The 72,089-nt window shown below is 42.9% G+C and overlaps 1 protein-coding gene and 1 long non-coding RNA gene across 2 annotated transcripts; one reads left to right on the top strand and one right to left on the bottom strand.

The window, feature by feature from the left end:
• Positions 1 to 20,897: 20,897 nt before the first annotated feature.
• Positions 20,898 to 21,296, bottom strand: LOC129030636 (small ribosomal subunit protein eS12-like). Its single transcript, XM_054476197.1, has one exon. It carries the CDS (start codon positions 21,294 to 21,296, stop codon positions 20,898 to 20,900), a length of 399 nt encoding a protein of 132 aa, XP_054332172.1.
• Positions 21,297 to 48,660: 27,364 nt separating this feature from the next.
• On the top strand, positions 48,661 to 65,147 carry LOC129030637 (uncharacterized). Its single transcript, XR_008500716.1, has 3 exons — positions 48,661 to 48,884; positions 61,471 to 61,534; positions 63,649 to 65,147. It is a non-coding gene; the product is annotated as an uncharacterized LOC129030637 (long non-coding RNA).
• The last annotated feature ends 6,942 nt before the right edge of the window (positions 65,148 to 72,089 follow it).

Below are 72,089 nucleotides of genomic sequence, written 5' to 3'. Positions count from 1 at the left end.
AACTTGCTCACTGTGTAATCTTGACAAATTTCTTCTTTCCAGATTCTTTACCTTAATTTGGGTTTACTGCCACCGCTCTTGAAGATTCATGGTAACAAACTCAACAAACTATATATATCACTATTATATTTGTGAATGTTTTGTTGAATCCTTTCTCAGGCTGAAAAATATTGGAGATTAGAGCTAGAATTGAGTTCGAAGATCATGCCCTAGCCATATCCTCCCACATGGAAGCTGAATGTCTCAGTCTACATAATCTCAAGGCTTTCTGTTTTCTGCTGACAAGAAAGAAGTCTTGTCTTTTACACATTACCCTTCTTCTCCACGTCCTTTCTTTGCAATCCCCGGGATGCATACATGTACTCATGGCTTAAATCTGTAATCATAGCCAATGCCATGATCTCCATCCCATGATGGTGCCATGGAGTTGTGAGTTGGCCCTCCACGATAAGATCAACCTCTCCTTTCAGAATGAGAAGGATAATGTTCTTTCTGTCTCATTTCCAGTCATGGGAAGAAGGGTCCTCAGCATGTGTTTATTGGTATGGCACTTTAGATTCACAAACAAAACTCTTTTCTCTGAAGATGGCTGGATCTAGATGAGTTCAAGATTCTGCTGCCACCTTGTACCCCAACATTTGTCTCATTCTAAAATCAAGTTCCCCTTGCCCAAGACCTTTTTCTCTTCTTTGAAGTTCTCTCTCAGCGGCCTCCATCACCCTCCCTCAAATAGAACTTCAGACACACACACACACACACACACACACACACACACACACATCAGTTCATCAGACATGGCTATAGATATTTTAACCTCTGGCACCACTGTGGACAGCGAAGAAGTCTTTTTTCCTTAGGCCCTTTGTAAATTAATGGTTACAAATAGGTACACAGAGATAGCAATGTCTCCTCATTCTATTCAGCAAGAGTCCCAGTCAGCCCAGCCAAGACACACTCATAATAGATGACGAAAACGTAAGGTTCGGGAACTGAGCCAGGACACACAGGCATCTGGTGGCCAAGTCCTGGTTCAGGACTCATTCTCCTGTACCACACTGCCCCCTCTCACTGTGCAGGCTCCTTTCTCAATGTTGATGCCTTTGAGTTAGCCAGGTGGTTAACAATTTTTTTTTTTTTGGCCAAAAAGATAATTTGCTTTCCAAAAAATCTCAAACTAAGCAGCTCATGACTGCTTCTTAAGATAAACAGAAAGGAATTCTAACACAGCATGGTAGAAACAACTTGACAGGACCCTGTTGCTTCTGTTTCTTATCTCTGGATGCCAGAAGCCTTCTGCTTTCTCCTGTCCACCCACAAGGGATTTGTGATTGGGTTTGCATTCTCCAACTCTTTCCTGGAAAAGGCCCCAGAGCCACTGATGTGTCTGCAAGAAAGGAAAAACATTTTGCCCACTGGGTATTGATGTGTCATAAGGCACTTTGGAGTCCTGAACTTAGCTTTGGGTGGTAAAAAAGCATATTGGCAATTACTGAGTTTCAGAAGCAATTTTTTGGAAAAAAAAAAAAAGATAGGTAGTCCAAGACTCCACATTGGCTGTGCCAACCACAATGCCACCAAATTGCTGACTTTCAGAAGCAATTTTTTGCAAAAAATAAAATAAAATAAAATAAAAATAAAAAGTAAGAATAAAAATATAGGTAGTCCAATGCTCCAAACTGACTGTGCTGACCACAATGCCACCAAATGAAAACTTAAAACTTAAATCATCCAGTTATGTATCGATAGCTAAGTGTTGGATATCATTTAGGGCAAGAATATTTTAACTAATGTTTAACCAGAATTTTTATTTTCCATTGTTAAAGCATTTTACAGAAATCTTCCATTTCTTAAATATAAATTAAGAAAAATCAGTCCACAAAACACAAATGGAAACAAGCACAAATTTATTTCACCACCTTTTGGAGAGGCCGACTCAAAGCTAACAATGCATATTCACCATTTGAGAGGACATTTAACAGATTACATCCTTGGCTTCTCAAAGAGATGTTAGTGCCCACTTACTTGATATTGGTAAGCTCCTTCACTAATCTCTGATTATTTTACAGTCAAGGCTCCATTCTCCCATCCCTTCTCATAGCCCCCTTTCATACTTTAAAGCACTGATCCAAATACAAAATGGAAGAACCTGTGTATTAGTTTACTAGGGCTGCCACAACAGAACACCACAGACTGGATGGCTTACACAACAACAATTTATTTTCTCACAGTTCTGGAAGCTGGAAGTCCAAGGTCAAAGTATCAGCAGGCTTGGTTTCCTCTGAGGCCTCTCTCCTTGGCTTGCAGATGGTCACCTTCTTGCTGCCTCTTCACATGGTCTCTGTGCACAAGTGCCACTGATATTCCCCTGTACATCCAGATTTCCTCTTTTTAGAAAGATACCAGTCATATTTGATTGGGGCCACTCTATGGGTCTCATTTTAACTTACTCACCCATTTAGAGGCTCTATTTCCCAATACACTCATGTGCTGAGGTACTGGGAGTTCAGGCTCCAACATAACAGCCGGGGAGCACAATTTAGCCCATAACAACCTCTCTTTAAGGAAAGTTTCCAAATTGTATCAGACAGTGAAGAAATCTGCTCCTAACTTAAGAGTCCTGTTGTTTTGGGCTGTGTAGAAAGATAGAGCTAGACCCAACATGTGGTTTAATTTTAGGGACTGCATGCTTCCTGTTCCCCAAAAATACTTCATATGCCTTCACATTCTCTCATCAGAAATTCGTATCTTCTCAGAGGCTTTCTTCTGTTAAAATGAAGAGAGCCTTAGGTTGAGCCTCATCTGTCACTAGACTTCGGTGCAACCATTGCTTCCTTTCTGAGTGCAGTTTTTGATGAAGAGCAGAGGACTGGGTACCAATAGGGCCATGGAGAAAGTAAGGGGAGGATCATAAATGGAGACAAAGGGAAGAGAAACAAGAAGCTGGAGGCGTGAGAAGGCAGACCTTACTGGCTTTACCATTTCACCCAAATAGTGGCAGAGGATGAGTATTCATGCTCCAGTCCATAATTGTCGCTAGAGAGCGGCTGCCTCACCCAGACGCCATATTCCCTGCCTGGCTCCTCTTGCCTCTAGATAGGGCCATGGGACAGACTTCTGAACAATGGATTGTGAACCAGGAAGAACTCCATTGCCAGACCAGATCCATAGAAATTTCCTACACATTTTCTGCCTTCTTTGTTTTCCACCTACCAGGGGAAGCAAAAGATTCTGAAGCCCTAAAAAATGGCAGAACCACAAAACGGAATAGAGGCTGGATCCATGAATCACCACATGGAAGGCCTCTCACTGAATACTTGCACTAAACTGTCACTGTGTGAGCAATAACTCCTGTCAATTAAACCACTGAGATTTTCAGGGTTTGTCCTTTTTAGCAACTATTAATGTTATAATTAATAAGTTAATACAGTCAATATAAGGCTGAGTTTGGCAGAAAACTAATAATCACTTCAATGCTGGTTTTGTCCTGGTTTATTTCAAGAGTGAATGCTGATAGTAAGAAGAGTAGAGGCTGGGCACAGTGGCTCATGCCAGTAATTCCAGCACTTCAGGAGGCCAAGGCAGGGGTTGAGCTCAGGAGTTTGAGGCTACAGTGAGCTATGATCAGGCCACTTCACTCCAGCCTGGCTGACAGAGTAAAATCCGATCTCAAAAAAAGAAGAAAAAGAAGACAACGAAGAAGAAGAGGATTACTTGATTTGTAATGTAAAATGACATTTAGATATTAGTATTCAATTCGGGTTGACCTGCAATAGTAGTGATAATAATCACAGACAGTTGCAGTTTGCAACTATCATTGCATTTCAAAATATCAGCCATAATGAGAAGTACACAATAAAATAAGAAAACACTGATAAGGTAAAAAGAGTGCTGGACAGAAAGCCAAGCATCTTGAGTTCTAGTTTCACCCCAACACAAACCATTTCTGACCAGGAGTCTCACCTCTCCAGTCACTACCAACTCTAAAAGCCAGACTGGAAGTGTCTGTTTAGGGGAAATAGCGCCTCCTATGAGTGAAAAACAAACTACAGGAGAACTGGTCACAGTGCTTTGTGCAGAGAAGATGCTCAATACAGATTTATTCAATTAATAAAAGTTTTAAAAGGGACTCTGATAAAGTAATTCAACTAAAATGACAGAGGGTGAATACAGATTTAGACACCCACCCCTGTCCCCTCCCACCAAGCTAGAAGAAGTGTCTCTATGTATTCATGTGTATAGAGAAATTGGCTCCATTTCTGAACAGTGAGAACAGGGCAGAAAAATGAATAAATCTGGGGATGACATAAAATCAAAAATATAGCCATCTGTTTAAGTCCTGCATCTAAAATTTAAAAAATAGAAGAGAAGCCACCTGTCTTGCAATATTGAAGTAAAATGCAAATCTATTTAATTGAAAATAATAATGTAATGTAAACTTTAGTCACAAGCAGAGAGCTTTCTCTGTACAGTTACATTAAAGGGCTTAGACCAGTGCCTGGAGCATGATAGACACACAATTGTTGAATGAAAACATTCTGGATGCAAAGCATAGGGTAGACATAGTGAGAGATGCTGAGATGGACAGAATGTTATCCCTGCTCTCCAGAGACTTGCAGGCTGGGAAGAGAGAACCATGTCATCAACCCACTTGAACACAAGATAGAATGAAATACATGCTAAGCAGAGGTAAAAGAAATATGCTAGGAGAGGAAGAAACATTTCATTCAGATGGGAAGGAATCAAAAATGAGGTAGAATTTAGGCTGAGCCTTAAAATGAACAGTCTCCAGGCTGAGAGGATGGCATGACTCAGGTAATAAAAAGATTGGAAGTGGTAGGCTTCCATGCAGAGAACTTTGGGAGACAGCCTTGGAAAAGAGTGTTGGAACCACATATACGAGTCTGGTTGTGACTTGGGAACAAAGCTCTAACAGCCACAAAATTGGGCGCCTAGGAAAAGAAGCAGATCCCCTTTCTTTTCTTTCTCTCTCCAAGTTTGTAAAGCATTTACCTCTCTTAAACCATATAACATGTCATTTTATTAAGTCATTTAAATATGTGTAAGATGACTGTCAGGCCCAAACTATTTTAATGCTACAAAAGTTAAAATAAGGTGAAGAAAATGTGTTATAGAATAAAGCATGTGTATATTTGAGTTCTGTCTTCTTAAGTTATTTTAATTTCTGGATAATAGAGACTCCCTTAAGGGGAGTCTGTATTAGCAATCCATGTGCATCCCTTGATATACCGTTTTGCTTCAGAAAAGGAATTGAGCTCAGTATAGAAAGTATTTATATGATGGCATCTAAAGAGAGGGTCTGCTAAGAGTTCCCCAAATGTCAGCACCATCCTATTGGTAATCCATGGTCATTCAAAGCATTTTAAGAGGAACAGAGGAAACGGCCTTGTTTCAGTAACTGAAAGAAGGCCAATGTGGCTGGTGCAGAGCAGCAAGAGAGAGTGTGAGATGAGTCAGGGTTAGGGACCCAACCTTATCATGTAGGGTTCTAAAGGCCACAGAGAGAAGAAAGAATAAAGAAGTCTGAATCTTCTACAAAATGCAATAAGAAGTCATTGGTGAGTGTTAAGAAGGGTGATATGATGTCATCCTTTATTTTGGCTGCTGTTTGGAGAAAGAATTGGAGTGGGACAGAAACGGAAGCTGAGAGAATAGTTAAAAGACCATTAAAATAGTCCAGAGGAGAGAAGTTGATTTTTCAAACTGAATGTGATAGTTGTAGAAATGGAAATAAGCTAACATATTGGGGATGTATGTTAAAGACAAAACAGATTAACTGGATGTTAAATGCAAGGAAAAGAACAGAGTGACTCCCAGGTTTTTATCTTAAGAAACTTGGAAGAAATGGTGCTATTTTCCAAGAGGCCAGAGACCAGGAGAACAGTTTAGGGAGAGGGAAAAGCAGAGGATAAAGAGTTCTGTGTAGGGCCCTTTACATTTAAGATGCCTGTTTGACATCCAAGTCAGGTAGGCAGTCTGACATCAGGTAGGCAGTCTGACATCAAGTAGACAGTTTGATTTATGAGCCTGCAGGCTCAAGGGAAGGTCAATGGAGATTTACACTTGTGAGTCATCTGCATATAGATGGTATTGAAATTATGGGACTAAATGAAATCTACCAGGGAGATGGCATACGTAAGAGCCAGGAAGGTGCCTAGGAGGTCAAGCAAAGAAGATTGATCCAGTAAAGAGACTGAAAGGGAGCATCCAAGGAGATTGGAAGTGGGGAATGAAACATGAGAAGCTGGTGTCATAGAAGCCAGGAAAACTAGGTATCCGGGTTATCTTTGCTTTGAAATTAGCACAGATAATTTACAAGGTTATCTGAGTTGCTTAGAGCCCTGAGCCAATAATTTCTATCTCATTATTCCTCATAGAAAGAAAAATATCAGGGTTGTTGAGACAATCTGCCTCCCAAATGCATTGCTGTAGTCTCTTGTGGAGTTAATGAGCATGTTAATAGCCCTGCTTCCTCCTATCACTGGAATAGTTCATGTCTTTGGGGCACTGACTCGAGAGTTTTCTTCATAGTCAAAGAACAACAAGTTCAAGACAGAAGTTCAAATCAGCTATGCCTTTAAGAGAATAAATTTATCTTTACAGATATATTACACATATTAGAATATTAAGCTATGGCTTACCACCAGACAGGTCACAGATGATGAATGTGAGATGGTTTGCTTGCTATTAAATGGGTTGCCTTTGAGAATGTATTCTAAGTGAAATATCGTTAATGGTTATCACCTTGTCTATAGAAATAGTTTGACCTGCTGCAAATGTTACCTAATTCAATACCCCATGATCACTGACTTGTCTTTTGGTAAGGCTGTCAAAAATAAGAACATTTAACAATCAAATAATATATGAAGAAAATTCCTTAGTCATCCAAATAACCTCATTTCTCACATTAACTGTGGCTTATAATAAGACAGTTCTTTTAGTAATATAAAGTTTCTAGATTAGCCAAGGTGAGATATATCCAATTCTGTACCAACTTTAATAGACATCAATCACAATACTTGAGAGTTTTTCAAATTATAGCTTGAAATGTCAGAGTTGGACACCTTCAGAGATCGTTTGCTTGTTTTCATTGATATGGTTATATTTGAAGGGATACTTATAGTTTTTAGTTGCTTGAGTAACATGGAAGAAATAAAATTTTCTCCTCACACACACAAATCTTAAGAGGTCCATCAAAGTACACAAGTTGTACCTAAAAGCATGTACATTGGTGTATCCAGAATATTTCCACCCTCAAGTGGAGAAAAATTTCCCCATTCGTGAAAACATATGTGCATAAGCTTCCTCACAAATTTACATACAATTTCAGGAGGGTCTCAGATCCTTTGGAAACTACGTGCACCCTCACAGCATCAGAGATCCCAAGCTAAGCACTCTGGGTTTAGACTGTTTTTTCCTATGGTAAAATATGATGCACCATGTGTGCGTTCTCTTTATTGGCCATCAGAAATCAGAAATTTCAGTTTCCAAAAGTATGGGTTTAAGGAATGCTGGTGGTGGTGGTGTTGTTTCTAGGAAAATGAGCATGCTTCCTTGAGAATTAAAGTAAATTTCCCGCAAGGTATGGAGCTGGAAATTCTGGGCTCTGTCTCGGGTCCTGAAACCTTGGTCCAAGGTCACGAGGAGCTGTCCAAGGTACCAAATGTCTCAGACCAGTGCTTCTCCAAGTATGATTTACAGATAACCTGCATTAAAATCAACTGAGGGTGTCCATTACACTGCAGATTCCTGAGCCATCCAAGATCCATTGAATCAGAGACTTTGAAGGTAGGTCCCACAAATCTGCATTTTAAGGAGTGCCTCAGGAGATTCTTATGTCTGACACTAAGATAATGTCTACCAAATGTTGGTACCACTTTGTTAACGGCTGGAAACAATTTAATCCCATTTAAATTCACTGATCATTATAAATGCACCTGCTACCTTTAATATCATCTATATTAACAATCATAATGAGTTGCTATGTTCCTGTAGAAGACACTCACCAACTTTCTTCCAGAGGCTTTCTGTCACAATTTAGCACCAAACAAACACAAAAATCCAAGCCCCATCAAATCTCAAGAAAAGCAAACTCTTTTGGAAATCAACTTCCTTGATCTTTTAGCAAATCTTTCCTCCTCATCCACTTTAATAATGAGAATAATTACAATTATATGTAACCAATATTTACTGAGTATTCACTCCATGCCTTCCATCAAATCCATCATAACGTAGTAGTAAATGCAATATAAAACAATCAACAAGTGCTTATTATATGCCCAGAAATGTTCAAAGTTCTTTATGTGATTGCATCATTTAATCTTTATAATACTGTACCTATGATACCAAGAAAGACAGGAAAATTTGTATTCTATATTACTTAAGCTATTGGTGCCACTTATAGGCTTTGTCACATAAATATGATGCTAAAGTTAATTCCCTAGCGTTCTTTTTTAAAGTATGAAAATGGGAAAGAAGTGAGTGCCCATTATTGATCACCTGCTGTATTTCTGGCACTTTAACATGCTTTCTTCATTAAAACATCACCAACTATTTATGAATAGATTTTATTATCCTCATTTTAACAGGTTTATTGAAGGACTGATATACCATAAACTGCACATATTTAAAATGTGCAATTTAATAAGTTTAGATATATGTATATACCTGGGAAGCCATATTGCAATCAAGGTAATGAACATATCTATAAGCTCCCAAAGTTTTCCTGTCTGTCTTTGTAATCCTTCCTCCTGCCCCTCCACTTGCTCATCCCCAGGCAACCACTGACCTGCTTTCTGACACTACAGATTAGTTTGCATTTTCTAGAATTTTATATAAACATAATCTCAGTAAGTAATATTTTTGTCTGGCATCTTATACCCAACATGATTATTTTAAGATTCATCTACGTTATTGTATTTATCAAAAGTTCACTCCTTTTTACTACTGAGTGTTATTCCAATTGTCCCCATTTTATAGATAAGCAAACTGTGAAAATAAGCAACTAGTTCTAAGATCACATAGTAAAGGACCAGATTCAAATTTAAATCTGCCCAACACAAAAGCCCCATATTTTCCCACTAAAAATTATGCCTCTCTTCATTTTTAACTGAGAAATAACTCTACATATATCTTCAGAATGGAAGAATGTAGCCTCCAAAGTAACCAGGCTATAGTAACCACACCAAAATTGCTGCTGGATGATTAATTGGAGAGGGTGTTAGCTGTCCTATCCACCTACCTCCACAATATGTACTCAGCAGTACCACCCTTAAACTTTGGGCTTCAATTACAGGTCATTCACCCAAAGAACCACCCTGGAATCCTGGGGCTGCCAAGATACATGAGACCACTGTATGCAGGGCCTAAGCTCTAGCTAGAGTCCTCCCCTATAGGCCAGAAGGGAAGGAAGTATGTGGGGCAGATAATGGGAGGTGGTCAAACGTATGGTAGAGCAGGGAGGCATCCAAAGAACTATGAAGGTCCTCACTGAACTGGGTCACTGACTTGAAGGATAGACTTTTAATTAAGGACAGAAGAGGAGATAAGAACTACAAAATGGAAAAGAAAGGAAAGGTAGACTAACCCTTGCCAAACTCCCAAACTGTTAATTTGGTGATCTTAGGTACTCATCACTCTTGAAATATAAAAACAGATTAGATTTCTCCATGATTCTCGCAACATACTTTCAAGGAGGAATTATTCGTAATACTATGAATAATAACAATAACTAGCAGTTATAGAGTGCTTATTATGCACTACACACAAGAATCATGTTCTATTTTCATTTTACTACAAATAAATCAGTTCTCAGAAAATATAAGCGACTTGTCCAAGATCACACAGCCAGACAGTGAATTCATTTCAGCCAGAATTCAAGTCTCCAAGTCAGTCCAGTAATCTTCCCATGACTCAGAAAGACTCCAGACTTCCCTGCTCCCAACCAATCACCCAGCAACCACCATACACCTCACCATCATTGGTCCCAACCCAGGCTCACCCTAGAGTACATGCTGACTTATGTCCTTTGATTTCAAACCCCTGAAACCCTTATTTTCATCTCTATGTACACTGCCCTCAGAATACTGCTCAACACTACAGCCAACTTAAAAGATACTCTAATAAACCAATTCTGTACCAATAAGTTAATCATTATAATGTTATGCTTTTGTCAGGTGCCAATGGAGCTTAAGAAAACAGTGCCTGGAAGAATAATGTAAATTGTGGGCAAGAGTGTGATATAGAGATTTTCCAAGTCATATGTTCATACATGCGAATGTTATAGGTTTACAGACTAACTCCAAACAAAGCAAGCTACTATTCCCCTTTCAGAAAGGCCAACTCAGGCTGAAGTGGCCTATTGCCTGGGGGAGGAAGAAAGGAAATAATAATCATTATTCCCTTCATAAATATTCATAAATGATATGAATAGGAGCCAACATTTATTGATTGCTTTGTATTGGGTATTTTATCAGTATCACAATTAAACCACAATTCCATGAAGTAGGTGTTACTGTTAGTCTCATTTCCAGATGAGGAAACTGAGACAGGGAGGCTATGTAATCTTACCATGCTAGTGCTATGCAGGACTGGGACTCAAAAGGTATTCTTTCAAATGGCAAAATTCTCATTCTTTCTTCTTCTTCTTTTTTTTTTTTTTTTTTTGAGACAAGGTCTCACTCTGTTGCCCAGGCTGTAGTGCTGTGGTGTAATCTCATCTCACTGCAGCCTCTACTTCCCAGGCTCAAGTGATCCTCCCACCTCAGCCTCCCAAGTAGCTGGGACTACAGGCACACATCACACGTCTAGCTAATTTTATTTTTTGTACAGAGAGGGTCACACTATTTTGCCCAGGCTGGTCTCAAATGCTTGGACTCAAGCAATCCTCCTGCCTCAGCCTCACAAAATGCTGAGATTATAGGTGTGAGTCATGATACTTGACCCAGAATGCTCATTCTTAACAGTGCACTGAGCCCCACCAGTTATTGCTTATCGTGCACCTATTATGTGCATGGCACTGTGCGAACCTTAAACATATTAATTTCATTAAAACCTCATGGCAAGCCTTGGAGATAGGTATTATCATTATCCCCATCTGACAGATGAGGCTCAGGAAAGAAAGGAAACTGAGTTAATGTGGAGCTGGAACCGACGACAGGCATTCTGGCTAAGAGCTCTCTTATTCAGCACGACTGATTCCTATTCAAGTTTAGGTCTTTCTCTTTCTACTTCATTTAGGTTAAAAGGCTTTCCAAGAGCCTGGCAAGCCAAGCCCGCCCTCCGCGGGGCAACAGCGCGAGGCATTACCCCTACAGACCACTTGGGGGCGCCGTCCGTCCTGAGTTGGAGAGAACGGTGGGAAAGCAGGGCTCCTTCCCCACACTGCAAGGTTCCTCTCCGGGCCCGCCCGCTTCCAGCCAATCAGAAATTCGCTGACAGCGTTAGGCTCGCCAAGGTAATGGCCGTGGATGATGATTGGCTAAGTCTCTTAAGGGGCGTCTGGTTTCCGGGGACGCAGTGATACGCGCAGGACGGGAGGTCTCTGAAGCAAGATGGGGCTCCAGACGTCATCTTTACCTGAATAATCCCCAACGCTGAGAGTGTCAGCCCGACCCTCCTACGGTGGAAAAGGCGGCAGCCAATTGCTACAGTCCCTTTAAGCTTTTCTCTCCCGCCAGTCCTCACTGTGCCCTACGAGAGGGTTCTTGGCCGCTTCAGCTCGGTTTGCTGCTGACCAACCCCGCGACCCAAGGGGAGTGGGGCTCCCTGGCCCGATGCCCCCGGGGTATGCGGAAGGGCCCAGCCGGGACAGCAGCCACGGCATTTCTTTTGCTTGCGCTGCAGTCCGGATGGAGCTCGGTTCTGACCTAGAACGTGAGATCAGGTTCTCATTCATTCAGCCCAGGGCCTTGCACACGCACGCCACCCCCCACCCCCTCCCCGCCCCCGCTTGCTCACCTCGGGCTTTCAGGATCTCACACGAAGTGCTTCGCTTTCCCCTGCAGGCATGGTCCTCTCTGAGCGCCCTTGGAACTTTGTAAATAGCCGCATTGCAGCACTTCTCCATTGTTTTATTTCACGCATATTGGACTCAGGGTAGAGACCGTATCTTAAACGTCTTTGCTTTCAGCAAGATATTTAAACTCTCTGTGCAGCATTTTTCTCAACTGTAAAATAGGGATAGTAGTACCTCTTGCATAAAGTTGTGCTCACTAATGCATGTAAAGCGCTTAGAAGAGGGTCTTGCACACAGCAGATGATCAGAAAATGTTAGCCACTAGTTATTCCTACAATGCCTAGCATAAACACATCATAAATACTCAACAGTGTTTAGAATCAGTTTCACGTATTTGTTCTTGGAGGTTTAAATCTCAGCTTTGTCAGAACTGCTCCAAGAAGGAAACGGTAAATGTATATATACATGGCTGTAAATGTGTCCAAGTGCTTCAACATGCAGTGGCAGTTGAGAACAGCAGGGAGCCTGGGTTCAAGTTCTGACTGCAGCTGAACAGCCGAATGACCAATAGAAAATTAACTAAAAGTTAACTCCTCAACTGTGGAATGAAGATGATCATAATAATATCTACTTCATCGGGGTGTGGTGCTTGCATTCTTATCTCACTTTCACTTTGGGAGCTAGGACAAGAATGTAATGACACAGTATAGTATTTCTACCTTACATGTGTCTCCCACTTTAACTGTTGCAAAGCACATTCATACATTATCTCATTTAATACTCACAGCAACCCTGTGAAGCTCAGAGCACTTCCTGGTTGGAATCCTACAGCATGTCCATGGTGAGCTGCAGCTCGGTTTCTTTGAGTGCAATTTCAATGTCAGTGCCATTGCTCTGCACCAGGACTGAGCCAGTGACCACCTGGGTCTCAGATAAGCAGAAGGATTTGGATCCTAGATTTTCAAGCCAGTTGTTCTATTTTTTATTTGTGATTACAGGGGAAAGACGTAATTACATTATCTTTTAAAATGTGAACAAAACAAAGTGCAAGGTCTGGTCGACCTTCACACACACTCCCCAGAGGCAGCCACTGTCATCCGTTGAGTGTGGCATCTTCCTAACCTCCTGGGTATGGTTTCATGCATGTACCTGTAGGGGGGAAGCTAGGTTTTGTTGTTGTTGTTTTGCATAGACATGATTGTATTTTAAAATTTATTCTACAACTTGTTTTCTTCAGTTAACAGTACATCTCAAAGATCTTTTTATGTCTGTATCCTTATTTCTTTTTAACTATTGCACAGTCTTTTATACCTGAACTCATTTAACCATTCTCTTGTTGTTCATTCTAATTTTTAAAGCCAAGTTTTGTTGAGTCCCCCTCAAGTCCCAATTTTGTTGTAGCTGCTTAGATTCTGAACAGCCTCTGGGCCTAAAGATTACAGTCACCAGGAAATGAAATCCTTATGGTCAAGAGTTCCACCTGGCTCCATATTCTTCCCATACTACAAGCCCAAGGCCCTGGCAAGCTGTGAAACTGGAGTCCCTACTCCCAAAAGGAAAGAGTGGGAAAGAGGATGCCCACATAGGGCCAAAATGGGCTGATGATGACTTTACTCCTCAGAACATTGCTCAGAGCTAAGGACATCTCTGGAACTTTAAAAGCCTCATAATTCCCTCCAAGAATCTGCATGGCTGAGATCCCTTCTGAAGAGGTGAAGCTGGTGAAACTTTCTCTTCCTTGAGGCCCTGGTGACCCTCATGACTCAGTCCTTCCCCAAGCCCACCCCTCACCTCCAACACCCACAAGTGTCTCCCAGGGTTGAAGCCTCTAATTCAGAACACAGACTTGGAATTGAATTGCAGGGAAATGGTGGGTACATCCTGTGGGTACTTGTGAAACACATGGACCTCAGATCCTCAGATAACCCTAAAAGAAATGATGTGGGCTGGCCAGGGACTGGTCTAGGGACAGTGTCACTTCAGGCAAAATGAGAGGTAGAGAATCAGGGTAGAAATCAGCAGATTATAGGCACAATTCCACAAGGGAGTGTGCTGACTTCATGACCCTTAACTCCATGCCCTTTCTACCCAGCTCCAAAAGGAATTCACTCACCTTTTCTCCAGCTACAACTAAAGATTCTCTGGAAGGAGAAATAGGTAAAAGTCTCATCACATGAATTTCAGACACATCTCTGGTGCACCCAGCATTTTGTACATTAGCCAAAAAGCACATATTCCCAGTTGAATACAATCACACACATATAACACAAATGCAGTCATGTTCACAATCAGGACACCAAACTGAATCTATGTTGAAGATGTTCTGCATTCTAACACCCAATAGAATAATGCACTGGAGCATACCAGACAAACAACTTACAAAAATGGAACTCAAACTGGAAAACACATTTGAAAAAAATGCAATCTCACTAGTCATAAAAAAAACATACAAAATTTTAAACCAGGATTTTATTTTTCACCTATAAAATTGTCATGTTACAAATTATAATATGCATTTCTTTTTTTTTTAAGAGGAAGTTTCGCTCTTGTTGCCCAGGCTGGAGTATGAATATGGCTTATGACATACTTAAGAATGACAAAAATGTGCTCTGTCCTCTGTTGCTGGTGGTAGAATAAATTAGTTAAAGCCTTTTGGAAAAATAATTTGGCAATATGTATCCAAATCTCCTTAACCCAGCAATTTAATTTCTGAAAATCTAGTTAAATGAATAATTTCAAAGATTTTTGCATCAAGAAAACCTGGAAGCAAATATCCAACTTCGATATTCAAAAATAGGAAAATGGTTAAATGAATATCGGCACTGTAAAGATGTGTAATAACATGGAAAATGTGTATGATGTGGCATTGAATAAAGAAAATAAGATTCGAAAAAAAGTTTGATATTATCACAACTACATTGAAACCTGTATTGTATACACACACAAACCCACATACAAATGATTTCATTTACTCCTTTCAACAATCAGTGAGGAAACTGATACACAGGAGGGTTCAGGAACTGGCAGCTGGCCACACAGCGAGTGGTAGAGCCAAGTCGTATGCCCATGTTCTTCCCAAAATACCACAAAAGCAACCACTAACTGTGAACAATGCTTGTTGAACTTGGAATCTGAAAGCTCCTATTTACATGTTTTAAGCCCATGATTAGATTGAGTTATAATCAAGTAATGCTACTCCATGAGATCTCAAAGAGCACTTTTATCTCATCCAACTAGTCCTGCTCCAGGAAGAAGCCTCCAGAAGTCAAGTCAGCCTTCAGAAGCAAACACAAGAATCTGGTGTGTTGCTGACCGAACTCCCAGGGAATCCACCCATCTTTGGGCAGAAGGCCCTTGCGAAATTACTCTGTAGGCCAGCTTCAGTGATTTACACACAACCTGTGATGGTTAATACTGACTGTCAACTTAATTTGATTGAGGGATGCAAAGTATTGATCCTAGGTGTGTCTGTGAGGGTGATGCCAAAGAAGATGAACATTTGAGTCAGTGGGCTGGGGAAGACAAACCCAACCTTAATCTGGTGGGCACAATCTAATCAACTACCAATGAATATAAAGCAGGCAGAAAAATGAAGAGGCGAGACTGGCCTAGCCTCCCAGCCTTCATCTTTCTCCCACGCTGGATGCTTCCTGCCCTCAAACATTGGATTCCCAGTTGTTCAGTTTTGAGACTCGGACTCCCAAGTCTCTCCTTGCTCCTCAAGCTTGCAGACAGCCTATTGTGGGACCTTGTGATCATGTAAGTTAATACTTAATAAACTCACTCATGCTCTATATAGATAGATAGGTATAGATATAGATATAGATATAGATATAGATATAGATATCTCCATCCATCCATCCATCCTATTAGTTCTGTCCCTCTAAGGAACCCTGACTAATACACAGTGCATTTGAGCTCTCCCTGGCCTAACTTTATTTGTTACAATCCATTTCAAGAACTTTTTAACACTAGGGGCTTAAAAGGGGGAGAGAGGATTTGCCAAATGCAAATCAAAAAGGAAAAAGAAATCTCACAAGTCATTGAGATACACAAACATCCCATACGCCTGTTCTTGCCCTGATCCTCCACATCCCTACTTCTTCCCCAAGACAGAAGGCTCCATGCCCTGCACTCTTCCCCTTGGAATGGATGGAGATGCTCCTGGAACACAGCTCAGCTGTGGGGAGCCCCATCTCGTCTTTTCTGGAAGAAGCTGAAAAACAGGATTTTGTCTGATGATATCAGCTCAGTGCTATTCCTTGAGGCTGTCAGCAGGTCTTAGCCTTTATAAAGTGCTCTCTCTCCTCTGTCTCTGTCACCTTGATGATCCTGTACATGGACAGAAACAGTCTTACATAGGCACAGGTTATTATCTGCTCACTTCACTCCTAGTGGTCTTTCTTCCTTGGTAATAACAGAACCCTGACTTTTAGAGAGGAAACATTGCCTTTTTGGAATAAGACTACACTTCCCAGCTTCTTCCCAGCTAGTTTACTGGCCAATTAGATGTCAGAAAAAACTGGGAGGCACAGTAAAGGGAGCCCTGGCCCCCCTTTCCCTTTGCCCCTTCCCACCTCCGATTTTCAGGGAGTGAGATGACCTTCACCAAAGATGGCAGTCACAAACTAGGATGGTAGGGCAGAAATGTAAAAGGACACTGAGTCTTGACAAACAGAGACCTTGAACTGCCTACATGTGGACTTCTTTGATGTGAGAAAATCAAACCCTTATGTGTATAAGTCACTGTCGTTTTAGGCTGTTATATACAGTCTGGTCTAATTCCTAAATGACTAGCCTCTCTTTCCCAAGGCTTAAAGGTATCTTAACTTACATAGAAAGACACATTTATAAATTAGAACATTCTTATAACTGGGCCAGGTTCACCAGCACACAATTAACATTGCAGTCATGAAACATTTTGGACCAAAACATATACTTTATTTAAACCACACATTGGCATAGCCTTGACATTCTATTTTCATGCTGAAAGAAAACATTCTGCCAAAGAGATCTTTTTTTTTTTTTTCCTGTCACCCAGGCTGGAGTGCAGTGAGGTGACCTCGGCTCACTGTAACCTCCGCCTCCCGGGCTCAAGTGATTCTACCACCTCAGCCTCCCAAGTAGTTGGGACTACAGGCACGTGCCACCACACCCAGCTAATTTTTGTATTTTTAGTAGAGACAAGACTTCACCATGTTGGCCAGGCTGGTCTCGAACCCCTGAGCTCAAGCAATCTGCCTGCCTCAGCCTCCCAAACTGCTGGGATTACAGGCATGAGTCACCGCACCCAGCCCCAAAGAAGATCCTTAACACACCTGTACATTTTTGTTGGTGGTCATTGTTCAATCCAAGCTCCAAACTGAACTCTAAGTAACAGCTTCTTTTGAACCTAATCCAGATATGTTAGAGGTCTTTGAAAAGTGGTCAAATGTTCACAGCTGAATTCTGGTTGAAAGCCTTCTACACTTCCAATCTGTTTCTCCTTAGGAGAAACTCCAGCTGGCCCCTCTTTTAGCAAGTTCTCATTCTTCTTTAAGACCTTTAGATAAATGTCCTCCAGTGTGGTCAGAGGTAGCTGGACCCTAGTGGTGGCCTCTGCATAGCCACCCTGAGAGTCAACCTGCCAGGACCTCTCTCTGTTCCCCTGCCACAGGGCTGCCTTCCAGTCCCCTCAGGGAGTCTTCCTTCTCCTCACTGGGCCAGCTCCATGTCCCTTATGGTGTGGGGAATTGGAGAGGGGGTGGACATAAATAATTTATTTTTATAATAACTAAATATGTTAAAATATGTTATAGGAAAAGAAAAATGTTAAGGAGTACCCTCTTTTGGAAATGTTTGTTAGTAGCTAACATTTATTAAATACTATGTTCTGGGCACTGTACTAAATGCCTATTTAAATACTGTCACCATGTTTGAGATCTAAAACAGGCTTAGAGAGGTGAAGTAGCTCTACCTGATGTGACACATCTACTCAATGACAGCAGGGATTTCATTCCAGGTCTACCCAGTTCCAAAGTCCGATCCTGTTTTGTTTTGTTTTGTTTGAGACAGGGTCTCACTCTGTCACCTAGGCTGGAGTGCAGTGGCACCATCATGGTTCACTGCAGCATCAAAGTCCTGGGCTCAAGGGATCCTCTGACCTCAGCCTCCCGAGTAGCTGGGACTACAGGCATGAGCCACCACACCCAGCTAATTTTTGTATTTGTTGTAGAGATGGGGTTTCACCATGTTGGCCAGGCTGGTTTTGAACTCCTGACCTCAGGTGATCCATCCACCTCAGCCTCCCAAAGTGCTGGGATTGCAGGTGTGAGCCACCACACCCAGCCTCCTTCCACTTTTCATTCTTCTGATTAGGCAGTTAATTCTTGATGTCTTCTATTTTTTTTTAACCTGGAAATTTAACATGTATATTTAGCCTAATTTTCCAAGTTAATATCTTTACTCTTCTCCTGACCAATTCAACGACTTAAGTATGCTTAAACTCTAACCACTCCCCACTGACTTATATGCCATTATTGCCCAGTGTTTTAGTTCTGTCTTATGTCTAGAAGCCCCTACAGTAGACATTACGACTATTGTTTTATGTATCAACATTCATATAGATTTATTCACGTTAACCACTTTGCTTTCTTTCTTTCTTTCTTTCATACATCTCAGATTTTTGAGTTCTCTTACTGAAGATCTGTTTATAACAAACTCTGTTTTGCTTTGTTTACAAATTTCTTTATATCACTTTTTATTCTTAAAGGGTAGTTTTATTTGGTACTAAATCTAGGTAGTGGTTACCATCTCTAAAGTTCAATTTCCTCATCTGTTAAAAGTGGAGAGTAACTATCTTCCTCAGTGATTTCATGAGGGAGTTCTTGGGAGCATCACATGGCATAATGACTAAAAGCTTTCAGTGAACAAAGCTCAGGTGTTGACGCTGTCTTCTGTGCCCTGAGAAAACCTTGGGAGTTGTGTAAGACAGTGCTTGCTTTCAGTAAACATGCTCTTTGCCAAAATGTCCTAACACACTGTTGCTCAACCTTGTTTTCATTATTGATGATTGTCCCTGTAAGGAGCCTTTTTAGATTTTTTTCCCTAATTGCCCCCTCCTCTCATGAAAATTTGATACTACAGGTAAACTGTAAATCCATTATGCACTATATGTATATCTGTGCTTTATACCTAAAAGGAGTAAATACTTTTTTTTTTTTTCAATTGGCCACCAAGAACTAGCTTTTGCTCTCTTGAGGGCAATATCGCCCTTGCTGAGAATGTGTGTTCTAGTGGCATTAGATCATTGGCAGCATTTTCAAACTGCAGCGTTGCCTAAGCATTAAAGGATCAGGTGCCGGGTGCAGTGGCTTAGCCGTGTACAGTGGCTCATGCCTGTAATCCCAGCACTTTGGGAGGCTGAGGTGGATGGATCACCTGAGGTCAGGAGTTCAAAACCAGCCTGGCCAACATGGTGAAACCCCATCTCTACAACAAATACAAAAATTAGCTGGGTGTGGTGGCTTATGCCTGTAGTCCCAGCTACTTGGGAGGCTGAGGTCAGAGGATCCCCTGAGCCCAGGACTTTGATGCTGCAGTGAACCATGATGGTGCCACTGCACTCCAGCCTAGGTGACAGAGTGAGACCCTGTCTCAAACAAAACAAAACAAAACGGGATCGGGCTTTGAACTGGGTAGACCTGGAATGAAATCCCTGCTGTCATTGAATAGATGTGTCACATCAGGTAGAGCTACTTCGCCTCTCTAAAATACAAAAATTAGCTGGGAATGGTGGCTCACGCCTGTAATCCCAGCTACTCAGGAGGCTGAGGCAGGAGAATCGCTTGAAACGGGGAGGCAAAAGTTGCAGTGAGCTGAGATAGCACCACTGCACTCCAGCCTGGGTGACAGAGTGAGACTCTGTCTCAAAAATAAAATAAAATATAAATATAAATGGAAGGAGCAAATCCTATACTTCTCATGACAAATGTTACGAATCATTGAAAAATTATCAAATTGAGTCTTTAAATTCACTTAAAATCATCATCCTTCAATATAGTTGAATGTTGCTTAAAATCAATTGCATGGGTGTAAAATTTTTTATACTAAAAATAAGAAAATATTTTTCTTTATGGCTTAAAAATTGCCTATGGCTTACATAGTGTTTCCTCAGGGGTGGTCCATAACTCCAGCCTCCTGAGATGCTACCCTCCAAGGGAAAGCATCTGTGATCCAGCCATCTGAGGGATGCTGCACAACACAGCCTCACCTGTATACTCACAAAGCTGTATGGCCCTAAGACTTATACTTAGTAAAGAAACCTGCCTGCCTTGATTAACCCTGGTGTTTTCCAACCATTTTTTCCCCAATGAGGGTACTCCTCATTGTTTTCCTTCATTCATTGCTTACGCACCATCTTCTTCCTCTCCAGTCTAGCTTTGGAAGGTTGAAAGGAGTTGAGACTTAAGAGATATTTCTGAGATAGTCTCCTGGCTCCCTGGGATAAAGCGCATGAATTAAAGTACCCCAGAATACTCACTTTCTTTCTCTATGTGGACCTCAGTTTCCCCAGTGGTCCAAGGAAGGGGTAGATGGCATGGCTTCCGAACCCCTTCTAATCTCTAATTATATATCTGTAAAATGAAGGGATGGAAGATGATGATGCCTGACTTTTCTTCCAGCTCCTACATTCTTCGATCTCAGGAATCACCTCACTTCACTCTCTCTCAGAGAAGGCAACTGTAGCTCAGAGAGATGACGTGACCTGCCCAAGGCTATGCAGCAGGGCCTAGACCTGCCGGGCCCCTGAGTCCTACCTAGCTCAGCATTCATGTGTTTTTACATGTGTGCTGTGTGTGTATATGTGAGCACATATATGTGAATACATGACAAGGTGGAATATTCTAGATTCTTTGTGTGTGTGAGTCAAAGATTTATTTTGTCATTTCTTGCATTTGAAGTACTCTTCAATGACATCCTTGGCCTGAGACTCCTTGCCATAGTCCTTAACTACTACACAACTGCGACCAGCCACTTTACGGGGTTTCCCCTCTCTATCAGTTTTACAGAGGCCTACCCATTCCCCTAGTTTCTTGTTGTCATCAACCTTAATTAGGTTGATTTGGTGTTCAGCACAAAGGGCCTCCACGAACTTGACATCCATAGACTCATCACAGTTGGATGCAAGCACACAAAGATGGGCTTGGCGCTTGTCCAAGGCTTTGGCAGCTTTGCAAATTCCACATGCTAGGCCATCATGGATGAGGGCGGTCTTCAGCACCTCTTGTAAAGCAGTATTAACATCCATTACACCTCCAACAGCAATGCCTTCCTCGGCCATGGCGGTGGGTTGGGTGAAGCCCAATCTTGAACGCACCAAAGCCTCTGCATCCGCACGACTCAGCGGTGGCAGGGAAAGAGCATATTCTAAAGATTCTTGTTAAGCTCAGACATTTCCTAAGGCATCCATGCAGGTCAGGGGTGCTGTGTATCCAAGTCTTGGATGTGAAGCAGGAGGAAGCAGATGTAAGGAGGTAGGAGCTACAGGAATGCTTGAAGGATCACATCTACCTTCTCCTCCCCAGTCCCTACATCACAGGGGCTCATGCTCCTTGCTTAGCCTGATGAGGCTACATCCAGCCAGCCCAGGCCGGTGAGCTGCTTCCTGCTCCCAGCTCAGGAGCTCCAGGCAGGACTGAGCACAGCCAGCCATCAAATTCTGCCTGATCTAGCCCAGTGCAGTTATCAGCATTTTGTTTCTACCTCCATGTTTTGACCCTGGGTTCATCAGCTTGACCTTTAGCCCTAAAAGACACTGTCAAATTTGCTGAGTTTGGGGGCATTTCCACAGCTGCTTCTGTCTTTACCCCCTGCAGCTCCTCCTCTGCCATTCCACTCAGCCCTTCTCTCTCACAAAATCCACAGGTGCCTAGCCCCACAGTGGCTGCTCCTGCAAGTCTCCCTGCTTTGATCAGATGCCCATGCTGTCTGACCACCATTTTTTTTAAATTTTTGCACCCTACTTCTAGTCATCCACTCAAAGGAGGCCAAAACTACAATTCCTCTTTCCTCTTTTCCATCCACACTGATATCATATCCCTAAGGTTCACTTACACTTTTATTACCTTCTCCACTGAGGTAAAGATTATAAATCAATACATGTCATAACCTCAGTGTACGGGATGGCTGTGTGTGAGTGTAAGAGACGGAGAGAGAACACAAATGTTGGGATAGTAGAAATTGCAACTGATGTGTTACAATATGAAGAGGGAATATTGCATATCTTCCAATTCCTATTTTCAAAGTCAGACTCATCTTTCCAGAACTGTCACTCCCAGCCATGGGAATAAAGTTCAGGAGCTCAGATTGCATTAGCTCCCTCCTTCTCACTCCAATGGGTAGTTTTGACCAGCTCCACCTCTCATCCCCAGGAGGAGCTCCTTCCAGGTTCCTCGACACCTGCCCCATCATATGTCTTACCCCATGGTGAGCTGAAGCTCCAGCTCAGCCCCAGAGACAACTGGCCTAGAGTGAACCATTTCTCAGGATCTCACTGGAGGTGGGAGGAGGTGGGTGGAGGAAGGTTTTGGTGGGTAAGCAAGGGGCAGAGGGACATGGTAGCACTGCTCCAGTTGTTGTTGCTTTGGGATGGAGGCGTTGAAAGATAAATTCATGAAAGAGAGACTGGAAGGCTTTCCTCTCCTGGGATTCAACCCTGGCCACACCACAGAATCCCTGTGACGCTTTCAAATAATGTGAATGTGCAGAGCACATCCCAGACCAAGGAAACTGAAACTCCAGGTGTGTAGCCAAAGAACTTGTGTCTGAAAAAAGCTCCCTAGGTCATTCAGATTCACAGCAACATAATCTGACCTCCTGATACAACAAGAAGCATACAACATCACCAATAAAGCATTCTTGACAAAAATGTCTAACCTGAATCCAACCATGAGAATGCAATCTGACAAATCCAGCTGTGGGACATTCTATAACACAACAGGCCTGAATTCTTTTAAAAAGTCAGTATAAGAAAGAAAGAAAGAAAGAGAGAGAGAGAGAGAGAGAGAGAGAAAGAAAGAAAGAAAGGAAGAAAGAAAGAAAAAGAAAGAAAGAGAGAGAAAGAGAGAGAGAAAGAAAGAAAGAGAAAGAAGAAAGAAAGAAAGAGAAAGGAAGGAAGGAGAAAGAAAGAAAAAGAGAAAGAAAGAAAGAAAGAGAGAGAGAGAGAAAGAAAGAAAGAAAGGAAGAAAGAAAGAAAAAGAAAGAAAGAGAGAGAAAGAGAGAGAGAAAGAAAGAGAAAGAAGAAAGAAAGAAAGAGAAAGGAAGGAAGGAGAAAGAAAGAAAGAAAGAGAAAGAAAGAAAGAAAGAAAGAAAGAAAGAAAGAAAGAAAGAAAGAAAGAAAGAAAGAAAGAAAAGAAAGAAAAGAAAGAAAGGAAAGAAAGAAAAGAAAGAAAAAGAAAGAAAGAAAGAAGAAAAGAAAAGGAAAGGAAAGGAAAGAAAATTTGGCCAGGTGCAGTGGCTCACGCCTGTAATCCTAGCACTTTGGGAGGCCGAGGCGGGCAGATCACCTGAGGTCAGGAGTTGGAGACCAACCTGGCCAACATAATGAAACCCCATCTCTACTAAAAATACAAAAATTAGCCAGGCGTGGTGGCAGGCGCCTGTAATCCCAGCTACTAGAGAGGCTAAAGCAGGAGAATCACTTGAACCTGGGAGGCAGAGGTTACAGTGAGCCGAGATCATGCCACTGCACTCCAGCCTGGGCAACAGAGTGAGATCCTGTCTCAAAAAAAAAAAAAAAAAGGAAAAGAAAAGTCAAGGACAATGGGCTGTTTTAGATTAAAAGGTACTAAAAAAGACATAAAACAAGACATAATACAATGCATAAATTTGAATTAGATCTTAGATTTAAAACACATGCAAATATAAAAAATATTTTGGAGCCAATTGGAGAAATTTGAATACAGAATGTAAATTAATTATAAAATTATTAATTTTCTTAGTTGTAATGATAATGTTGTGGCCATATAGAAGTTTCTTACTTTTACAAAATGCTGCTAAATATGTGAAAGTGAAGTGCTATGATTTCTACAGCTTTCTTTCAAATGGATCAGCATAAAAGAAATGTAGAAAAAAGGAGATTAATGAAATGTGGCAAACTGGTGACAACTGGTAAATCTAGTGAAGGATATTTGTGTATTTATTCTGCCTTTTTTTCTTTCTTGAGATAGGGTCTCACTCTTTTACCCAGGCTGGAGCGCAGTGGCACAATCATAGCTGACTGCATCCTCAAACTCCTGGGCTCTAGTGATCCTCCCACCTCAGCCTCCCGAGTTGCTAGGATTACAGGTGACCACCACCCTGCCTAGCTAATTTTTCTTTAGTTTTTGTGTAGAGACAGGGCCTTGCTGTCTTGCTCAGGCTGGTCTTGAACTCCACAATTCAAGTGATTCTCCCGCCTTGGCCTCCCAAATTCCTGGGAGTATAGGCATAAGCCACCGCACCCAGCCAGTTCTACCATTCTTTACAATCTGCAGTTTTAATATTTTTCACACCCCAGATAGCTATATGGCTGCACACAATCAAAGTCACTGCCCTTACCAGCTCTTCTCCAGCCCCTCCCTTCCAATTCTGAGGTCCTGGAATCCCTAGAACAGTGATTCTCAAACCTCTGCACAAAAAAGCCTGGAGGTCACATTAAAGCACAGACTGCTGGGCCCCACCCCTAGGGTTTCTGCTTCATTGGTCAGCTGTAGGGCCGAGAGTGTGCATTTCTACCAAACACCCAGGTGATGCTGATGCTGATCAGAGGCCTCACTCCAAGAACTACTCCCCCTGAGGGCTAGAAGATGGGCCAACACTCCTATTTATGGCTCATCCTCCCAGATGTGCTATAGCCTCCAGCCCGTAAAGCCAAGATGCTTAATCTTTTCCAGGAAAAGTTTGTGCAATATGGCAATAACACCCACCAGAGGGCAGCAAACTCTTGTGGAAAGAAATTTTCAGGAAAGGAAAGGAATTTGACTGAACTCTTGGGGCCCGTTTCTGAGGATTCTGACATCCCACAGAGGACTGAGGTGGTTGAGGCCATCAGGGTCTGACTATAATAATTCTCTACATTTGGTTAACGCTATATGTCAAACTTTCCCATATATTATCTCATCCAAACTATACAACGGTCCTGAGGCAACAGAGCTTCAACATCTCTATGTGACAGATAAGATAACAAGGCTCAGAAAGACGAAGTAGAGGTGACTTGTCCAAGATGAGAGGGCTGGTGATTTATCAGATCAGGAACTTGGATGCAGGCTGCCTGATGCCTCATTTCTTGCTTTCTCTCACGCCTATCTGCAGTAATAGCCACTGGGATTTCTTGACGATTTTTTACATATTTCCTCTTTTAATTTTCACAGCAACCTATAAGGCATGCTCTCCAGTTGTCTCCACTTTACAGACAAGGTAAGGGAGGTGGGAGGAAACTGACTCGCACAATTAATAAGTAGTGAAGCTAGGATTTGAGTCAGGCCTGTCTGACTCAAGAATCCACAAACACCTACTGATTCCCCACAGTCATGTGTAGTCAGCAGCCATTTGTCAAGCAGCACTTGCAGTAAGTCTGGGGCTATGCAAGTCACTGGTGATACAGTCCTGGACCTCCAGCAGCAGCCAGTCTAGAAAAATCTAAGATGAAGGTGCCCGTGCCAAGTGTCACAGGAAGCCCACCAGGTAAGTTCTATCATCCCCATTTTACAGATGAGGCAATGGGGCCTAGAGAGGTCAATTAACTTGCCTCAGACCCCAAGACAATAAGTGATGGATCAGGGATTCACACTTGGACCATGTACTATACCTGCAGCTTTTGTGCATCTCACCCCAAATTTTCTGAGATGCCATGTAGGAAATAGAAAATGTCCCAAAACATGTGGAACATTCATTCAGCTGCAGAGGACATTCATTCCATTGCAGTCGTCATCCCATCAGCTCTCTGCTGCCCCTCAGCTCAGCCTGCAGCTCAGACTCCTGCTGGGCAAGGCCCGCCTCCCCTATAGAAACTACCTTCCCCTTTGCATTGCCAAGTCAGGGTTTCCTTCTAGAATGACCCAAAAAAAAATAAAGTCAGGCCATTTTGTATATTGAGGAAGTTGAAGAGCCTTGATGAAGAGCCGCTGTTGAGAGTCAAAGAACCTTCCCTGGGACCCTCACCTGTCAGCCTCCACTACCACCAAGAGGCATAAAGTAAGGGCAGTGCCGGACAGCAGATCTGGGGCTGGGGACGTGCAGGTGATTTCCTATTTGGGCCTCAGAGTCCCCTGACCCAAGCCAGGCCCCCTCCCTGGGCAGCCCTTTTGTTATTCCCGCAGATTCCAGTCATCACGTCGCTTCTCCCTCCTTACTTCCTACAAGTACACTTGGGGATTCTGATTCTTTCCCTTCTAGACTCAGTAGAATAACATGTTCCTTTCTGTGTTGCCTCCTAAAGCAAACTCACATGCCCACTACAAGAGAAGTCATTTAGTATGTAGAAAAGAATATTGGATTTTGAAATCTGACTTTAAATATCTGGGTATAAAACCCAGTTCCAGCACTCACAAGCAGGAGTCTAGGACAAATCTCTTAATTTCTCTAGGCTGGGCATCATTTTTCTGTGCTTACCATGGGAATCATAGCCTCTGGGGCCATCTAACAAAAATATGGGGTTACCATGGTGTTAAACAATATATCATGGAAGGCACTTTTTTTATTCTTAAGTTCTTTATAGTAAGTATGAATGTTGAAAACAAAAATTATACCATCTGGTGGCATTTTCAATGATGTAGATGTAACATGTAGGACAACAAAAATGGGGGATTAATGAAGCTATGTCGTTATGCCTTTCACATTTTGCTTAGTTGCCAGAGTGGAGGGGTTAGCGAGGGGTTAATGTTAACTCTAAGTAGGATTAGGAGTCAACAATAGGAAACATGTGTAAGATACAAAAGCAGAAGGCAGGCTTGGGTTCTTTGATTAACAGTAAAGGAGGTCCCTGAAACTGGTATTTCTCATCTTTTCATTTGGTGCCTCTGAGGTAGCACCGCAGAGTAGCAGATTACAGGAAGATCCTGAAAGGAGAGAAGCACGGCTGACCTGTGCAAAGCGTAGAGTATAATCACGGGAGGACAAAAAGCTTGAAGCTGCTGAGAGAATGGCTCTGGCACCTGCTTTGGGGCAGGGAAATTTTAGGAAAAATACCTATGGAAGTTAAGGATCTGGAAATATATTCCCTTCCCATGCCATCAAACCTCCTGAAAAGTGCTGCTGTAAACCCAGTTTGAAGATCCTCTGAGATGTTGCTCAAAAAGCACACTCAAGGCCTATATAAAATTGGCTCCAGACCAAACAGAAGTTGGCCACTCATCCTAGCAATGCCTTCTGATATGATTTGGTTGTGTCTGCACCCAAATTTCATCTTGAACGGTAGCTCCCATAATTCCTACATGTCATGGAAGGGACCTGGTAGGAGGTAACTGAATCATGGGGCCGGGTCTTTCCCATGCTGTTCTTCTGACAGTGAATAAGTCTCACAAGATCTGCTGGTTTTATAAAGGGTAGTTCCCTACACACACTCTTCTTGCCTGCTGCCATGTAAGATGTGCCTTTCTCTTCCTTCACCTTCCACCATGATTGTGAGACCTTCCCAGCCATGTGAAACTGTGGGTCCATTAAACCTCTTTCCTTTAGAAATTACCCAGTCTTAGGTATGTCTTCATTAGCAGTGTGAGAACAGACTAATAAACTTTCCCATGTTCCTGCCTCTCTCTACTGTGTCTGTCCCCAAGGGCCTCATCTTGCTCTCAGATACACCTGGGTTTCCTGTCCTGCCCAATTCAAGAAGTCTCCCTATAAACTCCTGGTCTTCAGCCCCAAACACCCCCTGATAACCCCACATCTTTCAAGATTCAGACTGCCTCCACCTATCCTTCCTTCCTATATGGAATTGTGCCTCTATTGTGCCCCATCCTTCCTTCCTATATGGAATTGTGCCTCTATTGTGCCCCATATCCACTTTTACCATAATATTTGTAATACTTTATTGATTTTGTTTACACATCTGTTCCCCATTTTTGGAATTAATATTTTATTCCTTTCTGTACCCTCAGTTCAGGAAACACTGTAGAAGTGCATTAAATGTCAATTGAACGGATGAAACCAAGGCCTACGTGCTCTTTCTTTGTAATGACAGCCTCTTTCAATCTTGCCAACCTTAGTTTGACCCAGACTCGACATAATGTAACCACAATCTAGCCATGGCATGACCTGGCTTCAAAGTTCTTTCAACCCTGTCAGGATGCTGTTTGCTATCCAAGTTACTGATAGCTAGTCTCAGGGCTAATTGCACATTAGAATCACCTGGGAAGATTTTTTGTTGTTATTTTTTAAGGCTAGTCAAGTGAAGCAAAGGAGATAGAGAAGAAACAAAGAAGTCTATAGCTGGTTGTGATCAATTGGTTGTAAACACCACTGCACTCGGCCCAACCCTGGGAAGTTTTTTGAAGTGCTGATGCTCAGGCCTTGACCTAGACCACTAAATCAAAAGCTCTACAGAGTGGGGAGTCTGGGCATCAGCATCTTTAAAGCCTCCCAGGTGATTCTAATGGGTAACCAAGGTTGAGAACTGCCATCTTAACAGAAGGGGCTTTGGGTTTGCATTATCTTCAGATGTGGAAGAATTCTCAATTCAACCTCAAATTTGTTTCCTAATCTTCCCTCCAAGTGTGGGCTCCCAAATTTTTTCCCCAAAGCTGAATGCACATTCACCTGGATGTCAGCCCAGCATTTAAGCCCAAAATATCATATATCTAAATATTTAAAAGTTATAGATTAAGCTAAAAATTGTTAAATACGGTATGTCATTTCCTCCTTCCTGACAAGTACAACTTTTGTAACACCAAAATTGAAAAAATGTGTACAAAACTAAGCTTTTACATGACTAAAAGTTGGCAAAATATCAAAGAGAACTGATTGCACATGTCTGGTTGCATACCTTGATGTGCTGATGTTTATGTGGGTAATACAATAAAGGTATACTATAATTACACTTGGCCCTTGAACAACAAGAGAGTTAGAGGTACCACCTCCCCACCCTACACAGTTGAAAATCCAAAACTTTTGGCTCCCCTAAACTTTACTAATAGCCTACTGTTGACTGGGAGCCTTACAGGCAACATAAACAGTCAATTAACACACATTTTGTATGTTGTATGTATTATATACTGTATTCTTACAATACAGTAAGCTAGAGAAAAGAAAATCTTATCAAAGTCATAAAGAAGAAAAAATGTATTTACTATTCCTTAAGTGGAGTGGATCATCATAAGGGTCTTCATATGCTTGTCATTTTCACAATGAGTAGGCAGAGGAAGCGGAGGGATTGGTTTTGCTATCTCAAGGGTGGCAGAGGTGGAAGAAAATTCACATATAAGTGGACCCACACAGTTCAAACCTGTGTTTCTCAAGGGTCAACTGTAATTAGTTAGTATAATTTATTCCATAAAATGTATATTTCTTGTTCATTTCAGTGAATCACTAATAATGTTGCTATAATCAAAATTGTTCACAGTCATGCCAAATTGGCAATTTCGTTTAAGGGAAACACTGCTAAGCTAGTAGCCATTGGAATTGTCAATAAATTTATTAAAATGATACTTAGATTGGAAATGAACCATAATTTTCAAACCAATCTCAAACATTGTAATGAGGTCATCTATGGTTAATTAGTGTTATCACTGGAAATATAGCCAAATATTTTAATTTCATTGTAGAAATTACTATTGCTTATTGTACTAGTCTGTTTTCACACTGCTGTGAAGATACTACCCCAGACTGGGTAATTTATAAAGGAAAGAGTTTTAATTGACTCACAGTTCTGCATGGCTGGGGAGGCTTCAGGAAACTTACAATTATGGAAGTGGAATTGTAATTATTACAATTCCAATTATGGAATTGTATGGAATAGTGGAGGGGGAAGCAGACACCTTCTTCACAAGGCAGCAGGAGAGAGAGAGAAAGCACAGGGGAAATTGCGACTTATAAAACCATCAGATCTCATGAGAACTCACTCACTATCATGAGAACAGAATGGGGGAAACTGCCCCCATGATCCAATCACCTCCCACAGGTCCCTCCCCCAACATGTGGGGATTACAATTCAGGATGAGATTTGGGTGGGGACATAGCCAAAACATATCACTTATATAGTTATTTTTGGCTTCTCTTAAAACAATATCTAGATTAATACTCTAATCCATAAGTTCTTTTAACTTTTTCTGGACTGGATTATTACAAATAAAAAAATACCAATATATTGGTTTGTTTAGATTTCTCTTCAATCAATACAGTACCTTAATCTAGAATGACCACAAAACAGTCTGTAGAAGTCAGTTTCCAGATTGGATATGTGTGAACCTTCTCCTTCATAGTCATGCAAATGTTTTTGTTTTGTTGTCCAAATTTCCTTGTAGTTTGCTGGAATTTTACTTTTGTTTCATATTTATGATGCATCTTTTTTATTGAGAATAACAATTTTCTTTAAATCTTTAGATATATTTGTAGAATCCATTTAAAAGTGAAATAAAGAGATCATAGTTTTGGTTTTTTTTCAGCTAACATTGTTTACAGCAAGCTGTAGTTCATAACAAGTAACTGAATGATGAGATTTAAAATTAATTTCACATTCTGCCAAAGACTGAGATTTGCTCTTTGAGGATTTTCTATGGTTTTGCTTAGCTCTGTTAATGTATTTCATATCTTGCTTAGTTAAATCTAATTGCTTTGACAGTGTTTCATTAGAATTTCCATTGTGTATCCAAGCGTGTTGTAAGGTCAGATTTGGTGTGTGTTTCATCAACATGTTCCACCTTTAGAGAGATATAGAAAACAATGTAAATAATATTTGAATTGTTCCAAGGAATACCATTGCTATCAGCACAGGTAAAGCTGACATTTCCTTGTTAAAATTCAAACTGCAGTTCAAAGAATGCTTCTATATTTTCAACCAGAATTCTGGATTGCTAAAGATAATGATGTTAATAAGGTCGTTAAAGAAAAAGGTATGCAATCCAGAATTGGATTTTTAAAAGCCATTGCTTTTAAATCAATGGCTAAAATTTAAAGCTGTGTCTTTAAGACAAAAGGTGCATTTTTCAGAAGTGTAAAACCAATAAAATACTTATTAATTTCAAGTTCCTTGTTTTCCTCTCTGGATAGTTTAACAATGAGTATCATAAATGTGAGTCATTCAGGCTGGGCATAGTGGTTCACGCCTATTGTCCTAGCACTTTGGGACACTGAGGCAGGAGGATCACTTGAGGCCAGGAGTTGGAGACCAGCCTGGACAACATGATGCAACCCCATCTCTACTAAACTACAAAAAGATTAGCTGGGCATGGTGGCACTTGCCTGTAATCCCACCTACTCAGGAGGCTGAGGCAGGAGAATTTCTTGAACCCAGGAGGTGGAGGCTGCAGTGAGCTGAGATCGCACCACTGCACTCCAGCCTGAGCGACATCGCAAGACTGTCTCACACACACACACAAAAAGAGTCAGTCAGCTTGACTTTTGACCGCTGCAAGCTAGTTGAACTGAATAATATTTGCTTTTTTAAATGTTAAATATTTTTATCATTTTATTATCCTTTAATTTAATAATCTCTTTTAATTCTCAGTCCTCAATAGAGATCATTTGTGTCTGTTTTTAATTTCTTTCATGTTTGATCACCCTAGCAGCAAATTTTTAAGTCATTCATACAAAACCCAGAAAACTTCATTGTTTTCCATAAAGAATGTTATTAAGGCTATAAAAACATCATTTTGTTTGGCTAAATAACATGTTTCTTTTAGGAATATTATGGCAGATGTTCTTTATTGGTGTTTACTTGTCTTTGCTGACTACTACTCATTGTCTGCTGCTTATTAACCTTTTTTTCTCAAACAATTGATTGTGTGCTTTTTGTGTGTTCACAGGGCTTTCCTCTTCTGGCCATAATACATTATTTAACCAAAGCTAATCCTCAAGATTGGTGATAATTGGTACAGAATTCACAAAATATTTTGTATTTGAACTTAGCATATAAAAGCCAGTTTGTATGATGTCTTTCCCAGTTAGAAGAATTTTGGTGTAAAATGGAATATTGGCTGTCCTGCCATGTTCATCCAAAAATTGTAACCATTCACTTGGATGGGACTGTGTTTTGAGGACACAGTCTCCTGCTATAAGAAGGCCATTTTGGCTGGGTGTGGTGGCTCACACCTGTAATCCCAGCACTTTGGGAGGCTGAGGCAGGAGGATCACTTGAGGCTAGGAGTTCGAGACAAGTCTGGCCAACATGGTGAAATCCCATCTCTACTAAAAATGCAAAAATTAGCTGGGCATGGTGGCACGTACCTGTAATCCCAGCTACTCAGGAGGCTGAGGCTGGAGAATCGCTTGAACCTGGGAGGCGGAGGTTGCAGTGAGTTGAGGGTGCACCACTGCACTCCAGCCTGGGTAACTGAGCGAGACTCCATCTCAAAAAAACAAAAAAACAAAAAAACAAAAAAAAAAAAAAAGAAGGCCGTTTTCCTGAATCAGCCTCCCACAGGTACAGTAAAGCCCTCAAGGTTTCAGTTTCATCTTTCTCCTCCCATTGGGTTAATTTCATGAATGTAGCTTCCCTTGTGTCTCCCAGGCAGGCACAAGTTGCATTCATCTGTGGCTACTGAACTGTGAATTTGATATGAATAATTCCCCTTTACATTCTCATTGTTTTGGTCACTAATTAGATCTACATTAAGTAAACAATTTGTAAGGTCCTGTGTAAAGATTTTTTGTGGGCTAGTCCAACAAATGCCTACTCACTTTTATTATTTCTCCAGTGTTTGCAGTGTTAAGCAGATTACCTCACTGATTTTGTTTCTTTTCAGCTTCTGAACTTCACCCTATTTTATCTTTTTATCCCAATCTTGACTTATATCCATTCTCAATAATAAAGAGGATTAAAATGTGATTCAAATTTGTTCAATATAAATATATTTCATCAAATACATAAAATTTTTACATATATGTATTAGTCCATTTTCACACTGCTGTTAAAGACATACCCAAGTCTGGGAAGAAAAATAAGTTTAATGGATATACAGTTCCACGTGGCTGGGGAGGCCTCACAATCATGGTGGAAGGCAAGGAGGAGCAAGTCACATCTTATGGATGGCAGCAGGCAAAAAGAGAGCTTGTGCAGGGGAACTCCTCTTTATAAAACCATCAGATATCATGACACTTATTCACTATCATGAGAACAGCATGGGAAAGACTTGCCCCCAGGATTCAATAACCTCCCACACAGTCCCTTTCACAACACGTGGGAATTCAAGATGAGATTTGGGTGGGGACACAGCCAAACTATATCACAATATATTTTTAATTTATTTTAATAGTCTTTTAATACTTAAAATTATCTATGAAAATTAAAAGGCAGATACAAATTATAATTAATGAATATAAATTTTAAATAATGGTGGCATTTTAATTTAATTTCCTGGAAATTTAATTAGGTCATATTTAATGTTTTTATAAAAATAAAATATACTTTTTTTTTGAGATGGAGTCTCACTCTGTCACCCAGGCTGGAATGCAGTGGCATGATCTCCGCTCACTGCAACCTCCACCTCCCAGGTTCAAGCAATTCTCCTGCTTCAGCCTCCCCAGTTGCTGGGATTACAGGCACCTGCCACCACGCCTGGCTAATTTTTGTATTTTTTTTTTAGTAAAGACAGGGTTTCACCATGTTGGCCAGGCTGGTCTCAACTCCCGATCTCAAGCAATCCGCCTACCTTGGGCTCCCAGAGTCCTGGGATTACAGGTGCATCCTTTAATTTTAAATTGCAATACAGCATTGCAATTCTAGCATCCAAAGTCTAACTGATTGGTTGCCTTCTGAAGTAAAGAATGGATGCTACGCCTCACACATGTTATATGGAAATGTACATAGATACAAATTAAGAGTAACATCAGTTGTTTGGTGTTGCAAATATTCCTCAGCCCTTGGATGCATTTGTTGCAAATATCACACAGGTTCCTGAATAACTCCAGCACCAAGAATTTGAAGTTGGAGAAAAGTTGGAAATGGGATACTTAGCACTTCTGGAAAATATTTAGTAAGAATCTATAGCATTTATATTACCTGAGATGAATGTTTTCAAAAGTTTGTTGGTAGTTTTCTTTTCCCTACCTGTGTTTCTAGCACTGAAATCCTCCCTGAACTTGAATCAGTGTCGTCTGATATCTGTAGCAACACAGCCCACAAACATACTTCACATAGGAACACAGATACCTTTCATTTCTAGGACATACCACTCGGGACAAATGGAGAAGCATTTGCTGGAGCCTGAATGGTGTTAGAGAGCAAAAGTTTAGGGTTGCAGGTCACTCCACACCATTGCGAAGTGCCACACACCTGAGTGGCATTTTCTGCATGCTCATCACAAGTGTGCCTTCTAGAGCCCTCCCTGCCCTAGCCCCTGGCCTCACCTCCTTGATGAGAAAGGCACTTTCTTATCTTGCCCAAGAGAGCCCCTTCCTAGGCTTCATCCCTCCATGCCCTAACACAGCATTTTTCAAGACACCCCTCCTGGGAGACAGAGGCTCTATGGATCTACTTGAAAACTCTACCTACCCATCCCTATCTGCAGCCTGAGCCTCTCTGCCCTATTTACTTTACCTCAAGAATATTCACCCTTCCGTATCAATTAAGAGGCTGTTACTGTACCAATGTTCTGCTCTGGCATTTCGGCCAAATGGAGCCAGACCAAGCAACACATGCAGACTGACAACCAGGTAGGCTAATGATTTGATGACTCTTCATCCAATGTTGTGTTGTTGTTTTAATATTCAGAATCAGTGTAGCAGAGAGCTTAAAAAATGGAACGCTGTTGCTCCACTGCCTGGGTTGGAATTCCGACCCTGACCCAAGCTGTGTGACATGAAGTCAGCTTCCGTATCCTTTCTCAACCTTAACTTTCTCCTCTGTAAAGTAGGAATACCACACAGCACTGTTGTGAGTCATATAAACAATGACATACATAAACTACCTGGGCTCCGCCAGGCGTGGTAGCTCACACCTGTAATCCCAGCACTTTGGGAGGCCAAGGCGGGCAAATAACGAGGTCAAGAGATCGAGACCATCCTGGCCAACATCGTGAAACCCCATCTCCACTAAAAATGCAAAAATTAGCTGGGCATGGTGGTGTGTGCCTATAATCCCAGCTACTCAATAGGCTGAGGCCAGAAAATCCCTTGAACCTGGGAGGCGGAGGTTGCAGTGAGCGGAGATCACGGCGTTGCACTCCAGCCTGGGTGACAGAGTAAGCAAGAATCCGTCTCAGAAAAAAAAAAAAAGAAAAAAGAAACTACTACCTGGGATCTACTAACATTCCATAGCTACTCTTTTTTTTTTTTTTCTTTTGTGAGACAGGGTCTCATTCTGTCACCCAGGCTGGAGTGCAGTGGCACCATTCTCAGCTCACTGCAGCCTTGACCTCCCAGACTCAAGCAATCCTCCCACTTCAGCCTCCTAAGTAGCTGGAACTACAGGTGCACGCCACCATGCCCAGCTAATTTTGTTTATTTTTCGTAGATACAAGCTCTCACTACGTTGCCCAGGCTGATCTCGAAATCCTGGACTCAAGCAATCCTCCCATTTCTGAGCCTCCCAAAGTGCTGGGATTATAGGTGTAAGCCACCATGCCCAGCCTCCTTTCATTATTTGTTTAACATTTGGTTACATATTTAGAAACAACCTTATTTTACAATAAAATGTTATACTTCTTTCTTTAGGCTTAGGACATGATATTTATCATAAGTAATTTTCCAAACCAATTTACTGGGGAAAGTGGGGAGCATAATAAAAGGTCTTAATTTTGCATAATAAAGTATATCATTTGTAACTAGCATATATATTGGACCAACTTGTCTCAGAATTGTAGCAACTGCAAAAGCCAGCATCAAGCAAATAGCAGCACCTGGACTCAGAGTTACCGGAGTGGCCTATAAACGTGTCATGCACAAAAAAAAAAAAAAAAAAAAAAAGTCATATTTGCATGTGTAAGTCAACTGGCAGTATATTCCTGATGTGGTCCACCAATGTCTGGATGCCCCCTATACACTGGCACTCCAGCTGGCTGAGACTGCCGGCCACTCACCTTGCCTGGTACCTGGTTTTTCTTATGGCCCCTGCCCTGGGCAGCAGCTGCCCACAACCCAGGGGCTGGCATTGACCACACCAGCATCATCTAACAGCCTACAGCACCTACATGTCTTTTTCTTCAGAGCTGTGTGCCTCCTGGGACCTGTCACTAAATCCCAGTTTCTAGCGCCTCCAGTCTAGGTTTGCTTTGGCTGGTTGTTGTTTTTTCCAGACCTACTCTGAAGCCACTGAGAACATATGCTTACAGGTCTACAATATCAAAATACCTCAAGTGTACAGTAACACTCAAACTTGCCTTCAAGAAAAGGGAGCCTTGTTCTCTCAGCAAGCCCTGGGCCCCAGTGCTGGGATTTGTCTCCACAGGACGTCAAATAGGTCAGTCTCATCCATTTAGTGCAACAAAAACCAGTCAAACCAGTTGTTTGGCATCATGTGGACCAAGCACAAATAAACTAGAAAACAGATGGTGACCAAAAGAAAGAGAAGCTAAGCATTTGCATAAACTGTGGGTCCTATTATCTTTGAGAGACATGGGGCACGTTAAAATTTAGGCTATGTCTAACCAGTTTCCCCAATCAAGATTACAGTGGTTTCAACCTTGTATGAGGTGATGAGGGCTAAGCTCTGTATTCTATGCGCAGCGTAGGAGTTCACTCAGCCCCAGCTACGCAGCTAGTGCCTTCCCTCTGCAAACATTCCACAAATGACCATAAACATCCCACAAATGACCATTTCCATGTGAGCTTTTTAACAGTTGGCCTCTCAAGCCTTAAGAAATTCTCCACTCTTCAATTTCTAAAAGTAAATCACATTTGGGCATTTTACAGAAGGTCAAGAAGTTTTGCCACCTACGTCAGAGACATACATCTTTCCTTCCCTCCTCTTTCTTTTGAAATGATAGCCAAATTGAGAGGAGCCCTTCAAAGTCTTCACAATAAGAAATAAGCCTTGCACAATAAGAAAAGGTTCTCTGTGTGATCACTTAGGAAACTATTATCCATTTCCTTCTCTTTGTCTAGATTTAGAGCCTAAAAATTGATCTTCTGTTTGATATTTATTTTGAGATGAAAGAATACTAGATAAAGACATATTCTCTGATTTGCTAACATGCAAAGTTTTCCCCATATTCGTCCAGTTACTGAAAGGGAACCCTAATCCACATGCTATTATTTTCCATCAGTAGACTTTGTCCCTCATCTATCTGCTTCTTCCCTTCTTCCTCCCACTTAGTCTAGACATGCCTCTTTTAAATGATCGACATGGTTGACAAATTTCCATGTTATTTCTTTGAAAAAGAATTGTTTCTCTTTGTTATATATGTAGAAGAAGATTTAAGAGTACAACTTATCAATGTTTCCTACTGTATTAGTTCATTTTCACGCTGCTGATAAAGACATATGCAAAACTGGGAACAAAAAGAGATTTAATCGGACTTATAGTTTCACATGGCTGGGGAGGCCTCAGAATCATGGCAAGAGGCAAAAGGTACTTCTTACGTGGCAGTCACAAGAGAAAATGAGAAAAATGCAAAAGCAGAAACCCTTGATAAACCCATCAGATCTGGTGAGACTTATTCACTATAATGAGAATAGCAGGGGAAAGACCAGCCCCCATGATTCAATTACCTCCCCCTGGCTCCCTCCCACAACACGTGGGAATCCTGGGAGATAAAATTCAAGTTGAGCTTTGGGTGCGGACACAGCCATATCATATCACCTACTGAATTTCTATTATTGCATGTAGTTTTTTTTAATAGTTATCACATTCCAAGAGGAAACACTATCACTATTCATAAATTTACCACATGCTCAATTTATTTCTCCCATATTTATTCTCCACAATCTTGAATAAATGACATTAACTTTTTGCCTAATTTTTCTCCCTTAAAAACAAATTGTGTCTAGCTTGGAGTTTTGTCTTCCAAATCTCCACATTCTAAATCCTCATCCATCTGCCTATAATGAATAGTACTTATGCTCCCCCACTTTTTGAGTGTCTCTTTCAAAAAATCTTACCAGAAATACAGAACATTGACACAATGTTTAAACCTGCTGTTGTGGAACACACATGAACTATCTGTTCAAACACACTGCACAGAACGAGCCTCAGTCTTCTCACATTTAAAGCAATCACATGCATTAGACTTGAGAGACAGTATCTGAGTTCCTCTGCTGCTCAAATTTTTATTTATCCTTAGTCATTCTCACAGGACAAAGGCTGCAGGAATCTTCTGGTAGAAAGAAACAAAGACAGGAGAAATCGAAATCAACAGAGAGAGAAATGGAACAGTAGCAAAAAGGAAGCTGTCCCAGATCCAGGCGAGAAAGATGTCTCACCCAGGGCAAGCCCCATCTGGGGAAAGGAGCTCTTGTCCTGTTGGTTCCTCCCAGCCACAAATACCAGCACATGTGCACACTCCACATAGACAAATCGCACTCTGCAGATACACACACACCACACACATACACACCATCAACATCCACACAAAGAGCTCTTGAGTTGAGCCTGTATTTGAGAACTGTTGAGGAGGCGGAAGCTGCGGGTGGCCAATGAATAAGAAAACAAAACATGAGATTTGTGCGAGAGTTCATTGGGATCTCACAAAATGTCTTTTTAGTCCTGGAATGATTTTCTGTTTTGTGGGAGGAGAGGAGCAAGGGTGATGCCTGGGGATGGAGGTCTTGAGGAGGACGTGTGCAAGTTCCTAGGGAGAACAGAAATCAAAAATGAAAGTCAAGGTTGGGTGGATGACACAGGGTAAAGAGCCAGTGAGTCTTCACAGCACCCTGGAGTCAGAAGGATCTGCTGGTTCTGCTCAAGGCTGGGATGCACTTTACCTAGATCCTGGAAAGCAAGATAAATCACTGCCTTGACTGGCCACAGCTGACCATGGGGATGGGGGTGATGAGGGCTAAGCTCTGTATTCTATGCGCAGTGTAGGAGTTCACTCAGCCCCAGCCGCGCAGCTAGCGCCTTCCCTCTGCAAACATTCCACAGATGACCATAAACATCCCACAAATGACCATTTCTATGTGAGTTTTTTAACACTTGGGCTCTGAAGCCTTAAGAAATTCTCCACTCTTCAATTTCTAAAAGTAAATCACATTTGGGCATTTTACAGAAGGTCAAGAAGTTTTGCCACCTACGCCAGAGACATACATCTTTCCTTCCCTCCTCTTACTTTTGAAATGATAGCCAAAGCCCAGCGGTTTCATTGCCTGGGAGAATGCTGTGCCACACACAACATCTGTAGGCAGTTAATTTTCCAAATGGGAGATGGTCACCGCAGATACAGAACTTTTAAAAATAAACATTAGAAAAATATTACTCCAGCAAAAACGAAAGCCTAGAATCCACATGAGTGGGTGGGAGGTAGCTGGTGCAAGGTATATCAAAGCTGCATCCTAGTCTGCCTGGCCATGCAAAAGAAAGAAAAATAGAACCACAGAACTTCAGAGAAAAAAAAAAAAAAAAGATCTTTGGGGGTTATCCTAGCTCCCATATAATAGGGAAATTATTAAGGCCTGGGCCAGGAAGTGAGTGCCTATCTGTGTTAGGACTGGAGCTCAGGCGGAGAGCTCTCTGCTCTAGTATAAGCCTCATTTTTATTAGGGTATCTTAGCTTTCTCCCTTTTAAGAAAAATAAAAATCCTCTGACTTAACCATAGCCTTTAGCCCCTACGTGGGGCCCTTTTGAGGTAGGCATGGGACTCCAGTCCTGGCCTCCTGAGATGGGTGTATCCCCTACCTGCACCCCTCATCATGCATGCCCTGCATCTGGATGGCAAGCCATGAGAAGCCAGGACACTGCAGAGGCCAAGGCTAGAGCAAGACTGACAAAGGCCTAAGAGAGGGAACTCCTCTTGGGCAGCTACTTCTTATCTATTTTATGGAATGAGGTGGCCAAGCTTGAGAATCTTGTGCCCTGAGACTAAAGAAAGCCTGATCACTGTGACCAGCATGAGTTATAGAGAGGTCGGGGCAGGGCAAGCTGGACATCTAACTGCACCCACATCCTCCCACAACCATTCCTCTCCTGCCTCAACATGAGAGTGGTGCCCCTGGACAGGAGCAAAGTGAGGCACAAAGTATGTCCCCTACACAGAGACAGGCACAGAACAGGCATTCAGTAAACCATAGTTCGGCCAGGCGGGATGGCTCACACCTGTAATCCCAGCACTTTGGGAGGCCGAGGCGAGTGGATCACCTAAGGTCAGGAGTTCAAGACCAGCCAGGCCAACATGGCGAAAGCCCATCTCTACTAAAAATACACAAATTAGCCGGGCGTGGTGGTGGGCACCTGTAATCCCAGCTACTCAGGAGGCTGGGGCAGGGAGAACTGCTTGAACTCAGAAGGTGGGGGTTGAAGTGATCCGAGATCACAGCCTGCCTGGGTGACAGAGTGACACTCCATCTCAAAATAATAATAAAATAGTAAACTGTAGTTGTTTCGGCTTGGAGTGAAATGGAAGAAATATGAGGGACAGACAGCACATTTAAAGGGATCTATTGTTCCAGCCCAGACGAGCCCCTGGACATTCCTGTGTGTTATGCTTTACCAGGTGCCTTATCGCTGCTTTATCCATCTCTTCCCTACAGGTGGTTTTCTGCAGGGAGGCTCCAAAAGACAGAAGCTGAGTTCTGCCAGAAGAAAAAGGGAATGGAATATGTAAAAGAAAAGGATAGAAGAAAACTGGGGGCAGACAGTCAAGGCTAGTAGGGAAGGGGGAGTGGGGTCTCTGGGGAGAAGAGAATCGTCAACCTGAGAAGGAGAGGCTTGAAGGCAGAGGGGAAAGCCATGGAGGTCGGGAGAGCAGAGGAAATCCCAGATGTGGTGGCCAGCAGGGGTCGCTGATGCCCCACCAACAGCCTTAGGGCTGCGGAAGACTCAAAGGGAGGAAGATTTTCAACAGCTCAAGTGGGTTTCACTCCCTCCCCTACCCTCCCCCGTCCCCCCACCCCAGACTCTTCCTTATGGCATTGAGGTCTCTCTTCTTGGGTTCTGGAGGTTCCTTTCCCTGTGATCCTTTTCCTGAAAGTGAGCAAGATAGCCTGGCCAGGCAGCCCTGGGTGTGATGGAGGCACCGGGTGGGGAGAGGCCTCCTGGATTTGCCCTGCAATGCTGCTCCCATGGGCACCCGTGGAAATGGTGGTAGGAGGGCACCTCTGACCACAGGCTGCCGATGGGGTTGGCGCAGGCGGAGGAAGGGAGGGAACTCGTCTTCCTGGCTCTCCTTGTCAAATAGCAAACTCAGAGCAGAGCCACAGTGAAGCCTGGAGGTAGAGGAACGCCCCGCGGCCAGCAGTGGTTCAGGGCTGTGCTTAGGAGCACCAAACCTGAGCCTGGGCGCTGCATGCTCCTAGGGCCAGTTCCAGCACACACTGTTACCCCACTGTCTGAGGCCCAGCACCTGTTGTCTAGAATCAGCATCTACTTGCCTCTAGGCAGACACCCTGACCAATTCTCTACCCTCCTTGGCTTCTCCATTTTCAGTTCTGCTCCTCAGACACCAAAAGCTCCTATCACTGCAACCTTCCTCATATTACCTTTTCCAAGATTCTGGCTTAGCAAGTATTAGTTACAGTTCAGGTCAATCAATGTCCTGCAAGAAGAGTTTAGGAAGACCTGTGCGTCCCAAGTCCTAATCACATCTCAGAATGGTTCTGCCACAAACTCTGAGATTCTTTCAAAACGCATGTATTGATCTGCTCTTGCTTTCCTAGGGCCATAAAAGAGGCAGGCTTATGGAATCAAGTGTGTTGCACCTCTGAGCTAATGGTTCCATCTTTGGAAGCCACTCCTCGGGGTAGTTCTTAACTGACAGATGACCCCCGAGATAAGAAGAGATGCCAGCAGAGCCCAGGCCTGGGGTAGGACCCTGAGCTATTTATCCCCAGCAGTCAGAAGGAAGGCTGCAGTGTCCCAGGGGCGCCCAGCCTCCAAATGAGCCTCAAGGAAGGGTCTGGAATGCCAGGCAATACTATGGTCAGATTATGGACTTAGGAATTGCCGCAGATGCCATTGGGGGTAAGGAGGAATAAGAAATTCTGGAACTCAGGAGCTGCCCAGGCAGCCAGACTGCCTCTGACACACCCAGTCCTCATTTGGATTTGAGGAAAGGAGACTTGAGCACAGGAGAAAGGCACCCAGGAGCCTGTGAGTCGTGCCTAAGCCTCTGGATCCCACATCTGAGGAAAGGACTTAATGTAGGCTTTGAGTGGTGCTACCACCGTCGCCTCTGAGGTTTAACCGAGGCGCTATTGTTGCTGATTGAAAACATGAGACCTAATTCCAGCCCCCTCCTCCCTCCAGTGGCAGGCGGAGGCTCCACATCCATTTCCTGCCTTGGTCAGAACTGGCTCCGGAATGGGACAGGGCTGCCTGTGGCTCCAGCTGGGGGAGGCTGAGGTGGATAAAGACAGTGATGGAGAGGGATCCAAGGGAAACCAAGGATGGATGTGAAGAGCTGATGCCACCTGCCACCCATCCAGGTCCTCCCAGACCCCAGGCTCATGCCAAGGGAGGGTGTAGGTGGTCACTAGTGTAAGCCAATCCTGTGTCTGTGATGCTGAAAAAACTGTACAAATGCCCATCACCTCTCTGGGGACAGCCCTGCTCCCCAGCCATTCCCTATAAGAAGCTTCCCTTTATACATCCACTATCCTCCAGTCTTGGAGATGGTCAGCTCTGCAGAGCTCACAGAAAATCAAAGCTATATAGGGTGTTATTAGACAGATCCCAGCAAAGGGCAGATTTAACCAGTGCCCTCACATTTTATAACAAATTCAGAGCAGTTAAGCAACCTCACAGAACAAGATCTAGTCTGCAACTCTTTGCTTCTTGTTTTTTGGGAAAGGGTCTCACTCTGTCATTCAGGCCAGAGTGCAGTAATGCAATGATAGCTCACTGTAAACTCTAACTCCTGTGCTCAAGTGATCCTCCCACCTCAGCCTCCCAAGTAGCTGGGACTACAGGTACATGCCTAGCTAATTTTTTTTTTTTAAGAGACATAATCTCACTATGTTGCCCAGGCTGGTATTGAACTCCTGGCCCAGTCCCCAAGGGTTCTTCTCGCCTTGGCCTCCCAAAGTGCTGGGAATATACACTTGAGCCACTGCACCCACCCTAGTTTGCAACTCTTGACTCCTAATTCCTGAGTGCTCCTTCTCTGACACCAGAATTTTCCAGAAGGTCTCTGAAAGAGGTCAAGAAATAAGCAGCTCTGATCAAACTATTAAAAAATCAGCTTCAGGCCAGGCACAGTGGCTCATGCCTTTAATCCCAGCACTTTGGAAGGGTGAGGCAGGCAGATCACTTGAGCTCAGGAGTTCAAGACCAGCCTGGCCAATGTGGTGAAACTCTGTCTCTATTAGAAATACAAAAACTAGCTGGGTATGGTGGCACATGCCTGTAATCCCAGCATGCGCCACCACACCTGGAGTTCTGAGAATTGCTTGAACCCAGGAGGCAGAGGTTGTAGTGAGCTGAGATCATGCCCCTGCACTCCAGCCTGGGCAACAGAGCAAGACTCTATATTTTTTGTTTTAATAAGCTTCAAAATTGTAGTAAGTGAGTAGTCAATGTGGCTGTTTGCAGATAAACACACCAACATGTAATTTCATTTAGCATGATCCTGAGGGCCATGCCTCATGGAGAGCCATCCTCACACTTTTCTGTTTCCCCCTCAGTCTACTCCCCTGAGAAATGAAACCACATCCTGGCCTCAGAGGAATGCCTTGAGGTTGCCATGGTAAGACATATGTGCGCTAGTGTCTCATCTGAAATCCTGAAATCCTGAAATCACCTCTCCATCTGACAGTCAAGGACAGGGAAGTGGAAAAGACCCCCAAACAACCACTGTAGACCTCACAATGTCCGGGTTCCAAAATTCATGCCAAGCAGTCACAGAAAGGCCTTTCAGACTCATTTTGATTCTTTTCATTCTTGCTTCACAAACAGCTCTAACAGACTTACCCTTGCGAATTTTTGTTGTTGTTATTATTACTTTTTTTTTTTTTTTTTTTAGTCCCTGGAATATTGGAAGCAGGCAACAAATTAGAAGAAAGATACTGAACTGCTAATGATAGGCATACTGGGAATGAAAAAAGTGAGGTTAGCTGAAAGACACAGGATAGCAACAAAAGCACAAATAGGAATCCCAAAAGCATATAAAGCTGGAGTCATTTTAGTATAGAGATAAATAGCCATGTACATTTCAGTAGACCTGAAGGTATCATGGTGTTCCTGAGTCATCAAAAATAATTTCTATAAAAGGAGTCCTTCCATCCATCTTTCATCCCAAGAATAATGGCACAGCCTCATCCAGTTCATAGGATTTTCACTTCTGTAAGTCCAGTAAGTTGTTTTCAGTATCAAGAATGAGATTCTCCCTAGGGAATCTAGCCTGTGTTGACTGTTTCTCTTCACATGCACTGCACACATTCAGAGGCAACAGACAGAAGCTCTCTGCATTCCCACCCCCTTAGCAGAAAGGAATATGACCGTAAATTAGCATAAAGATTCTTCAGAGACAAGGCACAGAAACAGTGTATGCAGAATATTGGGGGAATGTCCAAAACACTTGAGCACGAACTGTTTCCAAGCTCCCATAAGCAGTTGAGCTGCTTCTATTTATCTACAAATAACCAACATACGCCAGATAATCTTTCTTCCTTATTTATTAAAGGAGACCCAAAGAGCCCCTCTAGGCCACTGTTGACTGATTACATCAACGGGTGGGTGGATGGTAAATAAATAAACCTGGTGACATAGCTGGAGTTATTTGAAAATAACAAATCACTTTCCTTAAATACAGCCCTATGCAGACTTTCACTGATTTACACATTCCCCCCAAGGAATCTGCATCAGTGAGACCTGTGTTCATATTTATGTTTCAGGTCATTTTAGCTGCTTATGTTTTAAGATGACATCCAACATTTAGATGAAAAATCAAGAACCCATCATGTTGAAGCATTTAAGTATCCAGATGGTTGGCATCAGTAGATATAAGCATTGTGTATCCATTCATCGAACAAATATTTATTAAGTGTCTGCTCCATGCCCGGCTCTCTGCTAGGCCCTAAAGATCCCAAACTGAGTAAGATTGATGACTCAGTCAACTTCACAAAACCAAATCATCTTGAAGCAGAAGGAAGAAAGCAACTGTAACCTGTGCCATGCCTGCCACTGTTTTAGACACCTTTATATAATATCTCTTTTTGTTTCATGACAAATCTCCAAAAGTCAACCCTTAAACAGATGAAGAAACAAACTCAGGGAGGTCAGATAACTTGTTGAAGCCACACATCTAGCGAGGGTCACAGCAAGAACTGGAGCCCATTTCTCCACACAGCCCGATAGAGGGGCCTGTGGTGGAAGGCAGAAAGCAGACTACACTGACTCTGCCCCCCGCTGCTTGCATCTCTTCAAAAAAAAAATGACAAGCTCTTCTGAGCCTCAGTTTCTCCATCTAGACACTGGGATCACATGCCTCTGTCAGAGGCTAGTTGTGGAAATCAAAAGAAATCATATATGTGGGGGCTTCTGACTTTGGATCTAACATGCATTAGGTGCTCAGCAGATGTTTATTACATGGATGGATAGGATGGTCGAACCTTCCTCCACTCTCACTTCCCACCCACAATGGTCCTCTACACCAGCGTCTGCTGACAGCAGCATCGCCACACACTTCCAGAAGTAGGCAGCTCACGACTTCCTGAAGCACCCTGTTTTAGAACTGAAAGGCCTCACTCACCTGGCATCATTGCATTTCTGTGTGCCCAGACTGTACCAAGTGTGGAGAAGACAGAAGACATAGGCTACCCCTGGAAGGTGACAGTGTAGCTCTGGAGACAGTCTGTCCATTCTTGAAATATTAAAAAGCATTAAGAGGGCCAAGCATGGTGACTCACACCTGTGATCCCAGCACTTTGGGAGGCCGAGGCGGGCAAATCACCTGAGGTCAGGAGTTCGAGACCAGCCTGACCAACATGGTGAAACCTTGTCTCTACTAAAAATACAAAAATTAGCTGGGTATGGTGGTAGGTGCCTGAAGTCCCAGCTACTCAGAAGGGTGAGGCAGGAGAATCACTTGAAACCGGAAGGTGGAGGGTGCAGTGAGCTGAGATCTTGCCACCGCACTCCAGCCTGGGCAACGCAGCGAGACTCTGTCTCCAAAAAAAAAAAAAAAAAGCAAGCATTAGAGAACTTTCCAATATGTATCATCTTCAAGAACAAGAATGGGAGGCAGTGGAGGTGTGGCATCTCCTCCTTAGGATGCAGAAGCTGAGCCAGCCCCCAGGCCAAACAAGGGTGGCCAGGCCTCTCCCTGGATCCTGGTACTCACAGAACTCTTTGTTTTCTTCATCTCACTCCTCCCTCCTGCTCAGTTACCTTTTGAGTTACTGTCCCATGTAACTTCTAAGCCAGCCAGGTATCCCGGCCTTGTGAGACACCAGTCTTGCTCTAATGTTTGGAATGTGAACACCATGAAAAAGAAAGAATGATTTAAAAGGAGATTTTGTAACTATTCATTAGTGTCAGAAGGAGCAAAGTCTTTCACATTCTACCTCTCTAGCTGGATATCCCTAAAGGGTAGGTGTTTAAGCTCTTGAATCTGGCTTTTCCTTTTTTTTTTTTTTTGAGAGAGGATCTTCCTCTGTCACCCAAGCTGGAGGGGGTCAAGGGTATGATCACGGCTCACTGCAGCCCCAAAATCCTGGGCTCAAGTTATCCTCCCACCTCAGCCTCTCAAGTAGATGGGATTACAGATATGCACCACCATGCCTGCTTTTTTTTTTTTTTTAAATATATAAAAACAGAGTCTCATTATGTTGCCCAGGCTGGTCTCGAACTCCTGGCCTCAAGTAATCCTCCTGCCTTGGCCTCCCAAAGTGCTGGGATTACAGGCATGAGCCACTATGCCCGGCCTGAACCTGGCCTTTTAGATTACCTTCCAGCTCTATTGCTTCTAACTGGTAAACCTAGGCAAGTTATTTAACCCCATTAAGCCTTGATTTTTCTCATTGGTAAAATACTTCCTCCCTTAAAGGACTGTAATAAAGAAAAGAGGTCAGCGATCTGTGGTTATGGGGCCAAATCTGGCTCACCGACCGTTTTTGTGAAGGACTATGAACTAAGAATGGTTTTTACATTATAAATGATTGAAAAAAATCAAGAAAATATTTTGTGACACATGAAAAGGATATGACATTCAAATGTCAGGATCAAAAGTTTAATTGGAATACAGCCACACACATTTGTTTACATCTTACCTGTGACTGCTTTTCTGCTACTACAGCAAAGTTGAATTGCTAAAACCAAGATGTTACAGCCCACAAAGCCTAAAATATTTACTGTCTGGCTCTTTACAGAAAATGTTTGCCGACCTCTGGTAAAGAGAAAATGAAGGAATGCCTAGATGTGCCTATAATAGAGCAAAAACCTTTAAAATGTCAGCCCCGATTTTCTTTTATTAATGTCTAGCTCCTGTCCAGCCATGGTATTTATGCCACTCTGTATTTGCATTAGGATAATTTTTTAGATCATTGCAAAATATGCATTCTCCTACAGAACATATAGGAATATCTATTTCTTAAATGGCATTGCTAACACACAATGCACTGACCCGACCTCACAGAAAGAAAATGGAACAACAGAGGTCCCATCCTTCCAAATGTCATCCGCTGGTCTTATCCTTATTGAAATAGACAGTACACGGATCTGAAATGGAAGCAAATAATAACCGGGTCTCCAGATTCCATCGTATCACAGAACGTGGAACCAAGAAAATACCTTAGAAGTCATCTGACCCAGTCACCCCTGTTTTACCAACGAGGAATCTAGACCCAGATGAAGTTAAAGGACTTACCCAAGAGTACCCAGCAACTCTCTGGCCACCCCCAGGCTCCCATCTTTGTGTCTCTCCTGTGTGGGCTGTTCCCTGAAGTTCTTCCTGAACTTGCACATTGCCTTTCCCTTTGATTTTAAATCCTTGGCTCAAATGACATGCCCGGACTATATCGTGTGATGTGACCTTGAAAAATAATTTACGTACAAGTCTTGAAAGCAAATCAAGTTTTAAAACAAAGTAGCATCTATTCTGCCCCAGCCTTGACATCTATTACAAAGCAAATGCTGGCTCTTTAATTTCCCTAATCAAGACTGGCCCTATTTAGCCCACCTCCTCAAGGGGTCCCAGCACTAGCCCCACTCAGATGCCTGATGAAGTCCCAGAATAGGTGAGAAAAATGAGAAGGCCCTGCCCAGAGCTCTGGGAGTCGGCCCTCACTGCCTGCCCTTCAGACAGCAAGACAGAAAAGGCATTCATTTTCTTACTCCACGTCATGATACCAACCGAAATTACCTTTAAATGAGGAAGAAGGTCATTATTTAATCAATAGGATTGCGTCAATTGAGGAAAATTTGTCTCCAGTGTAAACAAGCGGAACGTCTTTGCGCTCTGTGAAAACAAGGTTAAATTACTTGCAGATCCGGGCGACGTGGAGAGATGTAGGAAGTGAACCTGAAGCCTGACACACTCAAGGTCTGGGAACCGAAAATAACAGGAATTGTTCTTATTTTTCCAGTGGAATCGAGCACAGAGATGGGCACGCCTCTTTACAGAACCAAAGTTTCAGAACCATGCCTTACCCTTTGCTTATGAGGCAGAGGAGGAGGAAGAGAAAGAACCACCACAAAGAGAGATGGCAACAAAGGTAAAATGAAGGCTGGGCCGCTGGGCTGCCGATCCCACTCAGGCTGACCACAGTGAGGGAGCAGCATTAAAATGAGAAATGATCAGGTTTCAGAAGCCCAGCCCTTCCTGCTGAGTCTCGTCCTTTGCTTCATCCATTCCATTAAATAAGTCATATTGAAAATAAATTATTATTAATACAACAGTAGCTAACATTATCGGGTCTCACTCCATGCCAAGCATGCCAAACCCAGGTCATGCACGGTGCTACTCGATGTTCACAACAGCTCTAGAGGTGGGTGCCGGTCATGCCCACTTAGCAGATACAGAGGAGGGCAGTTGCAGCTGGAGAATGACGGGCAGTTCTGCCTGTTTCTGAGGCCCCACTGCTTGAACTGCCAGTCTCAGAGCCATCTGCTTGCTGGGTGCTCAGCCCCGTGCTGCATGCTGTGGACTCACAGGGGGAAGTACGAGCCAGGCCTGTCCCTAGGGCATCCCCATGTCCCTGGCAGAAGGGGACAGAGCACTTATTCCTGTTTAGGGAGAGGCTCCGCTCATCTGGGAATCCCTGGATGAGCAGACTCTGTGCCTGCTCCTCTCCCGTACCCCTTCCCCATCCATGTCAAGGGCTTTGGCCACAGCACATAATGGGTCCAGCAAGTCACAGTCTCTCCCGGAGGAGGCCCCAAAGACCCCTTACCCACACCTCCTCGATCGCTGCTAGGGTATGAGCTGGAGGCTGTCGGTGGTGAATGGGATCTCTGTCACTCCACAGGCATCTGGTGAGGTCTAAATTCCCTGCTCCCTGACAGAACTTCTTGGTGGGGATATGGCTTCCAGGTTCTCCTCACCTACTCAGGAGACTGGGCTAACACTGAGTGAGGTTCGCTGACACCCTCTATTCATTAACAACAGGACCACAACCAAAAAAATTTTAGCTCTGGGCTTTTGGACAGCCCAACACTTTGGTGGTGAATCCTGACTAATATTCCTTCCCCAACCCTCCTCCTCCCATCCCCCAACCCACCCCGCCCAGCTCCAATTCTGAAGTGTCTGAATGCGGAGTTCATAAGCTACCTTCCTTCCGTGACCATGTTGCCCACATGCCCTCCGCTGAGGATCAGGGCAACACAATCACCACAGGAGTAGGCCCTCAGTTACCCTAGCAGCGATCCGAGGAGTGTGGGCCAGGGGCTTTGGGGCGTCCTCTGGGAAAACTGTGGCAGCCCAGCCATGACAGCAAGAGTGTGGCCCGGCCAAAAAAAAAAAAAAAGGAAGCTTTAAAAAAAAATTTTTTAAGTGAAATGAAACGTATTTGACCTGGGAAGAAATAAAAGACCTTTCACGTTGTCAAAGTGACAAATTAGACGAAGAGGCCGAGCAAATGTGAGCTCCTGGGGAGTCTGTCAGAAGGAGCCCAGATGGAAGGGACGAGGCTGGGGGTGACCGGAGGGATGCAGACAGAGGATTTATCCGGGTCGGGGTGGGAAACCAGTCAGAAGGCTGCACAAAGCTACACACAGTCTACCCTTTGTACTAGTATTTATCTAACTTGTCAATTTTATAGCCACATTACCTTCCGAGTGTTCAGGAAAGCAGATATTGGTGCTGTCAAGAGGCCTGGCTGTGGTTTGCACAGCATAATGACAGACGCAAAAAACAAAGGGGAGGGGAGCGGGGCCTTCAGAAACCACAAAAGAGCCTTTGTAATTATGCCTCTGCCTCCCTCCACCCTTGGGAGCGTGCGTTTCCCTCGCTGCAGAGGTGCGCGCTCCAGGGGTGCTCTCTCCCCTTATATGCAGCTGTGCCGGGCAGCTGCACCGGGCAGCTGCCTAGCACGCGTCTACCAGTCACCCTGTGTGGACTTGAAGGGAGCTGTTACATGACTGCCTCTCTTCCCCAGGCTAAATAGCTGCAGTCCTTTAACCTCTCTTCATGGGCCTGATTTTCCATCCCTTTAATCATCCCTGTCACTTTCTGCTGCAGCCTGTACTCACCACAGCCCTCCCCCAGAGTGGAGACGCAGCCAACGAGGATCATGGGCCTAAGGGCCTCCAAGAGCTTCTCCTTTGAGACCACCCCCACCATGGGCCCACCCTGCAGCCACAGGTCCTGGGAAGCCCATGGTCATGGAGCCCCCACAGCTGAGTTACTGCAGCTCATGACCCAATTGGAGCTCTTCTCCCCCTGCTCTTGGATATTCCCCATGACCAGAAAGTCATTAAAATCCTACAGTCTCCTCTGAGCTGATTCTCACCATTTTTCTCTTCCTCTTCATTCTCAGTGCCTCACTCTTACACACTAGACCCCTGGACTATCATTTGGACCATGGAGCCAGCCCCCCAGCCAGCTTCCCTGCCACCATCTTCCCCTCCAAGACACTTAAAGGCCAGCTTTGGAAACATTTTTTTTAATTGAATATCATTTTTATCAAGTCCTTCCCCTACTCAAGAGCCTTTAGTAGCTCCCTATTTCTTCTTGTTATAGCAGACATAAATAACTCACCAGATTTTGAGAATACTCTCACCACTCCCCCAACCCCTCTTCTCCCTATGTCCAGATCTACACTCAAAAAAAGCCTTCCCTAGTTAATCTCTTCCCCTCTCTGTCCACCCCTTTACCCATCCCCATGGTTTATTGGATACTGTTTTGGGTGTCTTGAGATATTGGGTTAGGGTTCTTTGACGGCAAGCAACAGAAACCAACTCTGACTAGTTTAAGGAACAGAAAGGGATAGATTGGAAACGAATGGCATAGTTTGGAGATTAAAAGCAAGCCTGAACTAGAGTCCTGGGAAAGATAGAACTGGGCAGCTCTGAAGATCTTTCTGGAACATTGCCATCAGATGATCAGCTCCAACTGCCTTCTCTCCTTATTTCTCTCTGCTTAAGATTCAGAGTTTCAGGACTGAACATCAACAAGCTCCGTGATCCGGGAGCAGAGTCCTGTGATTGGCTGCCCTACCAAAACCACTCAGAGTGGGGGAAGGTTGAAACGTTTAGCAAATAAAAATACAGGATGCCCAGCTAAATTGAATTCCAGATAAACAGTGAATAATTGCCCATATAAACATATCCCAGGCAGTATTTCCTGATTTGTCTTCTCATTCTTCCGTTCCCTCAGTCCCACTCTGTTGCTCCCAGGTGGGTCAGTACACCCTCAGACCTGTACCTGTACCCCCTCTGACTGTACCTCACTGTTAACAAATCCCTTCAGTCCTTTCAAGGTGGCTGTGAATTTCATGTCTTCCTCTTTAATTTTAATAACCGAGCTTCCATTGACTGGAAACTATACATTAACTGACACAAATAAAAGGGTGCACATGCCCTTTGGCCACCTTTATTGTTTATTTTCTCTTTAGCCCCATTGGAGAAAAAAATCAACTTTCTCCGTCTTCTCTTTCTTGCCAAATACTTACAAAACAGCCCTAATAACACTTCGCATTTGCGTAACTCTTTAGATCTTAACGTACATTTTCACACTATTTCATTCAGTGTCTTCACTTCTTAGTGAGTTAAGTGGTTAGTGGGCACAGGTAACATAGTCCCCCATTTTACAGATGAGAAATTCGGACGTTGAAAGTTGGGTTACAAAAGCTAGTATGCGTCCAAAGTTGTGGATCCAGGACTTGGAACAATGTGTCCTTGCCTCTTTTCCGTAAAGGGCCAGATAGTAAATATTTCAGGCTTTGAATGCCAGGTGGTCTCTGTTACAACTCCTCAACTCTGCCATTGCAACACAAAAGCAGCCATAGGTAATACATAAATGAGTAGATGGATGTTCCAATAAACTGCATTTGTAGAAACAGGCCAATGGGCCATATCTGGCCCATAGGCTGTACTTTGCAAACTAACCCCTGCTTTATACCACACAACAAACACTTTCCAATCTTTTTAAGTCTATCACGGTTTGCCTCCAATTGGGATGCCATAATTTTGACCTCAATCAATTTTAGATGACTAATTTTTTCTCTCCTCTTTACCTCTTATGCATCAGGATTGTTGGGAGAATGACCAACTTGGCTTCCCACACCCACTTGGTCCTTCCTACACTGTGGCAAAGTTTTCTCTCATACGTGTGAATGTGCTCAGCTAAGCCCATTCTTCCTCCCCTGGGTCCTTCTTTACCGGCATATGAGATCAGTACCGACAGACCTTGTGGGGAGGCAACTTTCTAGGATGGGTCATCTTCTGAGGCCCCCAGGATTAACCAGCATACCCACAATTAACCATTAAACAGGATTAACCATCATCCTTCTCTCTTTCCTTTACTCTGGGCTTCACGTGTTTCCTCTCTTGGGCCTTTTCCATGGCAAGTTTGTCCCAGGGAAACTCATGCCTCGAATGGTAGCTCTATAACATGGTCTTCCTGTGGTGTTTTCCTGTGGCCCATGGAAGTTGGAGACTGGGGTCAGTTTCTTCTTTAGCCTACAGAGTGAAAAGACTGGCTCGAGGGCCCTCCCTAAGGAGGGCAGGAGCTCCTTGAAGGCAAACTAGTTTAGTTTATACCCGTCACTGTTTATAGATCCTGAGCCATAATGAGGGCTGGAGGCTGTATGTGGACAGCAGCCTCCTGGGTGAAGAGGCCAGCTGCTTAGATGACTGGACTTACAAATCCTCAGACATGCTGACTGGCCACCTGGAACTTGAATTCTACATTTTGGGAGCCAGTGGGCCATGACTGATGCCTCACGAAGGGGATGCCAGGTCTTTAAGTGGGCTTCACAGGTGCGTATGTCCGTGTGCACACCAGAGCGTAAAGGCAAGAGACTGTAGAGATCAAGCTGCCCAAATCCTTCATTTACAAATAAAGAAACCAAAGCCCAGTGATATCACCTTGGTTTACCATGATGCCGAGGTAAAAATCCATTTTATCTTTATATAAATAGTATCCATAAAGGTGATGATAAACTTGATCAATGAAACAGATATTTGTAACTATAAAGCTTTCTTTGGATTTTTTGTTTTGTTTTCTTTGTTTTTTGAGAAGGAGTGTTGCTCTGTTTCCCATGCTGGAGTGCAGTGGTGCGATCTCGGCTCACTGCAACCTCCACCTTCCGGGTTCAAGTGATTCTCATGCCTCAGCCTGTGATTCTCATGCCTCAGCCTCCCACGTATCTGGGATTACAGGCACATGCTACCACGCCCAGCTGGTTTTTTTAATTTTTTTTTAGTAGAGACAGGGTCTCACCATGTTGGCCAGGCTGGTCTCAAACTCCTGACCTCAGGTGATCCACCCACCTCAGCCTCCCAGAGTGCTGGGATTACAGGCATGAGCCACAGCACCCGGATGAATATCAACATAATTTAAATAAGGGGCAGAGAATATGTCCATCCCAGCACAGCCCAAAAGCCATACATGCGATCAACTTTTTCAGAAATAGTTAAAATTTGTTATCAAGACTTGCATATGTCCAAAGGTGGAATTCTATAGAAATACCAAGAGCCTCCTCCAAATATTTTTGTAAAGCCTCTAAAAGGATCAAGAGAGGCAACAAAGAGTAGAGGGCACAAGGAATACTTCAGCTTTGAATGCCCTGGCTCTGCCACTTTAAAGTTGTGTGACCTTGAGCAAATTATTTAATTCGCTAAGCCCCAGTTTTCTCATCTGTAAATGAGCATAATGATAGTACTTACCTCATAGAGGTAATGTAATAATTAAATGAGATAATACATACAGACCACCTAACATAGGGCTGACAATAACTACTTAATATTCACTATTATCGTGGTGGTGGTTGTTGACACCTCAGACTTTTTGCCTTAAGTTCAACTCTGAGTTGCCTCCTTTTTCAACTGCGAAAAAGGGATAATCATTTAACAGGAGAGACAGGTAACTAGAAGTTAGTTACGACCTGGACAGAGCGCTCTGGCTCCCTACCCAGAGCCACAGTCTGCCCCAAATGATCTCCAGGCTGAGAGACAAAGTGGCTTTTCTGAGCAGGGTTTCCTCTGCGGGGGTGGCCTCCAGGCAGGATGCAGGCCGTCTGGAAGAGGTCATGATCTCAGGTCAGAGGTGCAAGGAATCAGGGGAACAGACCAGGAAATGTGAAAAAGGCTAGTGCACAGTTTTCTTTGTGGACAACCTTTTTGGCATTACGATGTTTTAGTCAAATTGTGCCCTGCTTGGAAGTCCTACAGGTTGAAGGCAAGGGAAGTCAGAATTTCTACAACAAAAAAACAAAGGGCCCAGGATAGCTCCTAGATAAATGTCATCCTTCAAGGACATCTTGGTAGGGCAGACTACCAGCATTTGCATCAACTCATGCCATTAAAAAAAAAAAAAAAAAAAAAGGCAAAAAAAGCAGCCCACCTAGAACTTGATTTTTCTGGGGATAGAAGAAACACACTAGACAAAACAACTTTCTCCTTTTCCCTGGGTTACTTGGCAGCAGCAGAAAACACTTGACAAAAAGTTCCAGAAGGGCTTGATATTGAGTTTGAAAAGTACAAATTCCCACAACAATCACTGACTAAAGTAGCAATATTTTAGCCCTTCGTAGGAATCTGGTTATTATTACCATTTATGCCAAGTATCTTGTTTCTATTCTTTTTGATTTAAGGTCATTTTCTCTGTAAAAGGCCTGCTTTGTTGAGCACTACACATTGACGTTGGTTTCAGGAGAAAGAGGACTGGGCAAGTTGGGAAAGTATTGTATTGTGCCGAAACATTAGATGGCCTGGTTGTAAAGAAACCCTTTGTTTTTGCTCTGAACCTGATGCATTTCTCTGGTCTTCATTTCCTAGTTCAGTGCACTAATTTCAGCATTGTCCACCCTGACAATGATAATACCTCTGCTTGAGCATGGCAGATTCCAAGGAGAGAATCCAAGAGGTTGTACCTACCTGGACAGGCTGGGGTACAACCTGGCCAAAGGAGACCCAAGTCAATACCCATGTCTAGAAAGTCACCCTGTGACTCAGGGTCCATTGTGTAGACATCTTGTGAGAAAGGATACCAAGAGAGTGAAATATCTTGCTCAGTGATGTACTACCAGGAACAATTTTTCACCTTGGGGGACACTTGACCATACCTGGAGACATTTTTGGTTGTCACAACTCAGAGCAAGAATACTATTGCACCTAATGGGTAGAGGCCAGGGATGTTGCTAAACATCCTACACTGCACAGGGTGGTCCCCACAACGAAGACTAACTCAGCCCAATATGCCAACTGTGGTAAGGTTGAGAAACCCTGAGAAACACAGAGGCACAGAAAGCCCTGCATGGGCAGGCCCCTGCCCACCTGCCCAGCCTTATTTTGCCCCACTCCCCCTATTCTCTGAACCCCAAGTGCATAGACATCTTCCAGTTCCTGACTTCACTGTGTTCCCTCAGCATATCCAACCCCTCTGCCTGCCAGGCTCTTCCTTGGCACGCCTAGTTAACACCTTCTTATCCCCCAGAGCTCACCTCAATACATACTTTCTTGAGATGCCTTCCCATCAAGACTAAGTCAAATCACCCATTCTATGCTGTCTCCCCTTTATTCTTTCTTTTCTTCCAGGGCTTTTAAAGTATCTTCATGGGGCCGGGTGTGGTGGCTCACACCTGTAATCCTAGCCCTTTGGGAGGCCCACATGAGCAGATTGCCTGAGTCAGGAGTTTCAGACCAGCCTGGGCAACATGGTGAAGTCCCGTCTCTGCTAAAATACAAAAAATTAGCCAGTTGTGGTGGCGTGTGACAGAGTAGGACTCCATCTCAAAAACGAACAAAGAAAAAAGTATCTTCATGGCTTTTCTGAATTTCCCCAAGCTCCCTACCTCTCAGCTCTTACATCTATGGGCTAACAGCACTAAATCTAGAGTCCTATGACTTGTGTTTCAATCCCAGTTCTGGCATGTTCTAGTTGTGTGACCTTGGACGAGTTACTTAACTTTTCTGTGTCTTTGTTTTCTTACCTCCAGCATGAAGATAATAACAGTACCTAGCTCATGTGGATATTGTGAGGATTAAATGAGACAGGCTGATAAAGTGCTTAGGCCAGTGTCAGGCCCACTGTGAGCACTATAGAAAATTCTGCTATTATTATTACTTCGAGAATTTAAAATTGCCATTCTGAGACATGTAGCTACAAGATAAGCAAGATATGCGGCTGGGGGCGGTGGCTCATACCTGTAATCCCAGCACTTTGGGAGGCCAAGGTAGGTAGATCATCTGAGGTCAGGTGTTCGAGACCAGACTGGTTAACATGGTAAAACTCTGTCTCTACTAAAAATACAAAAATTATCCAGGCGTGATGGCAGGTGCCTATAATCCCAGCTACTCAGGAGGCTGAGGCAGGAGAATTGCTTGAACCCAGGAGGCGGAGGTTGCAGTGAGCCAAGATCACGCCACTGCACTCCAGCCTGGGCTACAGAGCAAGGCTCCATCAAAAGAAAAGAAAGAGAGAAAGAGAAAGAAAGAAAGATATGCAGCATATTTTCTTCCCAGCAGCACAAACCTACATCACTGTCTTTTTTTTTTTCTACCAGAGAAATCAGAGCTCAGATCATTTGAGGCAGGGGAGTCAATGTCAAATGCTTTCTATTTACAGACAGAGAAATTGAGACTCAGAGAGGTTAAGGGATTTGGAAAGGTCACATGGCAGGTTTTCTCTACCTGATAACTCTCTCTCTCTCCTTCCCCCTCTCTCTGTCTCCCTCTGTCCTTCCCTTTTGAGATGATAACTGGTGTGATTCCTAATCTACGCTAAATGAATTATTCCTTAGCAACTATCTTCATCAGACTACAGGTCCCTGCTTCCAGCCATTCTACAAAAGACCTGGCAGTTATAAAATCCAGGCTTATCAGAACAAAACACACCAAACAGAACACAGCAAGGTTTCTAAACAGAGATTTAAGGTGCTTGCACAATATCCTGAAAAAAAAAAATCTAAGCCTGAAAAAAGTAGACCAAATGCAAATAATAACCTAAATAATAAAGAAAACACTGAAGCTGTCTCTCCTGCAGCTTTCTGCCATGAAATGATTCGTCCTGAGAAAGGGCTAGGAATGTCCCTGCAGGGCACCACAGGCTGGGCCACATCTCTTTAACCTTAACTCCTCCAAATCCTAGTTACCCTTTAAAACCTCCCAGCTTATGACAGTTCTTACTCTTTTTCCACCCACTACAGGTTTTGGAAGCTGACTCTTTGCCAACACTGTGATGTTTTAGCCCAAAGACTTCTTGGAACCTAAGACCTCATGGGGAAGAGTGTGGAATCCAGAACGTAGAGTGACAGTGGCTTCTGATCTCTTAGTCTGACCATAGCTGAGGAACACAGCTTTGGCTGGGGTCCCACTCTTCAGGGAGCACATGAACAAACTGGACAGCAGAAGAGAAGTCGAGATAACACACCTCATCATGTAAAGGGCAACTGGTTAGAGAAGTCTTAGGGAGGAACATGAAAGCTGTTTTCAACAATCTGAAAACCCAGTAAGATTTTCAGATTCCAGAAACATTACACACTGAGCTAACATCGACTTCCACTCCCTCTACTAACCCATTAAAATACTGGTAATACATAGCAAAAAAAAAAAGAAAAAGAAACAATTTTGTAAATATAGCTAAGCTCATAAAAATCGAGTAAAATTGGCTGGGTGTGGTGGTTCACACCTGTAATCCCAGCACTCTGGGAGGCCAAGGCAGGTGGATCACTTGAGGCCAGGAGTTCAAGACCAGCCTGGTCAACATGGTGAAACCCCATCTCTACTACAAATACAAAAAAAATAGCCAGGCGTGGTGGAGTGCACCTGTAATCCCAGCTACTCAGGAGGCTAAGGCACAAGAATCGCTTGAACCCAGGAGGTGGAGGTTGCAGTGAACCAAGATCATGCCACTGCACTCCAGCCTAAGCAACAGAGTGAGACTCTGTCTCCAAATAAATAAATAAAGTAAAATCTCTAGGTGCCAGAAAGTAAAAAGAAAACTCCTAGTCAGAGTGGAAAACCTCAGCTGATGTCTTGATGGTCCAAGATTATATTTATCCAAATATAAGTCCTAATGTCTAGAGGCTAGAGTTTTGATGGCCCACAAAACTTCAAATCCGTACCAAACACAAGTGTGTTCTACAAATTTACACTGCTTACCTGTTATATTGGTCAGGGTTCTCCAGAGAAACAGAACCAATTGGACAAAGAGATGAGGGGAGAGAGGGGTGGGGGTAGAGGGATGGGGAGAGAGATTGATTTTAAGGAATTAGCTCACACAATTGTCAGGGCTGGCAAATCCACAATCTTCAGGACAAGCCATCAAATTAGAGACCCAGGGAAGAGATAATGTCATAGCTCAAGTCCAAAGAAAGCCTAGAGACAGAATTCCTTCTTTTCCTTTTCAGGCCTTCAAGTGACTGGATGAGGCTCATCCACATTATGGGTGGTAATCTGCTCTACTCAGTGCCAACTGATTTGAATGTTAATCACACCTTTAAAAAATTTTCTTCACAGCAACACCTAGCTAGGTGTTTGACCAAAAACTGGGTACCATGGCCTAGCCAAGTTGATGCATAAAATTAGCCCTCACAACCTAGTGTTTGAATCCCAAATCAAAAAATTCTTCTTAATTCTTAATATAAGAATTTGTCCTCAACAGTCTCCCTGGGGTACATAGAGAAATTCTAGAAGAATAGAAAACTTCTCTACAGAAGATCCTCTCTATCTCAAGGGGAAAAGCAGCTAAAGATAAATTCATAACCAAAAATTACAACCCACCTGAGGAAAGGAACCACCATAAAAAAGACTAGAAGATGAATAAGAGGATTTTCACCTCAAGAATTTAAAATAATCTGAAATAAAGAACAGAAACAATAAAGTACAAATAGAATATTGTTTCTAAAAAAAAGATTAACTTGAAAAAGTAACTTCTAGAGCTTCTGTAAATAAAAGATACAGTCAAAGCATCGATTAAATAGCAGATTAGACAAAACTGAAGGAGAGGCTTAGTAAACCAAAAATGGATCTTGGAAAATTTTCCAGAATGTAATATTAAACAATTAAAAGAGAAAAAAATACAGAGAAAATACAGGACATAAAGGATAGAATGTGAAGGTCCAACCTACATCTAATATGAATGCTAGAGGGAGAAATTGGAGAGAAGGAAGGGGAAGAAATATTCAGAGGTAATGGCTGAGAATCCTTACATTAATGAAAAGTGTAGAGCTTCAACTGAAGAAGCTCTTGGAATTCTGAGCAAGATAAATAAGTAGAAAATTACACTGAGGCTCATTATAGTGAAACTTCAGAACATGACTGACAGAAAAATTATAAAAGCATCAGGAGGCCGGGTGTGGTGGCTCACGCCTGTAATCGCAGCACTTTGGGAGGCTGAGGCGGGCGGATCATGAGGTCAGGAGATTAAGACCATCCTGGCTAACACAGTGAAACCCCATCTCTACTAAAAATACAAAAAATTAGCCAGGCGTGGTGGCGGGCGCCTGTAGTCCTAGCTACTCAGGAGGCTGAGGCAAGAGAATGGCGTGAACCCGGGAGGTGAAGCTTGCAATAAGCCGAGACCACGCCACTGCACTCCACTCCAGCCTGGGCGACAGAGCAAGACTCAGTCTCAAAAACAGGGGGAAGAAAAAAGCATCACGAATTAGAGAGAGATATCATTCATAAGAAAAAAATAGCAGACTTAGCATCAGCAAACAGAGACCAATAGAATAATTTTTCTGTGCTGAAAAAAAAAACAATGATCATTGTAGGATGCCCAGCCAAGGTCAACTATCATTCAAGAGTGGGGATTTTTAAAAAATCACATCTTCAGAAAAAGACAAGAGAATTTATCACTTCTAGAAGAAAATTGAGCTGAGAGGAAGGAGTAGGGTGGAAGAATCAGTGGTAAGTGAAGAAATGGATGAACGTGTGGGTAAATCTAAACAAGAATTGACTGCAAAATAGCAATAACAATACTATTGTCTGATTTTTGTGGCATTTAAAGACAAAGTGGGGAGTGGCTCCTGCCTGTAATCCCAACACTTTGGGAGGCCAAAGGAGGAGGATCACTTGAGGCCAAAAGTTGGAGAACAGCCCTGGCAACATAACAAGACCCTGTCACTACAAAAATAAAAAGATAAAAATAAAATAACAAAATTAGCCACGTGTGGTGGTGTGTGCCTGTAGTCCCAGCTATTCAGGAGGCTGAGGCAGGAGGATCACTTGAGCCCAGGAATTCGAGGCTGCAATGAACTATGATCATGCTACTGCAAACCAGCCTGGGCAAGAGAACAAGACCCTATCTCATAAATCAAAACAAACAAGACAAAGTGGACCTAAAATGCTAAATACTAATAACATAAAACTTAGGATGGAGTAATTAGAATAAGAACATCCTAAGGATATACAGAGTCTAATTAATTGTAAAATTGTTACAGTAATATGCATGAATTATATATACTTATAGCAGCTCACACAGTATATAGTCTCTCTTTAATAGAATCTTGATTTTTCACAGGGCAGCACAGTGCCCAACTAAAAATACACACCTTCCCAGATTCCCCTGAGGCTGAGGTAGCAATGTATTGCAGTTCTGGCCAATGAAGTAAAAACAGAAACCTACTGGTCGACTTCCAGAAAGAATGCTTTGCCCTTTACCCATTACCCTTTTCTCTTCTTCCTACCTAAAATAAGGACAAAATGCTTGGAGCAACGACACCCTGTGACCATGAAGACAGGACAAAGTCACACACTAGGAGTAAGAGAAAAGGATAATTAAATTTTAAAACCCTGGGTGCTTGATGATATCCTTAAAGATGTGTACTAGCTCTGAACTTTTTACTCCAGTCTTCTCGTTTCAAAATAAACCCCTAAATGTTTAATCCACTGTTTTCTATGATGTACAGCCAAGTGTAAACCTAAATCGCACAGTGTGATATAGTAAAAATAAGTATTTGATCTTTGTTCCTCCTGACACACATCCCCTAAAATCCTTAGCATCTATGGAGTGGTGAGTATCTTTTGTATGTTAATAAGAGGACTGGTAGTTGAGGGCCTGTGGATAGATTCAGGAGTCTTCATCACCTGAAAGACCAAGGCATGATTAGAGGTTTGAAACTTTCAGCCCCACTCCACCCACAGCCTCCAGGGAGGAGAGAGGGGCTGAAGGTTGAGTTCAACCACCAATGGGCAATAATTTCATTAATCCTGCCTACATCATTAAACTCCCATTAAAAACTCCTACATGGAGGGGTTCAGCGAGTTTCAGAGTTGGCAAACACATCCATGTGTTGGGAAGGTGGCAGACCCCGACTTCACATGGACAGAAGTCTTGTGCTTGGGACCCTGCTGGACATTGTCCTATGTGCCTCTTCATCTGGCCATTCATCTGCTCCTCTACACAAAAGAAAACTAACAGTCAGCAAAGTATCTTCCAGGTTCTGTGAGCCCTTCCTGACAATTACTGAACCTGAAATGGGAGGGTGGTGGGACCCCACAACTTTGTAGCCATGTCAGACAGAAGTGGTAGTATCTTGGGCACCCAATTTGTAATAGGCATCTGAAGTGAAGGGAGGCTTGTGAGACTGAGCCTGTAAACCTGTGGAGTCTGACATTAACTTCAGTCAGTAAGTGTCAGAATTGAACTGAATTGTAGGACACCCAGCTGGTACCCAGACAGTTGGAAACAGTTGTGAGCATGGGGAAAAAAAAACACCCATTTGGTGTCAGAAGTGTTGTAAGTAAAAACAGTTTAAAATTGGTAGCATTCAAAGAATGTTAAAAAATTTAAGGATAACCACTCAAAGGAGAGAATTCAAATGTATTTAACTGTTAAAACAGTAAGAGAAAAAAATAGAAAATTGTCAATATACCAACAGAAAGAGAAAAAGAAATAAAAGAAGCTAAGAGATTAAAACAAAAACATTAAGATACCAATATATACCAGTCATAACTGTGTTCTAATAATAAATGTAGTAAATGTAAAGAATTAAAATTACTTGTTAAAACAAACACTAAGATCAAATAAGAAATTCAGCCTTTTGTTTTTTCCAGTAAACACATTTGAAATATAATAACACAGAATTATTGAAATGAGATCAGAAAAAATATACCAAGTGATCATTATCCAAAAAAAGTGATGGTAAGTAAAGTATCTTCCAAAGTTCTGTGAGGCTTTCTAGCCAATTATTGAACCTGAAATGGGAGGGTGGTAGGAACCCACAACTTTGAAGCCAAGTGGTGAAACAATATTAAAGTCAGAAAAAATAAAGAAAACAATTACAAAATGATAAAAAGAAGAATTCTCCAGAAAAATAAAACAACCCTAAACATGAATATACCTAATAACATAGCCAAAAATAAAACAAAAGAAAAACTAACAGATTTACCACCATGGTGAGGGATTTCCAGGGGGAAGGGAACAGGCTTATTGTCCCGGTTAGATGTGAAAGTAGGCTGAGACAAGTGATGGAAGTTATGAAGGGGAAGGACTTTGACTCAATCTATGGAGGGACTTCTATAACTTTCAGAGCTGTCCAAAATTGAAATTGGCTGCCTTGGGAGGGAGGGAGAACTCCAAAAACATGGTTTTCTAAGTACAATCTGTATGGCTACTTAATGAGACTATTGTCCAAATATTCAAATATCAGACACTTAGCCCCATGAGGGCAGGAACTATGACTGCTTTGTCCACCACTATGTAGCTGGTGTCTGAAGCAGAGCGTGGCACAGAACAGGTGTTCTTAAGTGTCCACTGTATGAATTTACTATCCAGACAAGAAAATGGAGAAAACCACCTCTAGAGTGGCTTCTAATTTGGAGATTCAGTGATTCTTATCTACCCATTCCTCTGTTCTTTGTCCTCATTTCCAGTCTGAGGCCCAGGGTCACCACAAACCCAGGAGACCTGAGGCCAGGCCTGAGAGGCACAGGTAGGCTGAGGAATGAACAGAAGAGCAACAGAGAAGCCTACAGGATGAAAGCCAACTCTGCAAAGAGCTTCCAAGAGTCTTCCTGCCACAGAAATTCCACTTGGCCACAGAAATGGCCCTGGCCCTGGGCCTGGAGAGAGGTGGCGATGAGCTGCTCATGGCAATGACTTTCAGTCAACATGTCTTGCCCATGCTTCCAAGGGTGGAGATGTGACTGTGAGTAGGTCACTGGGTCAGGCAGGTCACAAACCAAGCTCCTCCCACACAGTGAGTTCATGGAGACAGAGAGAAGGAAGGGAAGGAGGTTCTCAGCTCTACTGATTCCTTAGGTCAAGGAGGCACAGGGTCCCTGTACTTGGGGACCCTCCAGTCTGATGGGAAGATACAAGTCAACCCTCTTAGAGCCGTAGAATGAATGCCACCTACAGCTCCTCCCTTCAGGAAGGAAATCCAGTCTGATGGAAGAGACATGGCCCCTGTTGTATCATTCTTGCCTTCTTACCTATGTCATACAAGGGAGTAAAGGAGGTGGCAGGCCCCGGGATAGGTCCATTTCTGTGGTGAATGGAGGCTTTCAGGGGACATTCCCACAGCCCTGCTGTCAAGGGCCCCTTCCCCTTCCTCCCGCCCTGCCACGATGCCTTACCCACTGGAATGAATCCTGAGCTCTGAGCCTATTCCTAACACATGAATGCTGACCCCTTTGTCACGTCCCGCTTTCCCTCCAACTCTGTTTTTTGTTCTTTTTCCCGCCCAGACTCCCCATCCCCAACTTGCCATTTCCCAAGCTCACCCCGGGGAGACCAGACTCAATGGCCCACTGGTGATCTTGTTTTACATGAGACATTTCCAAAAAAGACCAAAAAAATCCTTTCCAGGAAAATGCCATTTTTAAAATTCAGCTCCAGACACTGCGGCAACATTAGGAAAACAAAGGACTTGGCAGAAAGCTTTTCTGCATGGAGACTTTCTCTTGAAAATACCTTTTCCAAATTGCCTCCAGTGGGGATGACTCCAAGGGTCAGTTCTGGAGCACCCAGAGTGACTTCTGGTTTGTACACTTTCCCAGGTCTTTCCTTACCTGATACCACCCTGGGATCTTCCAGGCTTAAACAAGGAGCCCCTTCCAAGGGTCCCCAAAGGAAGCGGCTGTCTCTGAGGGTCAAGAAATAATGCCGCTTCATTCCTCCAGAGGGGACTCCTCAGCCCCTCTTTTGCCATCACTAAGCGGGGGGGCCCAGGTTAGGAGCTGGAGGGATATAGTGTGCTTAGTAGAGAGTTTGTCTTCTCTTATCATCCAAGTGAGAGGAACACACAGCTTCCCCTGGGGCATACATAGTGGTGTTCCCCTTTTTTGCATGTATCAGGTATAATTAATCAGGTTGACGTCACATATGTAATAATAACCCATTATTTATTAAACACTCCCAATGTGTCCACCAGTTACCTATTCTTTATGTTTGTGTTACCTCATTTAATCCTAGTAACAATTGTCATGGGCTGAATTATATCTACCCACTCCCCACCACTCAACAAGACTCGTATGTTGAAGTCCTAACCCCCAGTACCTCTGAATGACTGTGTTTGGAGACACATCCTTAAAACAGGTAATTAAGTTAAAGTGAATCCTAATTAGGCTGGGCCCTAATCCAATAGGATTGGTGTCCTTATAGAAGAGGAAATGTGAACATCGTTAGGCACATGCTGGGAGGCAAGGATATAGCGAGAAGGCAGCCATCCGCAAGCCAAGGAAAGGGGCCTCGGGAGAAACCAAACCTGCCAGTACCTTGGTACTGGACTTCCTGCCTCCAGAACTATGAGAAAATTAATTTATGTTGTTTAAGCCATCCAGTCCATAGTATCTTGTTATGGCAGCCTTAGCAAACTAATACAACACCCATACAATCAATCTTACCATCTTACCATTTTACAGAGGACAAAACAGTCTTGAGAGGGTATATAACTTTCCCAGCAAGCACATAGCAGTGCTGAAAATGCATAATCAACTGCGTGACTCTGGAACACAAGCTCTTAGAACTGGATCCTGCTGCTTCTCCTCTGTGCTCTACTATGCATGTGCGTGATCCATTTACTTATTGCTACAAAACAAACCATCCACAACTTATTGGCTGAAAACATTTATTTTGCTCATGAATCAGCAATTTAGGCAGGGCTTGTTGAGAACAGCTCATCCCTGCTCCACTTGGTATCAGCTGGGACAACTTCGAGGATGATCTGACAATAGATGCTGGCTGTTAGCTGGGACCTTAGATGGGGCTGCTGGTCCAAAATTTCATGTGGACTCTCTATGTAGCCTAAACATCCTCCTAACATAGCAACTGGTTTCAAAGGCAAGCATCCCGGGAGACAGAGCCAGGCAGAAGCTTCTCTAAACAGCCTTAGCAGATACACAGCATCGCTTTCGCCACATTCTCTTCCTTAGAAGCAAGTCACTGAGGCTGGTCCATGTTCAAGGGGAGAGGGATTCAATGCTATCTCTTAGTGGGAGGAACATCAAGGAATTTGCAGACGTGTTTCAAAACCATTACAATGCATGTGCCATTGACATGCTTGAACATATTTTATGTCAAGTGTTTATTTACCAGCAGCACACTATCACTGAGAGGACATCAGACTGGAAGTCCAAAGTCCTGAACAAGAGCCTGTCAGCTGTATGAGGCTGGGATTTCAACACCCATCTATGAAAAAAGCAGTACCTGCTTGTTCACTCAGTTCAGCCACCCTCCTGTGTATGGAAATGAGATCACTTAACCCCATTCCAGTCTCTAAAACAAACACTAATCCCAGTCAGAAGGTTAGTTAGAATGCTGCTCCTGGGGCACTTTATTTGACTCTCAGTTATGATAGCCTGGGTTCTCCCTGTCTCTGTGCCTGAGCCCCTGTCTTAGAAATGTAGCAGTCTATGTGTGGAGCACATCCTCATGACTAGGCATTGTCACTGGCGCTTTATGTTTGCTATCTCATTCAGCTATTTCAACCCTACGAAGGAGGTTTCTTTATGCCCATTTTACAAATGAAGAAACTAAAGTTCAGGGCAGTTAAGTTATTTGCCCAAAAGTTAGTAAAGGGCAGAGCCAGAACTACGAGTTGTGCTGTGGCCAGCTCTGTCTCCTCCAGGATCTGCTGTCCTGCCCCTGGACTGCCTGCCAGGACATCTGATGGCTTCTGGGTTGTCTGTACCTCTGCTCCTCTTGCCTTTTAGGGCCTCACCATACTTCTTGTTGAACCTTATCCCTGTCCCCTTCATGAATGACTCACTGGACTTCTACCATCCTGCGTTCATCCTCCTGATCTAACTCCATATCCCAGCCCTCTGCATCTGCCCCAGCCTATGGTGCCCAACTGCACAGCTTCGCGGCATGGCTAGAGAGCAAGATCAAGCAAGAGAGCATCACCAATGAAAAAACAAAAGCTCTGGAGTCAGACCAATCTAGATCCAAATGGTGGAGTGAGCTCCACCATTGATTATTTGTGTACAAAAATAACGACACCCATGTTGACCCGTTGTGAGGATTCTCAGTGAGTTAATACAAGTATAGGGCTTGGCATAGTGCCTGGCACCTAGCAAATGCTTAGTAAATATTAGTTATCTTTGCTGTTATTATCAATAATACTTGTAAAAGATCCACTAGAGAGCCTAGCATATGGTAGGCATTCAAAAAATGATAGCTGTTAATCTCATTGTTTAAATCCTGGAAAAGCTACAGGAATTCAGAGAAGGGCAGATAACAAGGTAGCAGAGACAGAAAACAGGCTGCCCAAGTAACTGCACAGATCTGCAGATCTGTCTAATCCTAGAGCTTGGGTATGACTGGCCTTGATTAAGTGGAAACGCCTCCCTACAGAACTCCCATCTTCGTCTGCCTCGATTAGGAGATGACAAGAGCTTCCTGAGCTTGGAAGCCCTTGGGAAGAGGAATTTCAAGAAGGAAAATCAGAAACACCCTGTCTGTGCTACGACTGCCCAGGATCCTCTGCTGTGGCAACATATATCACTGGCCACCCCATTGTGCTGTGTTCATCTAGTTGTCCTATAGGTCTGTGGTTTCACAGGTTTCATCTGAGCCTGCAAGTTCTCAGAAAGTGGGTGAATGTGGTCAGAATACGTTTCAGCCTCCCAGCCTCAAACCCACTCCAGGTTGAGATGTCAACAAAAACAGCAAGCAGGTAGGTAGAAAGCAACCATCAGATTTATAAAAGAGCCATCAGATAACCACACACACGCACTCACACTTGTGAGCATTTGAAAGCTGCGGTGCTGGTGCCCTCTTTTATCTTATTTTTCCTGCTGCTACCTTCCCAGGATCCTCACAACTAGATCCACCAATGCTCACAGCTCCTGAGTCAATGCTAACCGAGCTGGAGAGTATGTAAAGTTTGAGCAGATACAACGGCTTGGAATGTCACCAGCTCAGTTACAACTGCTTGGCTCCTGTGTTCCTCCTGATTTTCCTTCAAGCCAGATGATCAATGAGGTGAAAGGTATTTCCCCCAGACCACTCTCATTTCCCTTTTCCAATCATACATGGATCTGGTGCCCTCAGGAATGACCTCTAAGAACCCACATTCCTGCACCATGTTGCCTCTGAGCCTGAGCTCTCCTCTCCCCTCTCCTGGGCCCATTGTGATACAATCAGGCTCTTCTGTCCCTAATTTTGCCTAGGACCTAGCAATGTCTGTATAAGTCAGACATTGCTGTGATAATACTATGTAATAAACCATCCCATAATCTTAGTGGCTTATAAAAACAAACATTTATTTTCCTCACTCACAATCTGTTGGTTGGATAGAAGGGCTGTGATTCAGGTGGTCAGTTGGGTACAGATCAGTTCCATATCTCTCTCCTGGAACCAGCAGCTACCTGGGATAGGCTCTTCTCATTACATATGGAAGCAGCACACAAAGGGGCTAGTGGAAGCTTTCCATGACTCTTAAGGCCTCAATTCAGAACTGTCTCGTTGTCACGTCCATCCATATTTCCATTAGCCAAAGCAAGGTAACTGGCCAAGCCCACAGTTGACGGCATGGGAATATAGGCTCTACCTCCTCTAGTAGGGTGTATGCAAAGCCATATGACAAAGGGCATGGGTATATAATTCTATTGCAGGGAGGGAGTGGAGAATTGGAAATAATCATTCAGTCTCCAACATTTCTTAACCTAGAACTCAGTTACAAGCTCACCTGAGGGAATATACATCTTTTACTTGCCTGCAGGGCCTTCTACCCCTGATCCCAGCCCACTGGCCTAGGATGTGACTCTGAGTGAAGAGGCCTCTCACATGGAGAACGCACCCACTTGGCTGCCAGTCCCTGGCTGTCACCAGCATCATTTACTCTGATCCACCCACCTGACTGTTCCTCTGGAATTCTTGAAGAAGCCTACCAGCCTAATTAGCTCCTCAGCCCTTATCTATACTGGCCTCAGAGGGGCTAGAACCAAGAACACGAAAACTGGAAAACCACTGGGGAACCAAGCAGTTTCTCCCACTCTCTCACTCTGCACTTCTGCTTCCTTCTCGCTGTGGGCATCAGCTTTCTCTGCTCCTCAATGAATGGTGGAATCGGGCCTGCTCTAGGCCTGGAGCCACTTGTGGCACCATCACCAGGATAAAGAGAATTCCAGTGTCCCATTTCCAGAGTCCCAGAGAAAGACCCCAGTCAACCATGGCTGGTATTATGACATAGAAACGTGGTTGCCCACCCCTCTAGATGAAGGAGAAGAGAAGTGTGAGCTGCCAGACAGTAAGAAAAGCATGGAAACCAGAGGTTTCAGGCTGTAGTCTTCTGACCTGACTCTGGCCAGAGATGTGTTTTGTTTGGCCCAAGGGATTTTTTTAATGTTTTGAATTACTTGACAAAAGTTAGAAATTGAGAGTTCACATATGAATCCAAGTACTTTTTTCTTAAAAAAACTGAAAGATCTCAATTGGAAAGGAGTGTGAGGGGCCTTATGGGTCCTGATGCTGTTCTGTTCCTCGATCTATGATCTATTCATGGAAAATTTATCAAGCCATTTACTTAAAATAGATCCACTTTTCTATTTGTACATTACACCTTCTTTAAGTTTCAAGAATTTAGAAGGTCTATAATGAAATCACATTCCAGCAAGGAATAAGTCCTCTGGAACTGAGTAGTTTTCCATACTACCATACCCCTCACTACTCCCCATTCTCTTCCTATCACTGAGGCTGAGGGTCAGTAGTCACTCATCATCGTCCTAGACTATGATTTTCTTATAACAGAGTTGGGAAGAAAGTAACTTTTATATGGACGTTCATATATATATCCATAACTCAAGCAAAAGGACAGACACAAAAGAGCATCAAAGAGAGCTATGTGTTTTCATGTTTGCAAAAAAAAAAAAAAAACGGAAAATAGCTTTTTATTTTTGGAGAAGTTAAAAACATTCTTCCAAGTTTGACATGCAAATGAAATGTGTCAGTATCAAAAGAATTCAAACAAAAAAGCTGTGAGGCTGGTAGGGAAACTTAACGATCTAAAATAAAGGACTGACGTTTTAACATGTTTTATTTTTCAAAGCAAATAAAACAAATGACACAACTGTGAAATGAAGTATGGAGAAGGAGAAAATATTGCTCATGCATTGAAACCTTTTATGAATGGTGAGTTTACAAAAGAGAATCCACTGAGGATAGAGAAATTCATACCTTGAACAAAAACAAGTATTTGCAAATGGAAGACTAAACAGAAACGCTGGTTGCTCAACAAGATGACGACATGGCTGAGAACTTACAGGACAGGTTGTGTGAAAAAGTTAAATCATTTGTGGCATTTCCTACTGAAGCTTATGAGAGCCCAGTTAAAATAATACCACCCAGTCAGCTATATTTATTTATGGTTCCAAAGAGACTTCAATGTGATTGGAGAACTTTTGGGCATGGTGTCCATCAACAGGCACAATTTCAGGAAATTACTTAGCTTTGTGTGTTGAGAAGCCTTGAAAAATTTAAAGCAGACAGGTCAAAATTAGTAAGCCTGGCTACAAAACAGAGCTCCTGAGATGATCAGCATTAACACTGACCTTGTTATGAATCTTAAATCTAAGGTGGCCAATTTTGCACAATTATGGAAACTAAATAATTCACCAGGAATTGCCTTGTGCTAAAAAGTTAAAATAGAACGCATATCATGGGCCTAGTGAATGGGACTTACTCCCATGGCTAAAAGCATAAAGAGTTCAGTGCTTTGCATGATAAAGTGGATAAGCACTAGTCATAACATTCGTCTGTTCTAATAAATAAAGGGTAGTTATTGTGTAATGTCGGAGTCTTTCATGGGTGGGAGGGGAGGAACAGCTGAAAAGTTATTAACTTGTTCATATCATCCAACAAAAATACCCCAGCTCACCAGCAAAGATTGGATCAAAGTATATGCCTTTTCAGTAAATATCACAAGCCGTCTAACCCTTTTGGGTATCTCTTTAAGAATCATCACAAATATGCAAATGGACTATTCAGTTTTCTCATTCTTAGTGAAATTATATCTTAGGGAAACTCATTTGGCAAAGAATCATCTGGCTTATTTTCCCATGCTGAAATCAGTTTTCAAAAATGAAAGAGGTCTCTTCAACTGCTCTCTAAAAATTGTGGAGCTGAAGACAGGATGAGATTCCAAAAAAGTTTCTAGTTTTATGAAAATGATCTTTCTCAATATTGTGCCATAAATGCAATTTTTTGAACTCACCTTTCTCAGTATTGTAATATAAATGGAATTTTTTGAACCACAATTCATTCCCTAAAACTAAATTTTGCAACATTAGAATGCCAGAATTCTACAAATATCTCAGGAGTGGTTACCCTAAATATAAAAACCATCATACAAATATTCTATCAATGCTCAGCCATGAACAGCTGTTTTCCATTATGAAACTAAGTAAAACGATTGCTCTCAGTTAAAAGATTCAAGGTTGAATTCTATACAGCACATCACAACATGAAATGCAAGACTCAACGTTGATATGCTGGGGTAAAAGAAAAAGTGCCACATTTCTGGTTCTAAAGCAAAGAAGTAATGAGGTATGAAAGAAAAAAATAATTACATATTTCTTTTTTTCATGTTACATTTTTCAATTTCAAACTTAATATATAATCTCCAATATCATACATGTTTATATTATATTATATACTTATGCCCTAGTCAAGTAAAAATGAAAGTTTGATTACATTTCTGGCTATTGATTTTTCTTAAATCCAGTCCACTTTACTCATTTTTGTTGCCATTCTGAATTCTGTAAGAATCTGAGTTTACAACCTCTGGTGTACACTCTACATGTTATTTTCTAGGAAAAAGATTCTCATTGAAAAATAACACATGCTCAGTTGCTCAATGATGAAAACAGAA

This window comes from Pongo pygmaeus, chromosome 12, assembly GCF_028885625.2.
Source record: "Pongo pygmaeus isolate AG05252 chromosome 12, NHGRI_mPonPyg2-v2.0_pri, whole genome shotgun sequence".
Taxonomy (NCBI): Eukaryota; Metazoa; Chordata; class Mammalia; order Primates; family Hominidae; genus Pongo; species Pongo pygmaeus.
Note: the sequence above shows the minus strand (reverse complement) of the source record. Positions and strands in the feature narration are given on the sequence as shown.

Excerpts from the sequence above, each read along its gene's own strand:
- LOC129030636 (XM_054476197.1), bottom strand. The coding sequence starts at position 21,296 with ATGGCCGAGGAAGGCATTGCTGTTGGAGGTGTAATGGATGTTAATACT.